Genomic DNA, 72089 nt, shown 5'->3' on the forward strand with positions numbered 1-72089 from the left:
CAAAAACCTGGGTTTGAATTCTAAATTTTCCACTTAATGGATGTTGTTTATCCTTTCTGAGAGACACGCTTGTGTGATCTCTAAAATTGGGACAGTCGTATCTATCTTAGAGAACTGGTGAGTACAATAAATTAGGTAAAGCTTATAAGGTCTAGCACCATGCCAGGCATATAATAAACACCCAACAAATGTAATCTTCTCCTTTTTATCTCCTATTCTCCCATGTCCAAGATCAATTAAGAATAGGCAATGAAATATGGCTTTTTATTAGTTATTTGAGACATTAATCTTAAAGTCAAGCTAAACTAGATCAGTCTGAGAGGAAAAGAATGGGTGACATGCATAAAGCCACCCAGTAATCTCCTAGGTCTCACATCCAGCATGTGTATTTAAAGCAGAGGCTGAACAAGTGAATCAAGAGTAGCCGTGCACGCAGGTGGTTTTCATTAGGCACGGGTGGCTGTATAATTTGGAGAAGGTTCAGGGCAGGCTATCCAGTCCCATGAGGGGGATGTGGATAAAGGGTAAGGGGTAGGCCAGAGACTAACCCCTGGGGAAACGGGGTGTAAAGTAAGACTCATTCATAGGAGAAAAAGGACAGGAACCTAATTATTGGGGAATTCGAAATCCCCTAAGACACAGCAATTCTGACCTTATTAATGATCTAGGAGTTCCAAATTAAAACACACACACAACTATGAAATGAGGGTGATATAGCTTTCCTATAATATGTAGAAAAAGAACTTAAGATTTTATTTGACTCAGTATGAGTCAATAGTGTGATGTGGCCATACATTCTGGGTAGCACTTACTAAAAGTATAATCTCTAGCTCTAGAAAGAGGACAGCCCTGCTTTGTTCGAGTGCCCAGAGACACTGAGCACATAGGTAGGTGAGCAATGAGATGAGGGGGTGGGAAGCTGACCCATGTGGTGAAGGAACTTGGGAGGTTTTGTCTAAAAAAAAAATCAAGAGTACATAATACTTATCTTTGACTATCTGAAAGAAAGTGTATCAGTCAGGGCTTGTGGCTGCTAACAACAGAAATGGATTCTGTCTAACATAGTCAAAAAAGAAAGTTGTGGGAAGGTTATTGGGTGACTTGTGGGATCATTGGAAAACTAGGGAACCTGGAGGGGAAATCACACAAGAGCCAAGGGAGGCTGGCAGCAGAAGATAGAACTGTGGTTACTTTCTAGCCCGGTTGCTGCCCCCGGGACCACCTCTACCACATGCTTGGGGCCACTGCTGCTAGAGCTTTCTCTGCTTCCACAGATAGTCTTGGACTGTCTCCCCCTGCCCCATATTACAAATCCTACTCAGAGCTTTCAAATGGCTAATGGCCATGCACTTGCTATCTAAGAGTGAGCAGAAGGAATACCCAGCCCCCTTTGGCTTCCACGGTGAGAAGTAGGGCTCTGCCTCCCTCTAAGATGTACATAATTGAGACTAATTCCAAGAGAAGGAGAGGGTTAGGGGCCTGGGCAGACATGAACAAACAAAAACGAGAAAGCAAAACCAGCAAATGTACACTACAAGGTAGCAATGTGCAATTATTTGTGTAAGACCCTAAGACGTAGGAAAAAGAACAAGGGACATATGCATTTGGGAAGCAGATATTAATTTGATTTCAAAATGTATTTCTTTCTTTCTTTCTTTCTTTCTTTCTTTCTTTCTTTCTTTTTTTTTTTTTTACGCAACATCTTGCTTTGTCACCCAGGCTGGAGTGCAGTGGGGTAATCTCGGCTCACTGCAACCTCCACCTCCAGGGTTCCAGGGATTCTCCTGCCTCAGCCTCCCATGTAGCTGGGACTACAGGCACGTGCCACCATGCCTGGCTAATTTTTTTGTATTTTTAGTAGAGACGGGGTTTCACCATGTTGGCCAGGCTGGTCTCTAACTCCTGACCTCAAGTGATCCACCTGCCTTGGCCTCCCAAAGTGTTGGGATTATGGGTGTGAGCCACCGCACCTGGCCCTCAAAATGTTTTTCTAATGAACACAATGAGGCTAACATAACTGAGCTGCTTTTGGTGGTAGTGAGTGTCTCATTCCTGGCAGAATGCAGGAGAGGGCTGGTGACTACTTGGTGAAAATTTTCCTCTGTAATAATACATTTATAGTCATAAACCATCTAATAAAAGACCAATGCATTTATCTCTAAGTTTTTGTTTCTAAATTACAACAGAGGAAGAGAATATTCTAGAAATTATCCTATGGATTTTAAACCCTGGACCTTAAAACAACTCACATATGCCTAGGTCCTAGGTGCAAGTGCGGAAAAAGCAATGACTGTCTTAAGGATGAGGGGTGGGTAAGCGAGCAGGTGGTGAGTGTGTGTTTTCTTCTTCCCCAGGAGTGTATGACACTACCTAAGCCAGGCATAGGCATATCCGAGGTGTGGAAAGTTTCAGACTATAAAATCGGTCCCTAAAACCTCCAACAGACTGGTAGATAGAAATGGGCTGGGGTAAGAGGAAAGGGAGAGAGAATACTTCTATTGCTCCTGATGCCAAGGACAGATTTTCCACCCTCCTCCTGCTTCCCCATCTTCCCACCCCGAAGGGAGACACTGGCAGCTAATTGCACCTGGCACCCATGGAGTGACACTTGGGGTCACTGATGTTTGGCCATGCCTCTGCCCAGTCTCTTTACTTTGTTTGCTTGGGTCAATTTCTTCTCTGTTGCCCATAAATATTTACAGCTCCTACATGCCCTTGCAAATTGGATTAATCTTAGCATATTTCTGGGACAGTGATGCCCCTGTCCAACCTTACTTCTAAGGAATAGGCAGAAGCTTTTTTTTTTCTTTTTACTGAGTGAAAAGAAAAAGGGGAGAAAGAGAGAGAGAGAGAATGACAGGGGAGAAATATGGGGGTGGGGTTGGAGGAAAGGGTGAAAAGAAGGGAAGAAGAAACAGAAGAAGGCAGGGAGAAAGGGAGAACAAATATGAAAATATTTTAAATGTTGGACAAATGTCAAAGGAAATATGTGTTCAATGTTTGGGGAGCAAATCAGGAAAATGGGACTTGCTCAGGGATAGTATCAGTGCTCAGGTCACGGTTGAGATTAGGATGGGTCTAGAAATAGATGGTACCATAATCTCAGTTCTAGAGAATGATGTCAATTACCTGAATCTTCCTCCATAGGTAAGAGAAGGAAAGAAATGTCTCACAGTCCTTAGGATATTCTGGAAGTAAAAGCACTGATAAAGAAGTTTCAGAGCAAGGTTATTAGTGTGAATAATTACCATAATCATTCAGGTTTTATTTAGATTCATATGGTATCTTCGGAAATGGAATTTTAAAGCAGTTGAACTGCCAGGCACTCCTTCCTTGCAAATTTCAAACTGCCTGAGGTTTCTATGTTTTCAGATATTTACCATTTTCTGTTAAAAAAAAATGCCTTCCCTGAAATGTTGACTGTTAGCGAAATTTATCTTTTCCTTCAGTCTTCACAGGAATGTAGGCGATTAGCCACGGAGCCCTTCTCTGTCTAGCATCAGGCATCAGACGCCCAGCTATACAGAGGCCATTTGAATGGAACTGCAGAATAATCTTCAGAAGAAAAAGCAAGCTCACATGAGTGGCAGCAGCCCATTGTGCTGAGTTAAAGACGCTGGAGAGAGTCTGGTTGGCGGTGGGGAGGTGTGGTGTTAATGACAATGATGGGGCCGTGGCTGGAGAAGTTAATGTCAGTCTAACAGACCCTGTGTGATTAGTATTCCTTATTACATCCTAATTAAAGACCCTTAACATCTTAAAATTTTAAGTATTTTTGTTTTGTTAGAAGCAGAAGACATTTAAATCCTTTAAACCCAAACACTATTGGGAACTCCAATATATAAAACCAATAATATCCAAAATTTATATAGCATTTTCTGTGTATGAGGTTTTATTTATACTAATGTATTTAATCTCCATAACCCTATAAAAAGTATTATTGTCATCTCTACTTACAGGTGTGGAAATTGAGTAACAGAAAAATTAACTTCCCAAGATAACACAGCTAGTAAATAGTAGAGCTGTGATTTGAAGCCAGGCAGTGAACTTCAGAAATCCTTTCTGTTGATGTGGGGAGTGGAGGACTCCAGACCCTGCCCATTTGGCCTTGCCTCCTCTCTTTTTACTCTAGAAAATACTGTGGCTCTATCAAATACAGCTCAAAAAGCTACTCATCCAGTTCAACTCTCTCCTTTGAAAGATGAAGATATTGAGACCCAGAGAGGTAAAGTGACTTCTCTAAAATCTCACAATTAGCAAAACAAGGTTATTTACATCTTGTTCGTTAGGTTAAAGACTCACCTGATTTTTCTCTCTCTACAAGCAGATTCTGCATATTTTCTGTTGAAAAAAAATTCCTTAAGGGTGTATAACGGCATCCTAAAGAGAGCTTAGATGGATGCAGGAATCTGATGAATGTCCAAAAGATCAAAGAGGAGCTTGGGGGAAAACCCAAAATTAACTCAATTATCTCTTGCACTTCCTCCTATTTGTTGTATGAAGCACAGAATAAGACTAGTGCAAAGGAGACCCAAGTCGTAAATTCTCATCATTCACTTATCCAGCAAATAATTATTCAGAGCCTACTATGTGTCATGAGTTGTACACACACAGGTACATACTGTGTGTCACATACTGGACACTGGGACACAGCAGAGAGTAAGTCAAGTCCCTGCCCTCATAGAGCTGTTGGATGACATAAATGAAAAAGTCCAGGGTGATTTCAGTCTTCAAGAGTGGTCTGATCAGGGCTCTGCTTTTTTCTCTCAGCCCTGGCTCTCCTCTGAGTACTAGCACCTGTGGAAGGACTACCTGACTCTACCTGGAGATGGTCTTTAGAGGGCTTTGAGCCAGTCTGTAGCCTGGCCAGCTACCTCACAGCTGTGTGTCATTGGCCACTGCAGACCAAGTGAGAGGATGGAGGACCTAGAACAAATCCATTGCTGTTTTGGAGATGTTCTTGTCTTCCTCACGATGAATTAGAGGATTAATTTTTTTTTAACTGTAACAATTTTAAGCTCTGTATCTCACTTCATGTTTATGTAGTGAGTACATGTTATATCTTTCATTTCTATGGAAGCATATAGGAAATTTTCAGGGACTGATAGCTTATGTTTCTGTTCATAAACTCACTGAGCGATGGTCTGTTACCATGGATGAAAACTCCAATACTTGATGATTTTTTTTCTTTTTTTTCTTTTTATTTTTGAGACAGGGTTTCACTTTGTCACCCAGGCTGGAGTTCAGTGGCACAGTCAGATCTCACTGCAATCTCAACCTCCTGTGCTCAAGCAATCCTCCTGCCTCAGCCTCCCAAGTAGCTGATTAGGCATGCACCACCACGCCTGGCTAATATTTTTGTATTTTTAGTAAAGACAGGGTTTCACCATGTTGCCTAGGTTGGTCTCAAACTCCTGAGCTCAGGTGGTCTGCCCACCTTGGCGTCCCAAAGTGTAAGCCACTGCACCTGGCCTGGGATTTTCAGATTCAGTTCTAGAGCATGCTGATGATACAAACTTTAGTAACAGAAATGTGGTGATTAATAATGTTATATTTTAATGTGGACTAAATTATATGTAATGATGTAATCATTTTAAAAATATTTCTTGAACCAGTTTTGTATTCGTTTGGAAGCTTTTGATTGCAAAGAACTGAAACTGAGTTCATGGTGGCTGAAGATAATGTTAAAGGTAATCTGTTGGGAGGCATAAATGGAAAAGTCCAGGGTGATTTCAATCTTCAGGAATGGTCTAATCAGAACTCTGATTCTTCACAGTTCTCTCATCTCTGGCTCTCCTCTGGGTGTTACCTTTATTTTCAGGCTGGCTTTTCTCCTGGTAGAAGAATGGCTGTCTTACTTTGCAGCTCATATTCACTCTCAGAAATTCTTCCTCCCTCTGGAAGAATTTATCCTCAAATCAGCAAACAAAGGTCTGTGCTTCACTCCTATTGAACCAGCTTAGGTCATGTGCCTTCTTTTTTAAACCAGTCACTGTGGATAGGAAATCAGGATCATACTCCTTGGAGTTGGAGGAGAGGTAGACAAACCCATACAAGCCGCAAAGCTGCTCTGCAATGGAGGGGAGGTGCGCAATGCTGGGAAGCAACACAATTCCACTTCAAAAAATACACTGTGCTAGGCTTTGAGGTTACCACAGTGGACAATCCAGTCTAGACAAACATGCATAAGCAGATCTTTAAAACATTCATGGCTGAGCACGGTGGCTCACACCTATAATCCCAGCACCTTGGGAGGCTGAGGCAGGCGGATCACGAGGTCGAGAGATGGAGACCATCCTGGCCAACATGGTGAAACCCCATCTCTACTAAAAATACAAAAATTAGCTGGGCGTGGTGGTACACACCTATAGTCCCAGCTACTCAGGAGGCTGAGACAGGAGAATCGTTGAACCCAGGAGGCGGAGGTTGCAGTGAGTAGAGATCGCGCAACTGCACTGCAGCCTGGTGACAAAGAGGGACTCTGTCTCAAAACAACAACAACAACAACAACAAATTCATAGCACAAGTTTGAGAGGGAGGGGGCACATGAGGTGGGGCAAAACTCCAAACTGTTGCTCTGATATTTCTAGAATGATTTCCTAGTTCACAGTGCACCATGAAGGAATTGCATTGGGAGTCAGAGGGCTTGTTTATTTACACCTCCAACAAATAGACTGTGTATGAGACAGAATTAGAGGAGGTTCACTATGAGAATTTATAAGCTTTCTATTTGATTCTGCTTTAGATTTTCAGTAGGAAGCAATTAAGCATCAATAATAGAATATATTTACATATTTGGGAAAATTGATCCAGGCGATTGCTTTGTGTCTTAAACCTAAGTCTTAAGCAGGCTGCTTTTGCCTGGGCATGGCAAAGGGAAGGAGAGTGTGAGAGTGTGCCGTGGAGCTATTTCTCTTGTTGTCTGGAAATGTTCTCTGCAGCACACTGTGTCTGTAGAGTTTACCAACTTGGCAGCAGGCAGGGGCGACAGGACAATCACTAGTGAGTCCACCGCAACAGTAGGGCTGGAAGTGGGATGAGAACTAAAGGGGGAATCCTGAAAATTCAGTTTCTCACGAGTATGCCTGGGGGTATGCAGGCGCTATCTATTCAGTAGGTACATGTTGTATACTTCATGGAAGCGTGCTCTCTTCCTGAAAATCTTTAAATTGCTGTCTGAGTAACACTTGTGAGCTGCATTTTGTAGATTTCTAAATTATATGCTGCTGTAGCATAAACAGTGATCTTTGTCTTATTCACAGTCTTAACAAAGACTCATAGAAAGACAGCACAAGAATTTTGATGCTCTAGGGTGATAATACCAAATCTTATTCAACGAGGCCTCATAGAAGTCAGTGCCCTGTCTCTAGTCCATCATTACTCCTGCTATGGCTGTTACTGCCAAGGCAGGCACACCAATTATTTATAAGCTCATTTTCAGATTCTTGGTCAACTCTGAGAGAACTATAAAGATGTGAAAAATTAGGTATTGAGGTTGAGCGGGAAAAAAAGAGTTATGCCAAATGTCCATTTTATAAAATTCCATTTAGAACAAATTGTGCATTTTTCCAATGAATCATCATTATAAAATTGGTAATTTGGTACAATGTTTCCATTTTACTAAGGGAAATAGTGGATCTCAGACGACTTGACAAAGGAGAAATCTTTTCAGAGAGGGGAACAGGGTTCCTTTCACTGCCTAGTGTCAGATCTTATAATCCCCCTAGTTAATAGAACTATGGATGTCCTCAAAGAAACAAAGGGATAGCATTCTGCCCTATTAAATGTGTTTCTGCATTAATCTAGGAATTGTTTGTTGATAACCAAATGCATAGCAACTATATTTAAATTTCAGAAAATTACAATGAGGTGTCTTTGAATAAAGACGAAGAAGAAAGAAAGGAACCGAAAGCTATTAAGTGGAGCTTCTAAAGTCATGGCTAGGTGCTATTTCAAAACAAACGTGTCAGCACCATCCCAGTTAAAGTAGATCAAACCTTCCAGTTTCTTCAGGAGTTGTACTTGGAATATGAAATGGGAATTTTGTTTAGGGTTTTTCAGGTGCGATGTTTTTTAAAAATTTTGCAAGTAATATTTTCAATGCAGTTGCTTTTGAACAGGGCAGTGGGGGAAGCCAAGTTAGGTTAACAGATCAACCATAGAAAATTCAATAGGGTCTTTTGCTAGGCGAGAGGGAGCCTGTGGCTTTGCCATGTGGTCGTGCGGCTCCACCGAGTTGCTTTGCCTGTTTTGCAGGGGTTTGTGGCGTGTGGATTCACTGACACTTTGGTGGCGGGAGGCTGACGATGGCTCTTCGGCGGGCTCAGCCGGCTTGGCACAGTCTCAGCTCTGGGAAGTCCACGCTGCTTTACAAAGAGCAGGTGGGCGAGAAAGCTCAACACTGCAGGGCAGATTGTGCAGCTGTGAGAGGTGGAATTCCCCTCAAAAGGATCGGCACTGCTTTGAAAATAAATTCATCATTAAATAGAAGGATTTCTGAAGCAGTAGACGAACACAGGGCTTGATTGGTTTCAAATTAACTCTTTGTACTCATCTTTCATTCATCCTTTAAGAGAATGTCTCTGCTTTTTCCAGAGAGGTAACACAAATAATCCTTGACATCTTTTCGAGGAGGAGAGTGGTTCGCTGGAGCACTTATGCCCCTGCATCTGCTTTCCATTCCCCCTGCATCTTGCTGCGCTCAAGCGTGGCAGGGAGGGACCCTCACTGCAATTCAGGCGCTCTGTTGTGCTTCATGTTCAGTATTTTTTTTAAAGTGGGATTTGCTTTTCCCTGAAAGGAGAGTCTAGGCTTACGCTGAAGGTTAGAGGGAAGGGTGGCATTTTCCTCTCCCCTTTCCGTGTCATCCCCTCTTTCTAGGTCAGGGTCTGCACTCCTCCCTTGGCCTCCCTCTCCCTCCTCCCTAGGAGCTAAGAATGGCCTTGCTTCTGTTCTTGCTGCTAATTTACAGCCTTTTCTCTCCCCGTGGAAAATATCTGCTAACACCGTTTTCTCTGAGGGAGACTATTTATATATCTGTTAAAAGTGTCTTTCGTCCATAAATCCCATAAACAATTAAATGCGTAGCATGATAGCCTGTGGAAACCTTTCTGGCTACTTAAGTGAAGTTTCCTAATCCTTTTCTACAGCAACCCAGACCCAAGCGCCGTGGCCCATTCATCTGCTGTTGCTCCTCAAGCACTTTGATCTCGGGGCTTCATTACAGCTCATTTCAGCATTAAGGATGATCTGAATTCATGAGCTCTTCTCTTCCTAATAAGTGCCATTCATATCCATCCTCAGGAGCGACCACAGCTCACGGGAAACTGGTTCAAACCACACGTGAAAGAATAATGGACTAGCTTCAAACACAAGTGAAAAATGGGGTTTTTATTAACCAAATGAACCTTTGAATAAAATGCTTCGTTAAATAGAGGATTCTCATTTTCAGGGCACTGTTAAATCTACCAGTTGCCATGCTGAGATTGGTAAGTGTGATTATTTCATTTTTTTTTTCCAGGTGGATACCCTGAGGTGGAGAAGAGACTGAATATGCCCACTGCATCCAAAGCAAGGCTGGAGCTGACTTGAGCTTATTTGGCTTCATAAAGCTTGAACACCATAGAGCTTTTATATGTCTTTCCTGTTCGATTACTCTGGATAGAGTGTGCTACTCCTAACACAAAGCAAAACCAAACCAAAAAACAAACCTCTCTTTTTCATTTCCTTAAAGAAAAAAGAAATTTAATTTGGATTCAGATAATACCCTTATAACTTCTAAGGCAGTCAAGCAAGGAGGGGAACAGATAATTAGGAGATGATGGGAGCCAGCACAAAGCCAAATGGAAGAAAACAGGCACACAGTAAGGCGGCAAAAGCCACCACCTAATCCATTAACAGCCTGCACTATAATTACGCTTGGCTCTGGCATTAAACTGGTGAAAGCACAAAGGAGACACTATTAAAGTCTTAATTCCCGCAAAAGGAAGCTCATCCTGTGTAACAGCAAGTACTGTGCACCAAAGCGGCACCTAAATGAGCATTATGGCAAATTCTAATTTAGCACTTAGTAGGAGCATTCCACAAAATTGCAAAAATAAAGAGGAAGAAAGCTGAACGTGGTAATTCATGCCTGTAGTCCCAGCTACTCAGGAGGCTGAGGCAGGAGGATTGCCTGAGCCCAAGAGTTTGAGGCTAGCCTGGACAACATAGCAAGACTTTCATCTCTACACAAAATTAAAAATTAGCTGGATGTGGTGGCATGTACCTGTAGCACCAGCTGGTCGAGAGGCTGAGACAAGAAGATTGCTTGAGCCCAGGAGTTCAAAGTCAGCCTGGGCAACATAGCGAGACCCTGTTTCTCAAAAATAATTAGAAAAATAAATAAAGGAGAAGAAAAGACTAGGTGGTGTTTCGTTAAAAGCAGTTCTTGCTGTTGCTCTATGGGTTCACTTTCTCCCCAACCCCCAACCTTCTCAACCTTTCTCCAACCTCTCCAGCCCTCCCCAGCCCTCCCCAGCCTGTGTCTCTGCCCTCCCCAACCCCTCATCGTCAGATGGTTTTAAGCATGTGGCTTCCTGAAAGCTGTGGGTCAGGAGGTAGCAGCAGGCCAAGTCTTCCTCTTTTGGCAGAAGGAGGAGCAGTGTGAGGTGCAAGTGGGCAGAGGCAGAGACTGAAAGTTCTTAAGGAGAGCAGGTGTGAGGCCACAGGAAGCTCCACCAGGCACCTGGCTGCACAGTGACTTTGCAGTGACAGTGCTTCAGCCTCCTTCCACGGGACCGCAGGATTCAAAATGGCATCACCTCCACTTCTGTCAATACACCCGCAAGAGGGCTAGCATTCAAATTAATGGCAGGGAGAAGATCTGCAGGACCCCCCTTACTGAGCCTTTCAATTAAGCATACTGATTAGATCTTAGATTTCCTTACCACATAAAAAGACGAAGAGTTTGCTAATGCGAGTGGTTTTTTTCCCCATTTTGACCCAGCCCGATGTTTTTAATTTTGCTGTACTGGGTAACCAAGTACCGATGCCCCACTGCTGCTGGAGCAGATGCAGGACACACGGGATGCTCCTTCTACCCGAGCCCTTCTCCAGGGTCAGGCCTGAGAAGTAGCACGACCTCTGCATGTTGTATTTGTCTCTGCCCATGAGGCAGTTTCAAAGGGATTACCATCAGTCCCCCTGAGAAGGGGCCATCACCTCCCTACAGTTGGCTCTTACTTCCCGCCCTGTGGACTGAAGCAGGCAGGTGGGTCAGGATTTGTACATAGTTGTTCTAGTCGTAAGTTAAGGCGTAAACAATTCCCCTTTTTACAACTGGTGAAAGAAAGAATATCAAGACATTTATGTGTCTTTCAAGACAATTACTGGAACAAACTTACTTCTCTTTCTCTCTGTGTAAGTCTTACAATGAGACTGCTTGCCAGGACATTTTCGGGCTAAATTCATGTCCCTAGGGGGCAGATGTCTTAGAAACAGAGTTGTTGCTGTGCCAAATATCAGCCCAATGCCTTAGAGTACAAACAAATGACCTCGGTCCTGAATAGAAAATCAATGTTAATAGTCAAGCTTTTTAACAGTCACTCCAAGGCCTAAATGGTTTGGTTTGATTCTACACAATTTACATGTAAAACTAATTACCAGAACTCTCTTATTTTTGCTATGTTGACTTGGCATAGGACACCTAAATAATTGGTCATTTAAATTGGCCACAACAGGCTAAGAAAGTCTTGGGAGTGATGGGACGAATATACCCATGTCTTTGGAACTCATGATGTTGTAGGTATGCTACAAAAAACTGGAAGGACCATTTTTGTCCAGTTGCTTCTGATTCCATCACAGAGAAACCATCGCAATTTGCCACGTATTTCTCCATCTTCTTTTGACTTTTGCATAATAAATGTACTGAGCGCAAGAGGTGAGGTGGGTCGGTATTATTATCAGAATTTTAGAGATGAGGAAACTGCAACACAGAGATCAACTTAGCCATGGCTATGGAAACGAACTCATATCCGACACCTCCTAACGGCCAGCCCTAAGAAAATAGTGGTTAGGAATGGAAGTTCTGCAGTCGGGCTGCTTTACGTAAAATGCTGGCCTTTGTGTACTTAAAAAGGACAAGCTAGTCATTGTACCTCTTTGATGCTCAGTTTCCTCCTCCACAAAATGAGAGTATACTAGAACTATCTCATCAGACTGTTGTAAGGGTTAAAGGAGATAAGGATGTGAACCTCTTAGCACAGTCAGTTTAATACATAGTGAAGAGAATATCCAATAACTTTATTATTGTTGTTGTTACTCTGAGTACTACTACTACTGCTACTACTGATGAGGAAACTGAAGGTCAGACATTTGAGGGACTTCCATAAGGAAAGCCACACAGAAACAGACCACAGCAAGGCCATTTTTCTCCTAGCTTTTGAACTCATTCCCTCGTAAGAACTCTTATTTCTTTTCCAAACACAAGTATGAATTTCCTCTGAACATCGTTGTTATTCAATTTAGTCTGTTTTCTAAGAATATATATATTTTAAAGCAGGATTAGCTTGCAGAAGCACTCAAATGGAGAGCTGGTTGGAGGATTCATTCTAATACTGATTCTAACATAAAATTTAATACAGCTGAATGCATCAAAGTACAAGGGCTCTGTTTAGTTGGGTACCAAATAGTTCCAGCAAGATATTTTTACAAAGGGACACTCAAGCCGAAGCAACTTCAATCGCCCTAAAATATTATACCATTTGAAAATGAGTAGTCAGATTTGCCAGCAAACATGTCTGTAATCCTAAATCCATCACTTTAGTGGTGCTCATAGAACAAGGTCCAGATTTACTTTCCACTTGGTGTTCGTTCTGTTCATTAATTATATTCATATCTGCTTCTTTGAAGTTATTGAGACTATTGGAAAATGTAAAAGAAAGCTGTATTGATTTCAGTCTTATTATCATTCCATCTTTATTTCCTTCATCTATGAACTCTCAGGCATGTTGAGTGACATGTGGTGGTGGGTATAGTATGTCAGGCATGGTGTAGGGCATTATCAACAGAGCCCAGGCGTCTCCAGATCTGGAGGGTTTAGATTTAGAGTGTCTGGATTGTATTCTACTAAAATCTCCACAGCCTTTCCTTTCAAAATCAATTTCAGTTGTCAAAAAAAAGGGGTGGGGGTGAGTCACTTTGAAATCATATAGCTTATGATTATCATCTTTTTTTAAAGCTTATTACTATAATTTTTCTCCCAAGGGAGCTGAGTTGATTTATAACCCCACCCTTCTTATCTCAACATGTGGCGGAGTTCAGAAGAGAATTAAAATTGGGGGATTTTTTCCCTCCAGGGAAAACTGATAGGCCATACCCCAACCTCATTTTCAAGTTCACTAGGAACTTTTTAGCCCCTCGAATTTAGTTTAAAAATGCACATACAGCAAATAAATTCATATCTCTCCCCAAATTCACATATTTGCCCTGGGTGCTTTAGAAATAAGGCCTATGAAGAGTCTTCACAACCGTGGACTGTAAACTCCACAACATTGCAAAATACACTTGGTAGAATACAACCTCATTGACAGCAAAGACTCTTTTTTCTTTTAACAATTTCAACTTTCATTTTAGATTGAGGAGGTACACGTGGAGGTTTGTGACTTGGGTATATTGCATGATGCTGAGAACTGGGGTGTGATTGAACCTATCACACAGGTGGTAAGCATAGTACCTAATAGGTAGTAAGCATAGCACCTAATAGGCAGTGAGCATAGTACCTAATAGGTAGCGAGCATTGTACCTAATAGGTAGTGAGCATAGTACCTAAGAGGTAGTGAGCACAGCACCTAATAGGTAGTGAGCATAGTACATAATAGGTAGTGAGCATTGTGCCTAATAGGTAGTGAGCATAGTACCTAATCGGTAGTGAGCATTGTACCTCATGGGTAGCCGCCAGTGTCTAATGTTCCCATTTTTATGTCCATGTGTACCCGATGTTTAGCTCCCACTTATTAGTGAGAACGTGCAGTATTTGATTTTTTGTTTGTTTGTTCCTGAAAGCAGGGATTCTTACCTGAGTTGTTCACTGTTGTATCCCAAGCACCTAGAACGGTGTCTGGCTCATAGCAGGTAATCAATACATATTTGGAAAATAAGTGAACGAATGGGGGAAATAAGAGAAAGTTGTAGTTAAGAGCCAGGGCTCTGGGATCAGAGACAGACAGACCCGAGTTCAAATGATAACCTGCCACTCATAAGCTTAGTGACCTTGCTCAGCCTGCGTAGCTGCAGCACCCTCATCTGGAAAATGGGCCTAAGAAGGGGGCCCACTGTTTCAGATTGCATGAGTCCACACAAGGAGAAGACTTATGGGCTTTTGAGAACATAAATTCTCAATACCTGGCTCATGTTCTTCTTCTTCTTGTGATTCTTCCAGATTGGTTTTGAAGGCCCCCTTAAATCCAAATATTAGCAGTTCATGAAGCATAACCTGTCTTCCAAAACTGTGCTTCACATCAACACCTAGGAAGTGACCCTCACCCTCAGTGAGGGATGAGTCCCCTGTCTCACTCAGCATGTTGGCAGTGGTGGGAGCAGCCTGTTCTGAGTCTCTGGGCCAGGTTTCATATCACTCCTGAACTAAGGTCTGTGTCACGTCATCCCAGGCACAGTAAAGAGAGAGGAAGAAACTATTTTCAGCTTGAATGACTGATGACCTGGGATTATTATTCTTTGGGTTCCAGGACACAGTGCTCTTATTATTTACAGAGAGCTTTCATTTATTTTTTCAATGTTGAAAGCTCATGCCAGTACGGTCGTCTGAAACCTCATGGCAGCATATATAGGAGATGATCATATTCCATTCTTGGTTCCTTTAAACAGGGTGCTACTGTTGCAGAAAGGAAGTTCCAGAGGTAACTATTCCCCTGTGACTCTAATGTGGTCAGCGGAACTGTCTTATGCAAAGTAGGCTTTGAAAAGGCTTTTGCTGGCTGAAATGTAGGAGCTGCCATTCCCAGCTGCTTGTTTGTCCATCCTGGCCAGCATCCTGCTTCTCACCAGTGCCAACAGCTGATATGCCAGAAGAAGACAGATCTTTCCTTGAGCTCCCTTCTCATGAACCAAAAGAAGCATCCTTCTCCTACCTCTTAGGCCTTTTACGAATAGACTCAGGAGTGACTTGTGTGTATGGTGAAAATTGAACGCAGAAAACCACTGTAGCACACATGTGCTGGGAATGGCAATCAAAGTTTCCAGGAGGGTCTGACGATCTGGTTTGATGGGTTCAGGGGATGAAAAATCAATTGCTTAACAGGGGTGAATTGGGTTTCATAAGGAGGGAAGAGGGCAGTTGTAAGGCAAAAATACCTGGGGAGGGGTAGAGACCGAAGCAAATCTCCAAGTGAATGTTTTGTCCAGAGGGGACAGCCACTATTCAATTCTAACTGATGTTAGGTGTGATTCAAGCCCAGTGTTGCCAGATTTTTTTTTTCTTTCTAGAGAAGGCAACAACCTTTTTTTTCTGTGAAATCTCTGAAACTGTAAATATTTGCAACATATTTATTATTTTTAAGCCATTTGTAGACCAAAGAAAACATATCTCTGGGCCTTCAGATTTCCCTGCAATAAACATTCACTCTACAATTATTTGCTGAGTACCTACGATGTGCCTGGCACTGTTTCAGGAGCCAGCAGATATAAAAATGCAAAAGACATGGATCGTGTTTTCAAATCCTTTGTTAAGCAAAGGAGAGAGACAGAAGCAGAAGCAGAAGCACATGTAATAATAAGTGCTGGAATGGAACTAAAGGCTATACATCCACAGTAAAGGAAAGGGCAATCTCAGTTTCTGAGACTGGAGGTCTGGAATCACAAGAAGGGTTTTATCTCCTAGAGAGGTGGTTGCGGGGAAGGCATCAGGGAGAGAGGAAACAGCATTGCCAAAGGCATGCAGGGGAACACTGCGCAGCACATGCGAAAACCAGGAGTGACCCTGTGGGGCTGCTGTGCAGGGCAAGTGGCAGGTGGGGAGGCTGGCTCTGAAAAGCCCCCACCTCCAGGCACCTTGCATTCTCCAGATCTTTGTTTTAACTGGTGGTGCCTGACTTTTCTGGGTCTCAGATTGATCCAAGAATGGCAGAATACACTTCCATTTACCTCCGACACTCTCTGTGGAGTGTGACAGCTGAGGATCCAGGCACCATGGCAGTCTAAAAGTCTGCTGGGGACCCCAGCATGGATATACTCTCCTTTATCCATGGCCGGCACACATCTGCAGCCACTCTGTCTTGATTCACTGTCTGCACCTCTCATCCCATTGTAACTGTATCCGTTCAGCATCTGGGTGCTTCAATACCTATCCATACTCAGCATCTGTTTACAGTTGAATACGTTGAATGGCAGCAGCACTGATTTCACCAACAGCTAAATTTTTAACATTAGGTAATTGGTTATCTTTCCTCAAACTTTTTTTTAAGCACACATCTGCCAAATCCATATGGGCGTCCTTAGTAATCTGTGAATATAATTCAGTTTTGCTGGTATTACCTAATATGGTGCCTGTCTTTTGTTTTTTAAAGACTTGCCTTTATCCTCCTACTCTGAGTTGTACAGGTCATCAGACAACTATCCTGATTGACCGAGAGAAATATTGCCTTTTTTCTACATGAGCTGTAACTATGGGGCAGCATAGCATGGTGGTTAAACTTCTGAGTCTGGTGATAGGATTCAAATCCCAGCTCCATATCTGAACCATTGTGGTCACTTTACCTCTCCATGTTTGTTTACCATGCAGTACCTCATAGACTAAATGAGTTAATATAAGCAAAACACTTAGCACCTGACTCACAGATGTATATGAGCATTAGGTATTATTATTAGTGATATTATTATTTCAAATGGTCCCAAATTGATAGAGGAGAACAGCTTTTTAAAAAAAAATTATATCTTCGACTGGGCCATATCCTTCCCCAGCTCTATATTTGAATTGTGCAGTTTTTGTAGGAGAACAGAGTGGATTAGATAAGGTTTTTCTTTTAAGCAGACAGACATTCATGGGTATAGAATATTTTTTTCTTCTTTGTATTAACTGCTATGTGTAATTCTAGAATTTATCATCAAATTGGCTAGAACACGTTTTCCCTAGATTGAAGTAATAATAATCTCATTTGCCCCAACTCCAAAGCCCTTTGAAGTTAAACATTGAGAGGAAGAATGGTGGGGCCACTCAGCAGAGATTAGATCTTGTTTTAAACACTAGCTGCTCTGGGAATAATTTCCTTAATTAATATTCACAAGATATCATACACTTGAGACTATATTTTCATGTAACCTACTTGCATGTAATTGTTCACTAAGGCTCTTCACTTCATTTGTATCTTCCTTTTGTGTCAGTATTCAACAAAATCATTTCCATCTAAAAGCAGTGCTGAAGGGGGTGGAGGTTCGTTGGGTCTCCCCTTCCATGTGAAAGCCAGCACACATGGGCTTTCATCTCATTTCTAAAGTTAATATTGTTTTGTGCTTATTCCTGTTCTTAACTAGATGCACATAGCTCCCAGACTTGCTCTCCTTTGTGGACTCAAGCCCTGAACATGTTGAGGTGTTGCCTTCTTGTCAGTCTCATGTTACAGGGTGAGGAGCTTATCAAAGCACCCTGGAGTGTCAACTGGCCAAAGAGTCTTAAAACCCTGAAGTAGCCACATTTGCCATCAGTAACAGCATCTGAGGGGATCAGTCTGGGTCAGGAAACCAAAGATTGTCAACTTAAAGGACTTTAGGTTATTCAGGAGTCAGCTTGCCCAAAGGTCAGTGAAAGGAGCTAAGATAACTTGGAAGGAAATCTTTCTATATGAAGCCTTGTCAGTTTTGCATATTTCTCAGAAGAAATTTAAAAATTAAAAAGTTATCTTTTACACACTTTTGTTTAAGTTTAAATAAATTTGCTAACTGTTTAAGGTCTATCTGTTAGTCTACTTTTTGCTGCTATAACAAAATGCCACCGGCTGAGTAAATTATAAAGAACAAAAGTTTATTTGGCTCACAGTTCTGGAGGCTGGGTAGTTCAAGAGCATGGCACCAGCAACTGGTGAGGATCATCCCATGGCAGAAAGCAGAAAAGCAAGTGAGTGTGTGAGACAGAGAGAACAGGGGCCAAAATCATCCTTTTAGGAGGAGCCCACTCCCATGACAATGGCATTAATTCATTCATGAGGGCAGAACCCTCCTGATCTAATCATCTCGTAAGAGTCTCAACTTATCATACTGCCATAATGACAATTAAATTTCAACATGAGTTTTGGAGGAGACATTCAACGCACAGCAGTCTCCAACCAGTGACTTTCCTACATTTGCAAATGCTTTTAAAGCAAAACAACATCCTCACCTCCCTCCATATACAACAAGCAGAAATACTTTTTGCTCACTTGTTTTGTTTTAGTAACAAGTTGGGTGCAATTTTTAAAATAGCTGACTACAGGCTGGGCATGGTGGCTCACACCTGTAATCCCAGCACTTTGGGAGGCCGAGGTGGGTGGGTCACCTGAGGCCAGGAGTTCGAGACCAGCCTAGCCAACACGGTGAAACCTCATCTCTACTAAAATTAGAAAAATTACCCGAGTGTGGTGACAGGTGCTTGTAATCGCAGCTACTTGGGTGACTGAGGCAGGAGAATCAGTTGAAGCCAGGAGGCAGAGGTTGCAGTGAGCTGAGATCTCACCGCTATACTCCAGCCTGGGCAATAGAGCCAGGCTCTGTCTCAAAAAAAAAAAAAAAAAAAAAAAAAAAAAAAAAAAAAAAAAAAGTTGACTACAGTTCTACCATCAAACAATCAATAATTGAGTTCTTAATAGCTCTTAGAACAAATTACATTAACAATTATAATGCTACAAAATACTTGAAAAGTATATATGGATACTATATATGTTATTGTATATGTTGAAAATGGTATATACTATATGTTTATAAAAATATACTATACATACATACACACACATCAATGTACTCACACATATCTTTTTTTCTCCATAGATTCAGTAATTGCAAAACCAAATTTCTTTACTGCTGATAGATTGTTTATAAAGTCTTACCATGGGAGGGTGCCAAATATTTTCAAGATTATTTTGCTTTTTTTTTTGTAACTTCCTGGTTGCTATGTATAACTGAAGAAGCAGAGTATCTGCTAATAATTCTTTTTTTTTTGAACCTTTATCAATCCAGCAATCCGGAATTTGCCTGCCTGGTGGACATGATCTACACCCAGCTGACATTCATCACTATCCAAATTGGTATCATGCTCTGGCAAAGAGTCTGTGCTTCTTGTTGCAGGTCTCCTGAAGCTTCCCGTGTTAGACCCTGGTCTCTTTTCTGTGACAGGATCTCCTACCATTCGCCTCCATGCCTGTTGAGATAGTCCTTCCATCATTGCAGACCTGTCCAGATAAACGTTCAAATATAAAGTGCAAGATAGTTCACAAAATAAGAAAATAAGTACTGAAACTTATGCAACATTATCTGTTCAGCCTCATTCAACTGAGATACATTTCACCAACCAGATTGTCAAAGATTAAAATGTTTGATAGCGCAAAACAGGGGAAAGTGTGGGGAAACAGGCAGTCTTCTATGTTGCTGGGGAGAGCATAATTGGTACAACCCCAGTGAAAAGCAATTTGGCAACATAATTAGAATAATAACTGCATACGTGTTTTGACTAGTGATTCCATTTCTAAGAATGTATCCTGTAAATACATTCTCACATGAACTAGATGATGTAGCTACTAGATTATTCATTAAAGCATTATTTGTGATAGAGATTGGAAGCCACTTGGATGTTCTAGAATAAAGGGCTGGTTAAATAAACAGTGAGGTATCTGACCAAAGGACTACCATGCAGCTACAGAAAGAGAATGGGACGTTCTTTTCTGATACGGAGGATCTCAAAGATTTCCTCATAAAGGGGGAACAAGGAAGGGTAAAAGTATCCACTATTTAAGTGAAAAGGGTGAAAGTGTGAGTGTGAGTTGGGATATAAATACACAGTTTCCTGTATGTATACACAGCATGGTTGGAAGGATTCTGAAGGAACTAGTATACTCATTCCTAGGGTGGGGGAATAGTATTAGGTGGCTTTGAGACAAGAAGGGAAAAGAAACTGTCACTGTATACCCTTTTTGTTATTTCAGAATTGTGAAATCTATAAAAGTATGAGCTACACAAAATAATAAATGAAATAAAATAAAAATAGAACCATAAACACCATATATACCTCTTGAAAGCTCATTTGTCTGATGTACACATTATTTGAAGCATAGCAAAACTAGAGAAATTAGAGTACAGAAATAAAAGTTATTAAAGAACTTGGGAAAAATGGCTGTAAGAATTGGAATCAGCTTCTGAAATAGTAGGTCAGGGAAAGGTTTAATAACAGTCTTGAAATATCAACAAGTCATTTGGGATGGACAATGAGTTACTGTTCTCCTTTGCTAGGTGTTAATATTAAAGTTTTGACTGAGAAAAATGTAGATGTGAAATTCCAAGTGAGGTACTAGATTATCACTTGCATATTTTCTAAAGGCAAAAAAAAAATTAAGAATTGCTCTGCAATCAGTCAGAGGTCCTGGAGATGGAAGACAGGGTTAGCTTGGCTCTGTTCTCTGGGGAAATGACGAAGACAGGAGAAGGCTGGTGAATGGCTTTGATGGTAGATTCAGGAATGTGATGCTGAATTGGAAATAAACTGCACATTAATTTCTCAGAGTAAAGGGTGCCTGAGTGTTTCTCAGGGACTAGATTAGGGCCACATAGGAGAGGAGGAGCACACTGAAGCCTTCCCAAATCCTGCAGAAGAAGACTCCCGCTGCGGGCTCCCGAGGGGAAGGCTGCCAGAGTGGTGTGGAGGGAGGGCCCCAGGGATGGAAATCTTGGAAAGGGTGAATGTCAATCTTCTGTAAGTGCCAGACAGCACAAAGCCATCTAACCAAAGAAGGACTGTTCCACCCACTTTCCTGTCCTATCTTGCCCCTCTGTCACCTGGCTGGGGTCTGTACCAGACTAGAAGTAGGGGAGGAGGTGAGCAGAAGCTGGCCACATCCTCCTTTGCCCCCAAGGCAGGAGCCACCAACTGCAGGCCCCAGCAAGAAGGAAAGAAAGGTGAGGTCTGGTCTTCAACTGAAAATTGAAGAGTTGATTATTATCTTCGAACACATTCTCTCTGCTGATTTGAGACTTTAAGACAGCTTGTTATCTAAGAGTGAGCAAAAAAATCATGGGGCCTGTTGAATTTTCCTCAAGTGGCAGGGGAATAAATTTTAAAAGAGACAAGATTAAAGGAAACAAAAATGTTAAAGGAGACAATTTTAATTAAGAAATAAGAATAAAGTCAAGTTTTGGTCCTCTACCGCAGATCATGTGTCCAATGCTATAGGAGATTTATTTTCACAAAACCAAAATAACTTAGTTTAAAGTGCATTCAGGGATAGGAAGGCAGATTGGACATCACAGAGAACTTCATTGCTCTAAATTTGCAAAATGTGAATTTGCTTACTATGTGAGATTGTGGTACCTTTTTTGTTTTTTAAAGACAAAACTTTACCAATACTATTTTCTTTTCCTTTCTTCATAAATTTTTAAAGGACATTAAAAGGTTAAAAAGAGTTGATTTAAGAAAAATTTAAAGTAAAGAATAAAACAAGTAAAGATTTGGCATAATTTGTGAAGATGGGATGTAAATTAACTTAGGAAAACACTTTTCTAAACAGGGTTGTGGAAAAGTCAGAAAACAAAATGCTATGCAATGATATTCCAAGTTACCGTTTGGAAGAATTCTGTAGAATTACCTTTAGCTAAAGTGGTTTTTTTATGATTGGTCCAGAATAATCCATAGATTTGTAACATTCTTCAAAATGATAATTCAAATCAGTTGGATCTAAAGACAGACTCAAAATAAAGGCAGGAGGCAGCAGTGTAGAACTCAAAGTGAAAAAGGCAAAGTCTTAAAAATAAAAAGAGAAAAGTTGAAAGAACAAAAGGAAGCAAGGAAGAGAAAGAAAGAAAGTCACAAAGAAAGAGAAAGAAAGGAAGAGAAAGGAAGAAAGCAAAAAGGAGAAAGAAAGGGTTACATACAATAAGATATAGTTTGTGAGCACTCTGGGTCCTTAATTTTACTTTGATGGTTCTGTTAGCTCAGAAAACACTTCGATTTGCAATCTTCATTTAAAATATTAATTAAGCTCTTCTGACTCCATAATTCTGGGCCTCTAATACACAGGCATTATTCAGTTTTCCCTGTTATGCATTAGAAGGTACAGACACTATGATTTTATTTAGCTAATTTCAAGATTAAAGATTTCCGTAATTGTAGTCTTCCGCTAGTTCTTTGTAGTTGTTGAAACTGCATGCTTGATTGCTCAAGGGAAAACTTGTACTATTTAAGGCCCTGTTGTGAAGTAAACCATGGGCTGCCACTTCTAGGAAGATAGAGTAGATGCACTTCTCTCTGTTCCTCCCACTAAGTACAGCTAAAGGCCCTGGGCTTAGATATATGTTTGTTATATATGTAACAAACATGAGGAGACTCTGAAAGGTGGAGACAAGAAGGTAAAACTGCTAAGGGGTTCAGTACCCTAGAAACAACACAGTGGCGATGTTCCTGCCTCATACATTCTAGACTTGGAGCTGAAGAAGTTGGCAACTGGAAACATCAACGAGTACAGAAAAAAAAGCCTCAACAAAAGTTAACTCTTTCTAACCAATGGACCAGGAGTAGGGCAGCGTAGCAAAACACTAAACTTTTAGACAATGGCTGCTGTGCTCCAGCCAAAAAAAAAAAAACACAGAAAAAATTATGGCCCCTGCCCAATCCCCAACAGCAAGGGCTGAATGGAGAGCCTAGATTTCCACCTTTGCCAGGCTGGAATGTAATGAGATGCCCTGACTTCCATGCAGTATATCAGAGAAGGTCAAGCAGTGAGTCACATCTTCACCACTGCCCAGACATAATGAGACCACTACCCCCAGCGGTGTCAGTGGAGGCCACAAGGGAAGCAGTAAGGACATATCCCTTTCCCTCCCAGCCTCTCGAGGCCTAGTGGGGTGGGGGTAGCAAAATTCCCACCTGTGTCCAACATAAATGAGATGCACTCCCATCTCAGGTGTCAACAGAAGCTATGAGGGGAACCTGGCTATGCTGTCCCACCTGGCAGTAATAAGACAATGCTCCCTCTTCCTCTGCCAAAGCAGTGTCACTGGAAGCTGAAACAGAAGTTTTAATAAGATTCAGAGCCTTAGCCGGGTGCAGTGGCTCATGCCTGTAATCCCAGCACTTTGGGAGGCCAAGGCAGGTGGATCACTTGAGGTCAGGAGTTCGAGATCAGCCTGGCCAACATGGTGAAACTCATCTCTACTAAAAATGCAAAAATTAGCTGGGTGTGGTGGTGGATGCCTGTAGTTCCAGCTACTGGGGAGGATGAGGTAGGAGAATCACTTGAACTCAGTGGGTGGACGTTGCAGTGAGCTGAGATTGCGCCACTACACTCCAGCCTGAGTGACAGAGTGACCCATCTCAATAAATAAATAAATAAATAAACATAAAACATAAAAAACTCAAAAAAAAAAAAAGATCCATAGCCTTATAAGACCGTAGATGTCTAGCTTTTAATTAAAAAGAAAAAAATCACTAATTGTACCAAGGACCAGGAAGATCTCAAACTGGACACCTGAAGACAATCAATAGATGCCAACATTGAGAGGATAGGAATGTTAGAATTATCATCTGGATAAGATTTTTAAAGCAGCTATCATAAGAATGCTTCCATGAGCAATTATGAGCATGCTCAAAACAAATAAAAAATAGAAAGTCTCGGTAAAGAAATAGAACATGCAAAGAACCAAATGGAAATTTAGAACTGAAAAACACAGTAGCCGACAACAACAACAACAACAACAAACAACCTGCCCAATGGGTAGGCTTAACAGCAGAGTAGACGGGACAGAGGAAAGAATCAGTGAACTTAAAGATCCAACAATAGAAACTATTCAATCTGAAAAATAGAGGGGAAATAAACCAAAAAAAAAAAAAAAAATGACGAGGGTCTCAAAGACCCATAGAACTATAAATGAAGGTCTAACATTCCTGTTGTTGGTGTTTCAGGAGAGGAGAAAGAGGACAGGGCTGAAAAGGACTCCGAAAAATCATGGCTGAAAGTTTCCCAAATTTGGCAAAAGATATAAATCTATAGATTTCAAGAAACTGAGTAAACCCCAAGTAGGACCCCCAAAGAAATGTATTCTAAGACATATAAAAGTCAAATTTCTGAAAGCAAAGCAAAGAAGCTGTGAAAAACCTTGAAAGCAACAAGAGAAAAACAGCACCTTGCCTATAAGGAAGAACACATTTCAATGAACAGCAGATTTCTCATCAGAAACCATGGAAAACAAAAGGAATAAAAGGAAAATCATTTCACAGATTAGGAGAAACTAAGAGAATTTGTCACCAGTAGACCTACCTTAAAAGAACTTCATATAGGAAGTTCTTTAAACAGAAAAATAAGTGATGAAAGAAGGAATCTTGGAACATCAGGAAAGAAGAAAAGCAAAGGTAAAACAAAATATAGGTAATATAATGAAGTTTTCTTCTTTTGAACTTTCTAAATTATGTTTGACAGTTAAAGCAAAAAGGATAACACTCTGACTTGCCTTGAATTGCATGTAAAGGAAATATTTCAGATAAATCTATTATACATGTTGGACAGCAAAGGAACATAAAAGGAGGTAATGGTTTCATACTTCACTCAAACTGGTGAACCCAGATATATAATATAAAGTATAACCTCTAGAATACATTTAAATTAATAGAATTAATATGACAATCAATAACACAAAGATACAAGGAAAATCACCAAACACTTGGAAACCAAAACATAATTTCAGGAATATAAAATGAGATGATCACAACAAACCCTGTAGGCTACTATGAATACCTCTACGCATAAAAATTTTTAAAACTTAAATAAAATGGACCAATTCCTTAAAAAAAAAAAACTACTAGAACTCACTCAATATGAAATAGACCCCTTGAATAGCCTCTGTTAAGGAAATTGAATTTGTAATTTTAAAACTTCCAAGAAATAAATCTCCAAATCCAGATGGTTTCACTGGAAAATTCTACCAAGTGTTTAAAGAAGAATGAAGACCAGTTCTAAGCAATTGCTTCCAGAAAATAGAAGAGGAGGGAACAGTTCCAAATTTATTTTATGAAGCTAGTATTACCCTAATATTACAACCAGACAGAGTCAAAGCAAAAAAAGAGAAAACTGTAGACCAATATCACTCATAACTGTAGACGCAAAAGCCCTTAACAAAATATTAGCAAATAGAAGTCAGCAATATATTAAAAGAATTACACACAATGACTAAGTGAGGTTTATTCCAAGATGCAAGGCATTTGAAATGCAATAATTAAAAAATAAATCATAATCTACCACACTAACAAACTGAAGAAAAGAAATCCCAATTATATCAATCAATGCAGAAAAAGCATTTAATAAAATTTAATACCGTTTCATGATAAAGGCTCTTGGACAAATAAGAATAAAGGGGAACTTCCTCAGCTTGATAGAGAATCTATAGAAAGCCTACAGCTAACATTATAGTTAATGGTGAAAGGCTCAATGCTCTTGCCCTAAGATTAGAAACAAGGTAAGGATATATACTCATCACTCTTATTCAATATAGTACTGGAATTTCTAACCAGTGAAATAAAGCAAGAAAAGGAAATGAGAGCATATGGATCAGCAAAACTGTCTCTATTTGTAGATGATATGATTGTCACTGTAGAAAATCCAAGCAATCTACGAACTATGTAGAACTAATAAATGAGTTAAGCAAGATTGCAGGATAAAGATAAACACAAAAAAAAATTCATTGTATTTCTCTATACTAGTCATCAACACATAGACACCAAAATTTAAAATACAATACCATTTACAGTTACACAAAAATATGAAATACTTGGAGGTTAAATCTAAAAAAAATGTACAGGTCTTCATGTTGAAAATTACAATATGCTGATGAAAACATTAATGGTTTAAATAAATTGCAAGACACACTGTATTAATGGTTCACTGGAAGACTCAACATAGTAAAGGCACCAATTTTTCTTAAATTAATATACAGGTTAATGCAATTTCTATTAAAATCCCAGCAAGATGTTTTGTAAGTATAAACAAAATTATTCTAAAATGTATACGATAAGGCAAAGGAAATAGAAGAACTAAAACAATTTTGAAGAAGAATATGAGAGGACTCAGTCCAACCTCTTTCAAGACATTGTATAGCTATGATAAGTGGAACTGGTGTAGAGATAATCACATAGATAAATATAACAGAACAGAAAATCCAGAGATAGTGCATATCCAATTGATTTTTGACAAAGGTGCAAAAGCAGTTCAATGGAGGAAGGGTAATCTTTTCAACAAATGAAGCTGGGGCAATTGGACATTCATAGGCAAAGAATAAAAAAGCCTCAGCCTATCTCACACCTTAGACAAAAATTAATAACTCAAATGGATCACAGACATAGGTAAAACAAAAAATTATAAAACTTTTAGAACAAAATAGGAGAAAATCTTTAGGATCTAGCTTCAGGCAGAGTTCTTAAACTTGACACTGAAAGCATGACACAGAAAATGAAAAATTGATAAATTGGACTTCATTAAAATTCAAAACTTTGTGCAGCCATAAAAAATAATGAGATCATGTCCTTTGCAGGGACATAGAAGAAGCTGGAAGCCATCATCCTCAGCAAACTAACACGGGAACAAAAAGCCAGACACTGCATGTTCTCACTCATAAGTGGGAGTTGAACAATGAGAACACATGGACACAGGGAGGGGGATATCACACACCAGGGCCTGCGGGGGGATAGGGGGGTAAGGGGAGGGAGAGCATTAGGACAAATACCCAATGCATGCTGGGCTTAAAACCTAGATGACGAGTTGATGGGTGCAGCAAACCACCACGGCACATGTGTACCTATGTAACAAAACCGCACTTTCTGTACGTGTATCCCGGAACTTAAAGTTAAAAAAAAAAAAAAAAATTCAAAACTTTGCTCTACAAAAAAATTCTGTTAAGAGAGTGAAAAGACAAACTAGAGACTGGGAGAAAATATTTGCAAACTAGAAAACCAACAAAAGATTACTATCTAAAATATAAAATGAACTCTCAAATCCAATCAAAAAATAGTCAAAAGGCATGAGGAGATATTTCACTGAGGAGGATATAAATAGATTTTTATGATAAATAAGCACATAAAAAGATGTTCAATATCATATGCCATTAGGAAAATGCAAATTATGACCACAATGAGATATCACTACATACCTATTAGAATGTAGAAAATAAAAAATAGTTACAACACGAAATGCCAACGAGGATGTGGAGTAACTGGATCACTCACACTGCTGGTGAGAATGAAAATAGTGCAGCCACTCTGAAAAATGGTCTAGTAGTTTCCTAAAAACCTAAACATGCAATTACCATATGACCCAGCAATTGTACTTCTGGGCACTTATCCCAGAGAAATGAAAATGTGTTCACCTAAAAACCTTTTTGAATGTGTATAGCAGCTTTGTTTGTAAAACCCCCAAACTGTAAGTTACTCAGATGTCCTTCAACAGGTAAATGGTTTAACAAATTGTGGTACATGCATACCATGGAACGCCACTTAGGAATAAAAAGGAGCAAACTACTAACAGATACAACCAGCTGGAAAAATCTCCAGGGAACTATGCTGAATAAAAACAGCCAACGGCGGCCGGGCGCAGTGGCTCACGCCTGTAATCCCAGCACTTTGGGAGGCCGAGATGGGCGGATCACCAGGTCAGGAGATCGAGACCGTCCTGGCTAACACGGTGAAACCCCGTCTCTACTAAAAATACAAAAAATTAGCCGGGCGTGGTGGCGGGCGCCTGTAGTCCCAGCTACTCGGGAGGCTGAGGCAGGAGAATGGCATGAACCCGGGAGGCGGAGCTTGCAGTGAGCCAAGATCCCCGCCACTGCACTCCAGCCTGGGTGACAGGAGGAGACTCCGTCTCAAAACAACAACAACAAAACAAACAAACAAACAAAACAGCCAACGCCAAAATGTTACGTATTGTACGGTTCTACACAGACGACATGCTTGAAATGACGAAATTATATAAATGGAGAACACAGTGGTTGCTAGGGGTTAATGAGAGGGTTGTTGTGGAAGAGAAGTAGATATATCTATAAAAAGGGGCACATGATGGATCCTTGCGCATGTGAAAATGTTCTGTCTCTTATCTGTATTAATGTCAATATCCTGGCTATGATATTATACTGTAGTTTGGCAATACATTACCATTGGGGGAAACTGGGTAAAAGGTACACAGGATCTCTCTGTATTATTTCGTACAATTGCACATGAATCTACAAATACCTCAAAGTTTAGTTTAAAGAAACGTAAATATCATATATGCATGCAATGCAAGCAGCAAAAATTCTGCAGGGCCACATAGCCAGCTTCAACACAGATTACCTCTGCAGAGGTAGACAAGTAGCTGTGAAGATTAGGTGGGGTTGATGAGAGGATTCTTTCTTTTCATTTTATTCCCTTACGAATCTTGTCTAAATAAATTTCTTAACATGAGTATGTATTACTATTATAATAAAAAGGAAACAAGTTAATAGAATTTAAAAATAAAACCATATTAATTTCTCATTATTTAAACAGGATCTTTTCTGCAATTTCCCGTGTACAAAAAAGTTTCTTGGCAAAACAGCCCTAGTATTTAGTAAATATATTAAGTCTTTTACAGGAGGAAAATCCTTAACTTAGTCTTTCTAAGGAGAAACTCACTCCAAAACCTTTAGCTCACAGGATCTACCCATTATAAAATACCCTTTTATTCTACAAAGTGCTTCTCAGATATTTCAACCAATCTCTGACACAAAGTACCAAAGGTGATTTAATATATGCCAGGGTCCCTTCTCTTGTTCACTAATGGGAGGGGAGGGTATAATATACACACCAAGATTCCCACACTCTTCAGCGGCAAAGAACAGGTGCCCAGCTGTCCCTGCAAAAACCCTGGCCATTAAGAACACCCCAGTTAAGGAACAGCAAAGGAAGCTGGTGCTATCATCCTGGTCCCAGGTAACCAAGAGACTGACTGTTCTTCTCATAAGAAACATTGTACCTGCTCCTGCCCTATGCGAGGCCAAGCCCTGTTGGGTATAGGTGATGTGGCCAAATGCATACAACTTCATTTATCAATGGAAGCTGCATCATATTCTGTCTTTACACATTAGATCACTAAGTACAACTTTCTGTCATGATTCTCCATTCAACTCACAGCTTTGGGACAAAATGTGAGGGCAGAATTTGATTCATTGTTCATGTTCACAGCAATAGGTTTGGAGTTTCCACATCTTCTGAATATTTGTAGGAAAACTCAAGTACAAATATTGTTGGGATGCCCAAGAAGACATCTTTAAGTGAACAGAAACAGACTGTCTCCTATTGAAATTCCTTAAAGCCACAAGTATTTTATTTTAATATGCTTCTTCCCCACAGATTTGGAATTTGGTAGCTGAATACCCAAGTGTAGGCAATGACTAAAAAGCTGACCCTGGAAAACTTGGGTATCATTAAATGATTGGGCACCATTAAATGATACTTTGAATCATGACAATGACATGTCTTAGGCTGTGATGTCATCCTCTTTACCCAGGAGAAATGAGGAACTAGATTAAATCAAGAATATTCTCTGATTGCTTTATTCCAACTAATCTCAAATAGTCAAAGTTACCAGTTACTGAGTATCGACTCTGTCCTGGCACTTTACTAGTTCCTAATTTCCCGAACCATGTAAGGCAAGTGTCATAGGAGGTCTAAAGAGGAAGAAACGGTGACTCAGAAAATTGAAATAACTTGTCCAAGATTACGCAAAGGGTAAGGCGAAGTCAGGTTTGAGCTCAGGTCAGCTGATGCCAGAGCCCACCCTCCTCATGTTCTCTGATGCCACCCCTCTTACCGACATAGTAAGCTTTAAGAGATTTGTGATGATGTCAATGATATAATATGTCACCTAGATCCTTCACTCTTTCGTCAGCTAGGATTGTAACCAACCCAAAAATTTCCTGAAAGTGGAAAACCCTGACTCCTATTTTTCACCATTTTGGTGGACAGCCTTTGGCTATGCTTTACCCACGAAAACATACATAGAGCATTTGACAAGTCTTAGAGCATTTGATCTGAAAAAAGCTCTGTAGAGAATCAGTTTCTTGGCAGAAACAGGCCTGGTAAAAAAACTTGTAAACCTAATACGATGCTTATCTTGCAAGGTTTTGGTAAGAAACTAAAGTCGGAAAGGTAAATGATACACTAAAGACCCTTCAGCCAGCTAATGGTAAACAAGATATACACTCAGACACAGCAACCCCAAACACCAAGTGGGATGGTAATTAAATATACTGCTGAGGAGGAATCCCTGCATAGAATAATGTTCAATGACAACTTCAACCACCAGGTCCTTCCTGATACCTCTGTGCGATATACCTTCTTTAATTTGAATACTCTGTTACTCATGCTTTACAATTTAGCAAGCCCTTTCTTACACACAGTCTTCCTTGTTACAGTAGACACTGCTATTAACTAGACAGAGTGAATGGTATTTCCTTTTACACAAAAGGAAACTGAGGTTCATGAAATTAAGTGATTTGCCTGAGGTAACAGAGCTAGCAAACAGAACTATGCCCCAAATTTATCTCTTTCTGTAATGCTAAGCTGCAAAGTAGTAATTATTGAGGTTGCCTGTTCTTCCTAATATTTGATTATGAAAACTTCCCAAAATTTATTTAAAATTAACATGTTCCTTATCATAGAAATAATACATGTTTATGGTAGAAAATCTAAAAGGTATAATAAGGCAAAATAAAAAGCACATCTGATCTCACTACCCGAAGATATCATCATTGTTAAAATTTTGTGTAAATTCTTCCAGTCTTTTATCCATGCCTATATATACTAAAATAACAGAGCAAAGACAAAATGCAGTCATGATGTATATGCTCTTTTAAGGTCATTTTCTCTCCTTAGCATTATACGGCAAACATTTTTCCGTGTACTTCAATATTCTTTTATGACATATTCAAGGAGGGCATCATATTCTATTGCATTAATGTATCATAGCTTTATGCAGCCAATATCTTATTGTAAGGCAATATGTTGTTTTCAGTTTTTGTTCAATTATAAGCATTGCTGTGGTTAACATCCTTGTAGCTAAATTTTTGCATACATCCATGATAATTTTCTTCAAATAAATTCCCAGAACTGGAATTTCTTGGTCAAAGATCTTGCAAAATATTAAAGCATTTAAGATATATTTGTGTAGTCCAAATTAAAATTTAAATTTGCATTTGGCATGGGATTTGCTTTAGCAAATTTTTATACCATCTCTGAACTTTCACTAATTGCAATGTCTGTGGACTTTAATGGTAATCTTCTGAGCCAGATGATAAAACATTCACAAGATTGTTCCTATCGTTTTACTCTGTAGTGAGTACTTTAAAGAATTCACATTTACAGAAGAAGAAAATCAGAATTGAGGTGCACAAAGCTACATTGTGAGATGTGTGAGATGTACTGTTGTGGACAGACCGTAGGTGGCCCCCCTTCCCCCATGATCCCTGCCCTCTACTGTTTATGCCTTTGTGTAATCTCCTCCCCTTGAGTGCAGGTGGATCCTGGGACTTGATCCTAACCAACAGAACAGGGCAAAGGTGATGGGATGTCAAGCGTGTGATTAAGTTATGTTATAGAAGACTCCCTTTTAGCTGACTGGAGCTAGAGACTGTCCTTGTGGGCTTAATGAAGTAAGTGACTATATTGGAGAAGCCTGCATGGCTAAGAAATGCAGGCAGTTCTAAGCCCTAAAGGTAGCCTCCAGCTGACAACCAGCAAGAGCTGGGCCCTGAGTCACACAGCTCACAGAACACAAGAAAATGTGTTCTACCAATAGCTTGAGTGAGTCTTGAGGTGGATTTTTCCCCAGTCAAGTCTCTAGATAAAAATGCAGCTTGGCCAACACCTTGATTGCATCCTTTTGATATCCTGAACAAGAACCCAGTTAGGTAGTATCCAGACTCCTGACCCATGGAAACTGCAGGTAAATGTATATTGTTTAAATTGGCTAAATTTGTGGTTATTTATTATGCACCAACAGATAACAAATCCACCTACCTGCCCTGAAACCAGTGAGCTTGCGTGACTTTGACTTTTACCTCTTCAGCCTATTATCACCCTGGTCTTGCATCCCCTTCAAAGTAGCCCTCCACCCACAAAGTGCAGTATTATCTACACGGGCTGATCCTTGGTGAGTTAACCCTTAGATTCATGCCCCATCCTTCCCAGCTGCTCTCCTATACTGGAGGGGGCTGACTCCTGCAGGAGGCATTTCCAGGCTCCTGCTTCCAGCTGAGGGTGGAAGATGAAACCTCTCTCTCCCTAAGCTCTCTGCCTTTGGTTGTGGCTGTGTATTCTTGACGGCCCCTGCCCGCACAGGACAGGCCTTCTGTGGTTCCACCCTTTGTCAGGTTGCCTCAGCTCTTGGGAGGAACTTCCACCTCCTCTCTTTGTCTCTCCAGTCTAGGCGTGGTCGTGGCTCCCATTTGTGGCTAATTTCTGGTTTACCTCTCTTTTCTTCTATTTGGCTTCTTCGGTCCTCTGACACCTATGGAACCAACTCTCTGCATTAAATTCCCTTTGCTGTAAGCACTTAAAGCGGTTTCTACTTTCTATCAAGACACCGGGTGACGCACACCCCACATTCTGGAGCCTGCACCTCATTCTGCTCTGTACCGGGAGCAGCAGCATAGTACCTGGGTAATGTCAGTGCCAATGGCACTGAGTGTGTTGTATAAACAAATGATGGCTCTAGCAGTGCTTTCTGTTTAGGGGTTCTGCCAGGTGTCAGGGAAACAACAGTGAGTGGAACTGGGCCCCCATCCTTGGGGGTGCACAATCCAGGGGCAGGGAACAGACATATAAACAAATAATTAGATCAATGTGATAACAATTACAAGAGAAGTATATTCAAAGTGGAATGGAAGAAGAGTTGGAAGAAGCCCCAGGGTGGTGGAGGTGGTAATTGGTAGGGCAGAGAAAGAGTGTTCCTAATTAGCTAGGCATGGTGGGGTGAGCCTGTGGTCCCAGCTACTCAGGAGGCTGAGGTGGGAGGATCACTTGAGCCTGGGAAGTCAAGACTGAAGTGAGCCATGACTGCACCACTTCACTCCAGCTTGGGTGACAGAGCAAGACCCCATGTGAAAAAAAAAAGTGTTCCTATCAGAGGAAACAGCCTGAGCAAAAGCATGATGTCCTGGAAGAGCATAGTAGGTTCTCTTATAAGTGGGAGTAGTCACAGTGAGGTTTGCTTTTACTCAGCAACAAATTCATCTCAAAAATATCATGTAGAATTCTACCAGTCTACATGTACAGGTCAGGGCACTTTTCAGCTGCTACAGAAGGAAGTAATCTCATTTTGCCAGCCCATGGCTTTTTCTGCGTTCTTCATACCCTTCTTGCTAAAATATCTTCAGGACTAAAGCTCAATTGAATGACAGCCCCTCTGGCACTCAGCAGCCTCTCCTGGAGAGGTCTCTAAAGGCTGCAAGGACAGGCAGTATGATAGGGTAGAAATAGAGCAGAGAGTGTGGCCAAGCTATGCGCTAACAAGATGAATTTGGGTAGACAGCCAGGTCCATCACTTATTAGCTGTGTGATTTTGGGCAAATTTCTTTACCTGTCTAGCCTCCTTTTGTGTGGATATAAAACCTACCCAGGGGAGCAGGGAAATTATCTTGTAAAGAATATTTTTACCACTGACTAAGTGCTAAGCACTGTGCTAGAGTTTATTATGCATTATCTCACTTAATCCTTAAATAAGTCTATGAATGGGTGACTACTATTATTTCCAATTTAGAGATTTTAAACGTTGAGGCTCAGAGGGGTTAAACAATGTGTCCAAAGTCACACAGCAATTGATGGGCAGAAACTTGAAAGTCCCTGCCCCTGTTGTTACTTGAATACTTCCCCATGGCAAAGCATCAGGCCCGGTGTGAGGCTTGAATTAGCAGCTCAATAAATTTATGTTCTCTCCCTTCCCACTTTCAGAGACAAGGAAGCTGAGTTACTTTCTCCAGGCCTGATAGCACTATCCACAAGCACTAGAAACAAAATAAGAATGACAAAGAGCAAGCTACCAACTATATTATTTGCCAACAAGTTCTGAGCTTTGGAGATGAGGGTTTTTAGGGTACGAGGTACCAAAACTTCTGAAGCCAAAAGAAAGCCAAAGAATCCCAATTCCTGAGCAAACTCACATCCCCATTAAAGACAAAGGTGAGAAACAGTAACTCACTGTGCAACACCATTCTATGAAATTCTCATCCCAGGAGAAAGAAATTATTGTGTATATTTTATAGATGTTGACCTGAGGGCTTAACTAACTTGTTCATGTCACTGGGAAGTGTCAGAACTGAGCATGGGGACCCAGAATGAGGAAAGGCAGGGCCCTGGGCTCCTCTGCAGTTGCCATTATCATCTTCTGCTCCCCTCACTCTCTGAGCTCCTGCAAGTAAGACCTGTGTTCAGCAGTGCAGCCTGAGGGACTGGCAGGCCTGAGTAGAATCCCAGTGAAGTGTCCTTAACTTCAAACCGTTCCCTGAGGGCTGAGGGTGTGGTGCTTTGGCAGCCTTTCTTTCTTCCTGCGCTAGGATTTAGCTCTCAGAGAAAGGGGTGGGGGGAGGGGACACAGCCAGCTGCATGAGGATCAAAGAGGTAAGGGCCTGGCCTGTCTGCACAAGTGCTTGTCAGTCAAGCATGCACACACACTACACACACACTCTACATGCATACATATCACGTTTAACATACACTCAAGCATGCCACATGTAACACACCACACACATTCACACACCACATATAACACGCACACTGTACACATATTCACATATGCCACATATGACACTTGCCTTCATACACACCATATGTAACACACACACCCCACACTCATACATATCCCATATAGCACACACTCAAACATGCCACATATAACATACACACCACACACTCATGCACACCACATATAACTCACACAACACGCCTCATACCCTCACATTATACATGTACATCCCACACATAAATATACCACACATACACCAAATATCACACAGAGCAAACACACTACAGCATACACACAATACCTCACACCACTTATTGAATATGCACATACAACACACATATATGCACCACATACACCACGTTTTACATGGCTACATGTAACACACACTACAGAGCATTCATATCACTTTACATCCTTGTATCTCACATGCCACACACATACATGCTCAGTGCACCTATATACAGCACATACACACCACACATCCACATACCACATATTACCTCACACTGTCACATAGTACGCACAGAGCCCATTCACATTTATGTACCACATACACACCACACGTAAACATACAGGCTCCACAAATGTGATAGTACACATATACCACACCTCATGCTCTTGTATGACACATATTTGCATACCACACCATTTCACACATCACAGATAGACACACATACCACAACACCCCACACAGACACACGCTACAGACACCACACCTCACACTCTTGCATTACACACACACATACACCATCCCACGGTCACACACCACAGATGGACACTCATACCATACACACTCCTTCATCACATCACATACAGCATACATAGACCATACACACACACAGCTTTCAATTCATTCACATCTAGGCTGCAGCTCCAACCCAAGAGTACCCAGTCATTGTGAGGAAAAGCCACAGACAGCCCCCCGAGGGGTTCTTTCTCTCTTCCTGGCATCATTATAGCCTCGTTGCTGGATAAATTAATTACAGAGTTGGAGAGACAGAAATCCAGCTCCCACCCACCATCCCCCTGAAGTATCAACATTGTGGATCTATTTATGAACTTCCAAATCTGGAAGGTGTGACGCGCTTTGTCACTGTGCGGCCGGCACCCTGGCAGCCAGCCGGAGTCTGGCTCTTTTATGTGGTGAGAAGTTATGCCTCTCTGCTCTACCCTTCTCCCCAGCATTCACCTGGAGTGTGTCACGATGGAGGGAACAAACGTGTGTAATGCCTGAGTCTGGAACGCGCCCAGCTAGGGGGCTGCTGGGGACCTCGGTGTGGGAAGGGAAGTGGAGTTCACTCAGGCGGACAGAGAAGAATTCTTCTTGTGGCCTTAGCTTGCTCTTTGGTTAGAGGAGGGGATTTTGCCTGCCCACGAACCAGGGGATCCAGAGATGATTGTAACCCTGTTGTCCAGTCTTCCTTGATGATTATCAGAATTGTTTATTCTTTGCAATTATGTGGAATGGAGAAGGCCATCCCGACAGTGGCTTTGTCTTATTTGATTAATATCGTCTATGTATTCAAGATATGTGCCTTATTCAATTTGGAGGGCTCCTTCATTCAGCAAGGCTGTGCCTGGAGGTATTTCATCTTCACTGGAAGGCCATGTATAAACTATATAAACTGGTGCTCTAGTAAACCTAACTGTCTCCGCAGCAGGTTAGATGTGAATGAGGTGGGTGGGGCAGAGAGGCTGTCATCCCAAGCCACAGCCAGGAAGGTGCCTCAGGAGGTGCGAGACAAGGGCCTCTCCCGGGCAGACGCCCCTGGGTTGTGGCTGATGCTGACAGTTTCCATCCAGTGTTTTCCTGGGTGCCGTTACTATGTTTTTTGAGCCAAAACTTTTCTGAGACCTTCCAAATTTCCCTGAGTCTGATCTCCTGGGAAAGTCAGGAGAGGCAGCAGAGGGAAAGTTCCCCTTTCTCTGTAGCTCTGCAGGCCACACGCTGCCAAAGGCGGCACAATGTCAGCCAAGGTGGGAGAATGGAGCTGAATGGTGTAGCTATTTGTTGTGTGTGGTTCAGAGCTTCAAAGCCTATTAGCTTTCATTAGGAGCCAAGTCATGACACCAACATGATCTACATAATGCTTAATGCAGCAGTTTCCAGATTTGCCCCAAATGTGAAGTGGGTGGTCAGGGCAACCTGTGGGCTGTTGAGGGAAATGTGAGGTGTGGAAAGAGAGATGCAGGATAGTGAACAGGTAGGAGCATTTTTTTGACAGGTGGGAAGAAATCAAAAGGAGTGTTTGATAAATTCTTGGGGCCTCTTACGATTGCTGTCTAGCAGGGTGGTCTGGGTAACATTCAGGTCTGTAGTGGGGTAGCAGTTTGGTCAGCGACTCCCCTAAGACTAGGTTCCTTGATAAGCCGTGTTCATTTCATTTCAATTCACGTTTTCTCCTAGGCCGCCTCCGCCAGCAGTAATATAGGGTTTCAATCTAATTGCCGGCTAATTGAAATGTGTCCGTCTTAGACACGGGGAGTTGGGAGGCCCACAGTGAGAAGGCACCTAGATAAGTGTTCCAGTGTGGAGCCAGCCAGATGGCTATTAAATGTCTTGTGAAGGAGCTGGGCCAGGAACCCGTAGGAGAAGGTTCCTGCCGCACAGCCGGGTCTGTGGTCACATTGCTGAATGTAGCCTCCCAAGAATTGTAGGGTGGGCTGAATGCTCCTGCTTCCTGAGGGCGTATATGTACTATGCATCCCCTGATTTCAAGGAAAAACTCAGGAAATACGTGGTCCAAGGAGAAGGGGGCCTCAATGGGCTTTTTTGTTGTTGTGATTTTGCAAGCAATCTTGAAGTGAATGCCCACAAACTGCCCACACAATATGAATAGCAGCATTCATTTCCCAGGGCAGTGAGGCCAGAGCCAGGCCTGTTGGGAGTTCCTGCCCTCCCTCAGCCTCTGGGTATCTTCAGCTCTGTGGCCACTTTCCCCTGACTCAGGTTTGGGATGGTGCAAGCTGGAGGGGATTAGCAGATACCAGGAGCTTCTTCCCTCTGATCCCTGCTCTTGGACTGTCTCCTTTCGGTCTTGGATCATTTGCTTGGCTTCTTCACCTCAGTTTCTCTATCTATAAAATGGGGATAGTGGTGTTTACTTACTTACCTCATGAGTATTATAGGAATTAATTACTGTTTGTAAAGTACTTTGAAGATGAAAAGTGTGATGTGGCATCATCGTTATGATGGTGAAATATCTTCCATTGTTACCGGCCAGATTCTGCCAGATTCAAGCAAACATTTCAATTTGGGTTCCAAATGAGACCTTCACAGCCACACATGCGTGAGTCAGTGCACACACACATGGTCTCATGGAATATCGAGAGGTGGAGAACAACATAAGCCATTTTCACCTAAGAAAGCCTTCTTCCTGTAATCCCAGCACTTTTGGAGGCCTAGGAGGGCGGATCACAAGGTCAGGAGATCGAGACCATCCTGGCTAACACGGTGAAACCCCATCTCTACTAAAAATACAACAAAAAATTAGCCGGGTGTGGTGGTGGGCACCTGTAGTCCCAGCTACTTGGGAGGCTGAGGCAGGAGAATGGCGTGAACCTGGGAGCTTGCAGTGAGCCGAGATCGCCCCACTGCACTCCAGCCTGGGAGACAGAGTGGGACTCCATTTCATAAAAAATAAATAAAAATAAATTTAAAAAAATTAAAATTAAAATTAAAAAAAAAAGAAAGGCTCCTTCCTATTTATGGGGCAATGGTAGTCAGGAGATTCGGGGGGTGACAAGTGGCAGTGATCAGTGGCTCCAAGATACAAAATAGACTATCATGTATATGGTTCAGCAGGAGCAGAGCCAACCATTTCCACTTCAACCATGTGCTCACGGTACACAGCATACATGCTAATGATGCCTTCTTATGGATAATTTTTGTCCTTACTTTTGTGGTAGGAGAGCCATAACAGGTTGGGCATATAAAACCCATCTGCCACCTTGACTTTCACAAAGATGAAGTGCCTCTGCAAAGTTTCCTTCCACAAAAGGCCACAGAAACAAAAACATTCTCAGGATTTCAGTCTCTTAAAATATTAGATCATCCCTCTTCTCCAATGAGTATAATCTAACTTTTTGGAATGTTTAGAGGCAAAAAGTGAAATTTTGTCAAACTATCTTTTATTTGCATTCTGCTGTTGTCCTATGGCTGACTGTGGGAATGTTTTCTCATTCTTTGTCCTCATCTGGTTAAAAAACGGTGTGTGTGGCAGATTGTGTTTGTTAGTGGGGCTGAATATGTGGGGATGCTAGGGCGAGATTATTAAAGAAAGAAGGGTCTGTACTGGGGGAAGAAATCAGTTAAGTTAGAGTTTATATCTGGCCCCTATGGTTGATTTATTTGAAAGTGTTAAGCTTCTAATGTAGCATAGGCAAAATTTACTTAAATCTAATTTTGCTATGAAAGAAAAATCGGCAACAACCCAAATTCCAGAAGATACCATTTATGATTATGCTGTTTGTTTATATAATAATCTAGATACTTCTTTTCCTAGTAGAGTAATTACATCTAGGAAGCCAGGAGGTAACTATGCGAATTACCCTGAAGGGCAGGAACACCAGGTAGGGAACAAGCCAACTCAAATTATGTATTCAAATGGAGTGCACAAAGCTTTTCCGTTTATGGCAGATTGTGTTCTTGACATGGAGTTTGAAAATCCAAATACTGTAAGTCAAATGTGATTTCTAAATAGAAACCATTGTGTAATAGGAAGTTAGGCTCTGGTTACAGGTATAATGGCCAATTGGTTTCTTTATTACAAAAGTAATTCATGTTCATGATTTTTAAAACTAAATAAGAAAAAAGTATTCATAATCCTTCTGCCTAGAGATAACCACTGTTTATGTTTCAGTGACACTGTTTTTTCAGAACTTAGATGTGTGTGTTTTTTAAAAAAATGAATAATACTGAACATAAGGTTTTATAACCTTTTAAATACATTCATTATAAAATTTTGCCACTTTAATAAAATAAATTTTAGTGTGGGTTGATACAATTATAAATAAGGGTGGTACAGATTGCCATATGCATACTAGCTATGTATTTCTTAAAACTGGAATTTCTTGTTCGTATTCCAAGCCTATGTTTTTTATTTTCATTTTTATTTTATTTTTTATAATTTCAACTTTTACTTTCAATGCAGGGGGTACATATACAGGTTTGTTACATGGGTATATTGCATGATGCTGAGGTTTGGGATGCAAATGATCCTGTCACCCACGTAGTGAGCATAGTACCCAATGGGTAGTTTTTCAGCCCTTGTCCCTCTCCCTCTCTCCCTCTTCTTGCAGTCACTAGTTTCTATTTTTCCCATCTTTATGTCCTTTTGTACCCAATGCTTAGCTCCCATTTATAATTGAGAACATGCAGCATTTGGTTTTCTGTTCCTGTGTTAATTCACCAAACCTGTGTTTTTTAAAATGGAAAGTTGATTTTATTGTCATCATAATCATCATCATTAGTTCATTAGAGATGTTAAAAATGAAGACATTAACCTCTCATGAGACATGTTTTCTGAATATTTGTACAATTTTTTCTTTTAATTTTTATGGCATTTTCTTTTGAAATTTTATAGCATTTTATTTTGATTTAAGAAAAAAATGTTTAAATTTTGTATAATTGTATCTATATTTTCTTTATAATTTTTGCATTGGTGTCATGCTTAGAAAACTTCTTATATCCTCAAATTATGTAAATATTCACCATTAACTTAGCCTATAATTGTATATGCACACACACAAACACACACACACACACAGACACACATTTAGTTCTGAAATTATTTGTGTATGTCTTGTGGGGAGATTAGACATACTTGGTAATTTTTGGTAGACAGAGTCCCAGGAATGAGGAACTAATTTTTCCTCATTTCTATTTTTTTCTTTATTTTTTTTTTTCTGAGTAGGCAAAAGTAGACTTCACATTATTTGGTTATCTGTGACCTTTCTAAGGCTTTCTTGGACTTCCATTTTATTAGCACGTACTACTTCCCCTTTTTAGCAGTGATGTTATAAAAATTACATGTCTTGAAACTGTATAGCCAGTTCCCTATTTGCAGAGAATTTTCACCTTCTGATCCCTCTACATGTTGCTGCTCCATGTCAACATGCCTTCAAAATCTGTTTCAGTCCTGAACCTGTTGAGACCTTGGTTTGAATCCTGAATCCATAAAATGAAAATTTTTTCTCTTTGGCCATACTTGGTGTTTCAACAGTCCCTCGCAGAGCACTACTCTGTCTCAAATGCCAGATTCTATTTTCAGCTCCTATTATCTAGCTGAGTGATCTTGAGCAACTTATTTAATCTCTCTGAGCCTCAGTTTCCTCAACTGTAAAATGGGATTAATAATAACCTTCCTTAGCTACTTCACAACCTTATTGTGAAGATCAAGTGAGATCGTGGTTGTAAAAGTGCTCAGTAAGCTGTAAAACAATATACAAACATAAGGTGTTATTATTTCCCTTTTATTTGACATTATAAAGGATTGAATATGGTATTATGTGTGAGTATAAAGTAATAAGGATCATTTTTAAAGTAACATGCCAGGCTATAAACATCCAAATAAGTGCAATCCTTTCAGTAGGCCTCAAAAGAAGCCTCAAATTAACTTTTACATTGTTATCCTTGCCCAAAACCTATTTTTAACTTCCTTTGGGATAGTTGTCTTTGGGATAGTTGCACACATTCTCCCTTGGTGGAATATTTTCTTTCTTATTTACATACTTCACCTTTTCCTCCCACCCTCCTTTTTGCCTTGAACCTCCTGCTCAAAGGGGCTGAAGGGGATAGAGGCAGTGGTAGGCAGAAAGATCTCAGGCAATGGGGCTACATGGAAGGCAGGACTAGTCTGCATGACCAGATTGAAATTGGCTGCTGGAGAGTGTCTTTTTGAGGTCCAAATCAAGAACAAGACTGGTTTTAACACAGTTTTAATCTGATGCTTGCTGTAGACCTACCTTTAGAGTATTGGTAAATCCATGACAAACAGGAATACTCAGAAAGCAGATCTTACCCTTTGCAGAGGTCTGTCTGTTCAGTCTCATCAAGAAATATCTGTAGAATTATAGACGGTGCAATGGACTAAAAGTAAATAAACCTGAATTTTGGTTCTGGCTCTGCAATAAAGAAGTGACTGCGTGATATCAGGTCCTGAGGTTTAGTTCCCTCATTCTCCAAACAAGGAAATTGAAGGAGATGGTCTTTACAATTATTTTATTTTACCTTGAAAATGCTAGGATTCCAAAAGCCTTCCTTGTCATGATTTTATAGAGGTACAAAGCATTTCCTAGTTCTGCAACTTTGGGCAAGTTAGTTAATGTATTAGTCCATTTGTGTTACTATAAAGGAATACCTGGGATTGAGTAATTTATCAAGAAAAGAGGTTTATTTTGGCTCATATTTCTGCAGGCTGTACAAGCAAGCATGGCACCAACATTTGCTTTACTTCTGGTGAGAGCCTCAAGAAGCTTACAATAATGGCAGAAGGTGAAGGGGGAGCCCGAGCATCACATGGTGAGAGAAAGAGAGAGAGCAAGAGAGAGAAGGGGGAGGTCCCAGACTCTTTTAAACAACCAGATTTCCTGTGACGTTACAGAGTAAGAACTCAGCCATTACCACAAGGATGGCACCGAAACATCCATGAGGGGTCCACCCTCATGACTCAAACACCTTCTACTAAGCCCCAACTCCAACACTGGGGAAATCATATTTTAACATGAGACTTAGAGGGGACAAACATCCAAACCATGTAATTCTGACCCTGGGCCCCAAATAGCATGTTCTTCTCACATTGCAAAATACAATTATCCCCTCCCAATAGTCCCCCCCAAATCTTAACTCGTTCCAGCATCAACTCAAAAGTCCAAAGTCTCATTTAAGATTCAAGGCATGTTCTTTCCAACTATGAGCCTGTAAAATCAAAACGAGTTGTTTACTTCCAAGATACAATGGTGGTACAGGCATTAGGTAAATATTCGCATTCCATAAGGGAGAAACTAGCCAAAAGAAAGAGGCAATGGGCCCCATACAAGTCTGATACCCAAGAGGGCAGTTATTACATACTAAAGTTTCAAAACAATCTTTGGGTCCATGTCCCACATCCTGGGCACATTAGTGTCCTGGACAGGTTCCCAAGGCCTTGGGCAGCTCTGCCCCCATGGCTTTTCCATGCTGAGGTTACAAGCTGCTTGTGGCTGTGCCATTCTAGGATCTGTAGCTAGTGGCCCCATTTCTACAGCTCTACTAGGGGCTGCCCCAGTGGGGACTCTGTTTGGGGGTTCCAACTCCACATTTCCCCTTAGCACTGCCCTGGTAGAGTGTCTCTGTGGGGGCTTCTTCCCCCCAGCAGGGTTTTGCCTAAGCACCTAGGATTTTCCATGCATCTTCTGAAATTTAGGCAGACACTGCCAAGCCTCCTTCACTCTTGCATTCTGTGCACCTGCAGGCTTAACACTACATAGCAACCACCAAGGCATATGGAGGCTTGCGCTTTCAGAAGTGGCAGCCTGAGCTATATCTGGGGCCCTTTAAGCCACAGCTGGAGTTGGAGCAACTGGATGCAGGGAGCAGTGTCCTGAGGCTGAGCATGGTAGCAGTGCCTTGAGCCTGGCCCTTGAAACCATTCTTCCATCCTAGGTCTCTGGGTCTGTGATAGGAGGAGCTGTCCTGAAGACTTCTGAAATGCCTTCAAGGCTTTTTCACATTGCCTTGGCTATTAGTACCTGGCTCCCTTTTAGTCATGCAAATCTCTCTAGCAAATGGATACTTTACAGCCTGCTTCAGTTCTGCTCCTGAAAATACTCTTTTCTCTCTTCCAAAGGGCCAGGCTGCAAATTTTCCAATTTTTTACACTGTGCTTCCCTTTTAATTAAAAGTTCCAATTTAAATCATTCCTTTGCTCCTGTATCTGATTGTAGGGTGTTAGAAGCAGCCACACTGCTTCTTGAATGCTTTGGTGCTTAGAATTTTCTTCCACTAAATTTCCTAAGTCATCACTCTTAAGTTCAACCTTCCACAAAGCCCTAAGACATGGACACAATGCAGCCAAATTATTTGCTAGGGCATAACAAACCTTTACTTCACTTCCCAATAAATTCTTCTTTTCCATCTGAGACCTCATAGGACTAGACTTTACTGTCCATATTGTTACCAGCATTCTGTGGTCACACCCACTCTAAGAAGTTCCAAACTTTCCTTTGTCTTTCTGTCTTCTTCTGAGATCTCCCAGCTCTTCCAGCCTCTGTTCGTTACCCAGTTCCAAAGCCACTGCCACATTTTTAGTTCACTTTATAGCAATGTCCCACTCCTTCATAGCAATTTTCTGTGTTGGTCCATTGCTGTTACTATAAAGGAATACTTGAGACTGGGTAACTTATAAAGAAAAGAGGTTTATTTTGGCTTATGGTTCTGCAGGCTGTATAAGCATGGCACCAACATCTGCTTGGCTTCTGGTGAGGGCCTCAGGAAGCTTACAATCATGGTGGAAGGAAAAGGGGAGTCAACACATCACATGTTGTATTAGTCAATTTTCACACTGCTGATAAAGACATACCCAAGACTGGGAAATTTACAAAAGAAAGAGGTTTATTTGACTCACTGTTCCATGTGGCTGGGGAGGCCTCATAATCATGGCAGAAGGTGAAAGGAACATCTCACATGGTTGCAGACAAGAGCAGAGAGTTTTTGCAGGGAAGCTCCCCTTTTCAAAACCATTAGATCTCATGAGACTTACTCAGTATCACAAGAACAGCATGGGAAAGAACTGCCACCATGGTAATTGAATAATTACCTCTCACCAGGTCCCTCCCACAACATGTGGGAATTCAAAATGAGATTTGGGTGGGGACACAGGAAAACCATATCACATGCTGAGACAGAGCCAGAGAGAAGGGGGAGGTTTCAGACCCTTTTAAACAACCAGATCTTCTGTGAATTCATAGAGCAAGAACTCACTCATTACTGTGAGGATGGCACCAAGATAGATATTCATGAAGGATCCACCTCCAAGACCAAAATACCTCCTACCAGGCCCCAGCTCCAACATTTGGATCACATTTCAACATGAGATTTGGAGGGGACACACTTCTAAACCATGTCAGCTAACCTGTCTGAATCTCAGTTTCATCATCTATAAACTGGGGAAAGTATCTATTATATATATATATATATAATATATATATATATAGAGAGAGAGAGTATGTATCTATTATATATATATTTATATATTATTAGACTTTTTGTAAAAACTAACTGATAAAATGTATGTGAAAGCATTTGGCTCAATGCTCAATGCTCAATTTCAACAGAGTAAATGCTCAATAAACATTAGACATACTTTGTTCTTTTCATTTTATTATTCTCATGGAGGAGAATTTACTCTAAATTTTAAGTTTATTTCATAAATATTATCATTATTACTATTGCTATTATTGTTATAATATCTCAAACTGAGACTTCTTTTCTATTCACCCTAGTTCTGTACTCCAGGGTCAGTTGGCAGCTATAGATCTGTCTTCAGCAAAAGTCTGAGCACTTCATTCTTCATCAATACTGAATAGATGCAGACTCTTTCAGATGAATCTGTGAGCTCAGATTGAGTTGCAGTAAATCTGCCAACATAAGTAATGCATTCTCTCCAAAACTTCTCTTTGTTCTGCCTTTTCAGCAGCAATATGTTCTTCCTTTTCAATCTCTCTAGTATCACCGTAGAAGCAGAGATCAGGTTTGACTTCCCACAGGTGCTCAGGGGAAATAGTGCCACACCCAAGCAGGACCTCATGGGCCAGCAACCATTATGTCAGATGTCAGACCCTTTTAGTGAGTACCCTCATTTTTGCACAAGATGTCAATATCCTATGCAAAACAGAGTTGAGGAATCTGTGTTACGTAGCGCAGTAGTGAGCAGGTTAGTAGCAGATGCCTTTGGAAGATATTACTATTCAGTTCACTAAAGGAGGAGGATCCTAGAAAGCTGCCTAAATGTTCTGGGAATAAAGTGTCCAACAAAACAGATGGATCCTAGGGCAGGAGCAAGCTCCAGTACAGCAGGCTGGTTAGTATACCTGGAGAATAATGGCTGCTGGGTTTTCAATTGTTACAATGGCCTGAGATTCATAAAGAACCTTCTCCAGATCCATTTTAGGTTTAATGTACAGATATCACCACTTTTCTTTTTGTGGATATACTTATCCATCTGAAAGCAAATATTGATGCCACCCAAGTAGGTTCCTGAAGAAAGGAATTTAAAGATATTCTTTTCCTTCATCTGTAGGAATCAGAAGTATTAGATACTGAAAAATTTCCCCTTAAGTTAAGCCAGTAACCAAAGACAAATCTATATGGACCTCTCTGTGAGTAATACAGAGTGTCTTAATTGTTATTCAAAAAAGTTATTTTTTGTTTCTGTTGAAGGATCTAAACAGCTGGAAAGAATTTTGCTCTTATTCTTACCAAACCAGACAAACTGCAAATTTATGCATTTCCTTGAACCCATCAAGGAGCTAAGGTTGCAGGGCAACCAGCTGGCCCCCAGTCTAAGGAGAAACAGGTGCCCCAGGAAGAGAAATGCATATGCTGGCATACACAGGTGGATTCGACTGAACACAAGTAAAAGGAGTTCAATGGGGTGGTTGGGGATGCGGTAGAGGCCAATGGGGAGCTGGGGTAAGAATGGGAAGCCCCTTGGGGCATTGAAATTGCCTTTTTCAGGTTTTTCTCCACAAATGTCACCAGCTACTCCCAGAAAAAGAATGAAGAAAGTTAAGTTTAACAAGTTTTCCTTTGGGTGCAGCATGAGGATGAGAAGCAACTGCTGTTGGAGGGGCACTTCACTCCACTCAGACGCTTTTCTCTCCCTTACTACTTATGGAACAGAAGCCTGATTCTGTGGAAGGATGGGCTATAAACACTGCTGTGCTTGGGGCACTGGTGAAAACACAATAAAACTATGGGAAGGGAATAGTTAAAAAAAAAGGTGGGGAGCAGCCTCTGGGCCCATAACAATAGCCTGAGATGACAAGAGCACAGAAGAGGACCTCTAAGATCAGAAATAAGGTAAGGCTGTTCTCTATCCCCAGTCCTATTCAATATTATGCTGTACGTTCTAGCCAGTGCAATCAATACAGAAAGAAAGAAAGAAAGAAAGAAAGAAAGAAAGAAAGAAAGAAAGAAAGAAAGAAAGAAAGAAAGAAAGAAAAGACATAGAAAAATAAGATTGCCTCTATTTACTCGTGTCTGTGTAGAAAATCTCAAAGAATTTACAAAACAGTTCCTGAAACTAGTAAGTTTAGTAAAGGTTGCAGAATACAAGATCACTATAAAAAAATTAAATTGTACTTCTATATACTGGCAAAGAAAAAGTGAACTCCCAAATTGAAAACATATATGCTGGAGTGACATCAGCAAGATGGTTGAGTACAACCCCCCGTGCTCTTCAAAGACAGCCAGAACAATGAATAAACAATTATGTTTTAACAAAAATAACTGAGAGGGACCTCTGGAGTGCATCATGGGAGTGACAGAGACCTGTTGAGCACAGAAACTAAGGAGGACCACATAGAGAATGTAAGAAAATGCCTGGCTTCTACCACTTCATCCCCCAACTGGGATCAGCTGGGAACCAGGAGGAACTTCTCCCTATGGTGAGGAGGTAAGCAAAAGGATCCTAGCAATCCCCATCAGCACCCTGGACACCTATAAACCTCGCCACTGCAGTCCTCTGCAGTTCTCACAGGCACCAAGCCCAGCTGAGGGAGCTGCCTGGAGTCCACATAGCTGTGCTTTCCACAGGGAAGGAGCTGACACTGTGCCCTCTCCCCTGTGACCCACACAGCTACTGTGCTACACTATCTTCGAACTGGAACTGTGGCTGAAATGTGTCTTGCTTCAGGGGCAAGTAGCCACAGCTCCCCTTCATCCCTGAGACTAAGCCACCACTGAACCACCCCAGCCCGGTGGCCTGACATCCACAAGTTGAGCTGCAAATAGCTATTACATCCTTCCCTGTGGAGCCAAGCAGAGGTGGAAGTGCTTTGCTTACCCATCCCTGTGCTGTCCTGGGCAGAAGCTGAAGGAAATAGTACCTTAGCTACTCAGAGAAGTCATATCTCTCTGGTACCTAAGCTAAAGCAGTGCCCTGCGTCCCTTGGAAACAGTTCCTTGACCACCCAGAATGGTCATGCACCCCAATACCTAAGTTGAAGTGGCACGCTGCATTCCAGGGAAATGATGTCTGGGCTTCCTGGAAAAGTCATGTCCCCCAGGCCTGAGCTGAAGCAGCACATCTTCCTCTGGGAAAGGAAAAAGAGAAAAAGAAGCTCATTTTATAATGACAAAGGGATCAATTCAGAAAGCGAATATAAGAATTGTAAATACATAGGTACCAAATATAGAAGTATCCAGATATGTAAAGCAAATGTTATTAGATTTAAAGGAAGAGATGGACTCCAATACAATTACAGTTGAGGACGTCAATACCCCACTCTCAGCATTGGACAGATTATCCAGACAGACAGAAAATCAGCAAAGAAACATTGGATTTAAAATGCATTTTAAACCAAATGGACCTAACAGACTTTTATAGAACATTTCATTCAATAGTTGCAGAATGTACATTCTTTTCACCAGCACATGGAACATTATCCAGGATAGAACACATATTAGGCCACAAAATAAGTCTCAACAAATGTAAAAGAATTGAAATCATATCAAGTATCTTTTCTGACCACAATGGAATAAAACTAGAAATCAACAACAAAAGGAACTTTGGAAACTGTACAAACATGTGGAAATTAAACAGCATGCTCCTGAAAGACCAATGGGGCAATGAGGAAATTAAGAAGAAACATTTAAAATTTATTGAAACAAATGAAAATACACACACAACACCAAAACAAATGGGGTACAGCAAAAGCAGCATTAAGAGGTAAGTTTATAGAAATCAACTCTCACATCAAAAGAGTAGAAAGATTTCAAATAAACAACTTAATGATGCATTTTGAGGAACTGGAAAAGCAAGAACAAACCAAACCCAAAATTAGTAGAAGAAATAATAAAGATCAGAGCAGAAATAAATAAAATTGAGACTAAAAAAATGCAAAAAGTCAACAAAAGTTTTTTTTAAAATGTAAACAAATCCACACACTATTAGCTAGGCTAACCAAGAAACAAGAGAAAAGACCCAATAAATAAAATAGAAATGAAAAAGGAGATATTACAACTGATACCACAGAAATACAAAGGATCACTAGAGATTATATGAGCAGCTGTATGATAGTAAATTAGAAAATCTAGCAGAAATGATTAAAATGGATAAATTTGTCTATACATATTATCTGAAAAGATTAAACCAAGAAGAAATAGAAAACATGAGCAGACAAATTATAAGCAACAAGATGAATCTATAATAAAGTCTCCCATCGAAGAGGAGCCCAGGACCTGATGGCTTTACTGTGAAATTCTATCCAACTTTTAAAGAAGAAATAATACCAATTCTTCTGAAACTATTCCAGAAAATTAAAGAGGAGGGAGTTCTTCCAAACTTATTCTACAAGACCAGCATTACCCTGATACCAAAACCAGACAAAGACAAAACAACAACAAAAAACTACAGGCCAATATCCCTGTTGAACATAAATGCAGAAATCCTCAACAAAATCCAAGCAAACCAAACCTAGCAGCATTATTAAAAGATTATTCACCATAATCAAGTGGTATTTATCCCATAGATTCAAGAATGATTCAGCATATGCAAATCAATAAACATGATACATCACATTAACAGAATGAAGAACAAAAACCGTGTGTGTCTCAATAAATGCAGAAAAGCATTTGATAAAACTCAATGACTTTTCATGATAAAAATTATCAACAAGTTAGGTATAGAAGGAATGTATTCCAATGCAATAAAGTCTATATATGACAAACTTATAGTCAGCATCATACTGAGTGGGGAAAATGTTGAAAGTTTTTCCTCTGCAACCTGGAACAAGACAAGGAAGCCCACTTTCATCATTTGTATTCAGCAGGGTACTGGAAGCCCTAGCCAGAGCAATTAGGCCAAAGAAAGAAACAAAAGGCATCCAAATTGGAAAAAAAGAAGTTAAATTATCCCTGTTTGCAGATGACATGATCTCATATATAGAAAACCCTAAGTTCCACCAAAAAAAATCTCTTAGGAGTGATAAACAAATTCAGCAAAGTTGCAAGATACAAAATGAAGGAAAAAAATCAATAGGGTTTCTATACACCAACAATCGACTATCTGAAAAAGAAACCAAGACAACAACCTCACTTACAATAGTGATAAAAATAAATAAATAAATAAATAAAATACCCAGGAATACGTTTAACCAAAGAGGTGAAAGATCTCTACAGAGAAAACTATAAAACAATGCTGAAAAAAGTTGAAGACACACACAAAAAAGGAAAGACATCCCATGTTCGTAGATTAGAAGAATTAATATTGTGAAAACGACCATACCACCAGAGCCATCTACAAATTCAATGCAATCCTCTATCAAAATACCAATGACATTTTTCACAGAAGTAGAAAAAATATTCCTAAAATTCATAGGGAACAAGAAAAGACTGAATAACCAAAGCAATCCTGAGCAAAAACAGCAATAACAAAAATAAAAACAAAGCTGAAGGAATCACACTATCAAACTACAAAGCTGTAGTAACCAAAGCAATATGTTACTGGCATCAAAATAGACATATAGGCCAATGGAACAAAATACAGACCCCAGAAATAAGTCCACTTATTTTCAGCCAAATGATGTTCTTTTTCTTTTTTAGTGGAAAGTTCACTGATTTTTACAATCAAAATTCATCTATGAATCTGATAAAGACTTTCAGACAATTTGAAGTTTTGCAAAATAAGGTTTGGGAAGCCCTCTTGTAGACCAGTTTTGTCCTCAAGTCTGTCCCCCAGAAGCCATCAGAAGTCTCCATCACCCCTGGGCTCCAGATTGCTTTTGACCCTACTCCCAGGAGATTTGGGGGCAGGGATCTCCCTTTCCTATTCATCGTTCTCACCCCCACCCTTTTCAGCGATGGAGCTGGAGTTCCAGGCCCACGTGGTGAATGAGATCGTGAGTGTCAAGAGGGAGTATGTAGTTCATGATTTCCACCCTAGCAGCTGGTGCCCTGCTTTCAGGTGACAGTGAGTCAAGTCAGGAAGAGGATGACAGGAGGGCTAATGGAGGTAGGAAGGTGGGGGATGCAGGGCCAGAGGCATGAACCCATACCCCTGCTGACCACTCCCCATCTCCCCCTGGAAAACCGCAGTTTTTCCCCTTCCAGTTGGGCCTGAATAACACAGCGCTAAAGTCCATCATAGCTCTATTGGCACCTGAGGGGCACTTATATTGGCCGTCATGTGTAGGGGGGCTGCTGCCCCTCCAGGCCATCAAGCGCATTGTTTCCAAGATGACACTGCTGCTGGGCTACCTCTCTTATGCTCCTCCCTGGTGCAGGCCCTGCCCAGCTCCTCCTGCAACCCGCTCCTCAGTAAGTTCTACTTCCCTACCTGGCCTTCCTGGTTTCTCCCACCTGCTGTCACCCATACCAGGGTGTTTCAGCTCAGCTCCCTGGACATCAGAGGCAGAGGACCTGGCCCCTAACCATCCCAATCCTGCCCTCCCACCTCCAGTTTACTACATCAGCCTCCTGCTGCTGCTGCTGCTCTTCCTCAGTGCCACAGAGATTGTGCTGCTGGCTGGGCTGCTGGCCTGGGGCAACTTTGGGGCTATGAGCAGCCCCAGCCTAGTCCTGAGAGAGGGAAAGCAAGATTATGAGAATCCAGGGTCTAATCCTGAAAGTGGATGGAGGTTGAGGCACCTTCCTGGGGGTGAGGGGTAAGGAATGAGGCCTAAGTGCAGGTTTGAACAGAGAAAAACTGGCAGGTTGCCTGCCTAGGGCTGGGTGAGGGTGCAGGGGTTGCTAGGTGGGTATGGCTCCTTGCACCAACCCTGCTGGCTCTCCTGTCCCTGGGCTCCACCATATCCTTTCTTGTTAGAGGCAAGTCTGGGTCAGGGGCAAACTTGGCCTCCCTAAAGGCCCAGGTGACCTCAGCTCTCCAAGATAACATGTTGCCTTACGGATCCTCTCTAAGATGATGTTTTTTTCCATCAAAGATGGCCCACAATGGACCAGACCCAAATGTTCATTAATTGAGACTTTCCAGAAGGGATACAGTCTGATGACCCCTGGGGTTCATCCTTCTGCTTATGTTGGTTGGTCGGTAGGGCCTGAAGAACAACTCCTTTCTCTGCATCTTTGCTTCATGGAAGCACCCAGAAGAATAAAGTGGTCAAAAAAAAGCTGGGCTGAGACTGTTGACCGTGACTTCTTTCTCATGTATGTGGCCTGGGTGCTGTGCAGCCAATTCATCTTCACGGGAATTTGGATGTGAGCAGCATGCAAGCCCAACTCAGCCCCTAGAGAGGCTGTACCCCATGGTAAGCAGCCCAGGCTGTAACTACGTTGGGCCTGGGTTGCAGACTTGAGGATGCAGTTTCAGTTTCCCACGGCTGGGGGTAGAGCCAAGACAGGGTCTCTGGAGAGCTGAGGAGGAAAGTCAGATCTCGTCTCTATCCCCGGAAGACCCTAAACCACCCTGAGCTCTCCCTCTGTTAGCATATAAGCAAAGAGCTTGAAATAAACCCATCCCCAAGTGCGAGTACACCTCAAGGGTCTGTCTTCATTGAACTCAGCTATTCATTCTGATCCTAAGTAGGTAGGACCTTACTTTTCATCCCCACTTTGCTCCTGAATTTCTCTCCACTGTCCACCAGTCTCCCAGTCCATAGGCATGCAGCCTCACTTCTCCTTCTGCAACCATTGCTGTTTGGCCCTGGGCCAGGAGGCTCTAATGCTGGGAAGTGGGAGACAGGGGCCTGGGAAACAGGCCACAGAGGGTGGGTCAGGGCTCCTTTTCTGAATGCCTCCTAGAGAGTACTGGACCCCGGAGGGAATGGCGAGCAGGCGGGCACTCCTGTCCCAAGTCACCTAGGGGACTCCTAGGAGATGGAACAGCCCCAGACCTCAGGTCTGTGGGCAATGGGGAATACGTTTTCTGCACAAAATCCAAGAGAACCTGATTGCTTTTCCCCAGGTCTTTTGACTACTCCTCTGAGAACTACCCACATTTTTGGGCTGAAAAGGAAGTGCTAGTACCCATTTTTGACTGAGGCCAGAGGTAGGGCTGTTCTGCCCTCCTGCTTTTGGTACACATGAGGCAGCTGTGGGCACAGGCCTCTGTCTTCTTTCTCTCCTATCCTATTTCACAAGCTATCAGCGTCACAAAACCCAAGATGAGAAGGAACCCAGCTTTCTTGGTGAATGCTGGTTTGGTTGGAAACATGGGCTATGGGGGAAAAAGCAGAAACCAGGACTAGAGGGCTCAGGGAGTGGGGCTCCTGGATGGGGCAGTGAAGACAAGTCTCTTTCCTAAAGGACTTCAAACTCACCCAGCCCAGAGGCAAGTTAACGTGGGTTTATCTGTCCAGTGACCTGGCTAGTCTGGCACAACCAGGCAGGGCTAGCAGAAGACTCAGGCAGAGGTGTTGAAAAGATGATTGGTCATGTCATCCACCTGCTCCATGTGTATATGTACTTCTCCAGGCTCTTGGTGAAGGGCATGCTGCTGAACTTGTGCTGAGAGGCCCCATAGGTTTCCTTGACAATGTTTTTTTGGGCCTGGCAAATACTGTCCTTCTTCTCTGTGTCTGAAATAGCCCAGGCCTTTTGGATCTTGCACAGTTCTTCAAGGCCATCATTGAAGCCCTTGAAACACTCCTTGATCATCTGCTGCTCCTTATTCTAGAGTTTGACTCCTGGTTGGAACACAAGTATATTGTTCTCTGTGAAATATTCAGTCACCTTTAGCCAACTGCACTGGTAAGCCGGGATCTACTGCTCAATATGCTCCCAGTGGGGGTGCTCAGCAGTCTGCTGAGTCACAGCCACCAGCTGGATTAGCTCAGACTTCAGGAACTTGAGGATGTAGTTGTAGTTGCTATGCAGGAAGATGGTGCTCAGAGTTGGGTCCTCATACACCTTGGACTTGCTCAGCAAGTTCAACTGCAGGCTGCCCAGAATTTTACAGATATAGATGCTTAGCAGTCACTTGTTGAACTTGGAACCATGGCTGTGGCTGAAGAACAGGCCTCTTGGGAAGCCAGCATGTTACCCACCATCTCCTGGAAGTCCAGAAGCTGCTGCAGGAAGAGGATGACGTTTCTTGTGAGCATGGTGCCATTCTTGGGCATGTTGCATTCATTGTCGAGGTCATTTTTGATGTTATCCACAAAGTCCTCCAGTGCTTTGGCTCCAGTGGCCTCTAGGGAGATGATGAGGCCAGGTGATTTGTTCTTGCTGATGGCGGCCATGCCCTAGAGCACCTGGTCAAACTCAGGCTTGCTGTGCTTAGGCCCTGCGGGATGGAGAAGACAGTAAGCACCATGGAAAAGTTGTGTCAAATGATGGCCTCTGAGCGGGAGACAATACTCTCCCCTTCAAGTATCAGCCCATCCAGCACATCCTGTATCAGAGTAAAAGGTCTTCTCCTGATGGTGCTCAGCAATGATGTCAGCCAGCAACTGATACTCGCTCTAGGTCAGCTTGACAAAGGTAATGACACAGTGAATGTAGCATCAGTCTCCATGTCCACCATCTCTCCTGGCCAGCAGCCTATGCTTGTCATTCAAGGCCTCGGACAGGTGCTTAACTTTGAAATTATGCTCTTGACCTTCCAAAGGAAGGAGGTGGGAGCATCCCTTTTCTGCAACTAAGCCATGCTTGGAATGAATACTGTTTTCAGAAGGTTTTGAGCCTTATGACATCCCTGGCCACTTGACTGGCTTTTTGGCTGGTGTCTTTTTCCTCTTGTTGGGGATAGAAGGACAGTAGGGAATTCCAGAAAAAGAACTGTTCTTCCAGAAATACTTCTCCAGGCCTTGATGAAGTGGTCCAGCTGGCTGGAGCAAATCTTGTAGTAGACATTCATAAAATCTTGGTTGCAGCTGTATTCCACCAGCCAGTAGGAGATGCAGATTACATCCTGGAGCACACTCTTGGGCAGGTGCTCCAGGGACATAATCTCCTGTACCTCCAGATCATCATCACCACCGATCAGATCCAGGATGAGCACAGGGGATACAAACTTATTGTGCCTGGTTATCAGGCTGCAGAGCTCAGATGTGTGTTCTGGGCTGTCTGGGCTATTGTCCTGGAAATACTCCACAGCCTTCTGAATCTTAGCCATGCTTCCCAGATACTCTTCCGGCCTACCTGTGGGGCCCTCTCTGATGATATGCTAAGTGTCACTGGCAACATGGTAGGAGTTGATGATGTGGTCCAGGATGGATAGCGTCTTCTCAAAATTGTCTTGCAGCTGCTGCAGATTATCTGTCTGCTTGTGCACCAGGATGATGGAATTCTCCAGCTTTATATGGTGGCTCTCATATGATGACAGGATAGACATCATGTTCTTGGTGAGCTGGTCACTTTTCTCCAGGCTGTCTTGAATATAGGACAGCACCTCCTCCTCCTGATTCAGCTTCTCTTCAATCTCTGGCAGCCAGGTGAATGCCTCCAGTGGAAGGATCATATCTGCAAACCCTATGGCTCCCACTTCCTAGTTTCATTCCTCAGCGCTCCCCACCCTGCAACTGACTATAAATAAAGGCACTAAGAGCATTCATTGGTGGGAGGGACAGTTTCTTCCATAAATGGTGCTGGGAAAACTGGATAGCCACATGCAGAAAAATGAAACTAGAACCCTGTCTCTTACCATATAAAACAATAAACTCAAAATGGATTAAAGATTTAAATATAAGACCCAAAACTATGAAACTAGTAGGAGAAAATATAAAGTAAACACTTAAGGACATTGGTCTGGGCAAAGAGTTTATGAAGAAGACCTTAAAAGCACATGTAACAAAAGCAAAAATAGATAAGTGGGATTATATGAAACTAAAAACTTCTGTGCAGCAAAGAAAGCAACCAACAGAGTGAAGCGACAACCTGCAGAATTTTGGCAAACTATCCATCTGACAAGGGATTAAATCCAGAATATATAAGGAACTCAAACAAGTCAACAGCAAAATAATAATCATAATTCATTAAAACATGGGCAAATGAGCTGAATAGACATCCCTTTAAGAAGAGATACAAATGGCCAACAGGTACATTAAAAATGCTCAACGTCATTAATCATCAGGAAAATGCAAATCAAAGCCACAAAGAGATACTATCTTACCACAGTTAGAAAGGCTTTTATCAAAAAGATAAAAAGTAACAAATGCTGGGGAGGATGTGGAGAAAAGGGAACTCTTACATGCTATTGGTGGGAATGTGAACTAGTACAGCCATTATGGAAAACAGTATGGAGGTTCCTTAAAAAACTAAAAGTAGAGCTAACACATGATCCAGCAATCCCACCACTGGGTATATATCCAAAGAAATATGGAGCATGTTGAAGAGATGTCTACTCTTTCATGTTTACTGCCCCAGTATTAACAATAGCTAGGATATGGACTCAGATTAATCTAAGTGTCCATCATCAGATGAATGAATAAAGAAAAGTTACATATAGACAATTGAATACTATTTAGCCATAAAAATAACAAAGTTCTGTCATTTGTGAGAACATGGATGAGCTTCGAGGATATTATATTAAGTGAAATACACCACAGAAAGATAAATATTGCACACTCTCACTCACGTGAGGAAGCTAACGAAGTTATCTTGTAGAAGTAGAGAGCAATTACTAGAGACCAGGAATGGTAGAGGAAGGAGCGGACTGCCAAAGGTTGGTTAATGAACACAAAAGTAATGCTAGTTAGAAGGAATAAGGTCTAGTGAGGTCTAGTGTTCTATAGCATGATAGGGTGGCTATAATTAACAACAACCTGTTGCATATGTTCAAGTAGTTAAAAGCACAGATTTTGAATGTCCCCAATACAAGTAATGATAAATGTTTGAGGTGATAGATATTCTAATTATTCTGATTTAATCATTAGACATTGTATACATGTGTTGGAATATCACACTGTTCCCCATGATATGTACAATTATTATGTGTCAATTAAGAATAATATAAAAGCAAAAAATATATATACCATTTAAAATAGCAGCAAAAGTTGTTAGATATGATTCTATTAAAATATGTATAAGATCCGTATGTTGAAACTACAAAACTATAATGAAAGAAATCAATGAAGACCTACATAAATGGAGTGCTATGTCATGCTCAAGGATTGTTAAGATGCCAATTTCCCCCAATTTGACCTACAGATTTAAAACAAAAATTTCCAGCAGTTTTCTGTGGGTATCAAAAATGTGATTTTTAATATAGCCCCCTCCCAACCACAGAAAAGCAAAGAACTAAGATGAGCCAAACAATTCTGAAAAAAATAACAGAGTTGGAGGACTCCTATTACTGAATTCCAAGACTTACTGTAACGCCTCAGTAATCAAGACAATGTGGAAATAGGAAAATGATAGACACATACATCAATGAAAAGTGTAGAGAGCCCAGAAATAGTTGATCCACATAAATATAGTCAACTTATTTTTAACAAAGGTGCAAAGACAATTCAATAGAGAAATGATAGTCTTTTCAACAAATAGTACTGGAACAATTAGGGATTCATGCACAGCAAAATGAATCTCAATGTATACCTCACACATTATACAAAAATTAACTCAAAATGTATCAGACCTAAAGGTGAAATGTAAAACTATAAAACTTCTGAAAAAAAAAAAATGGGAGAAAATCTGTGTAATCTTGGGCTAAGCAAGAGTTTTTAGCTACAACACCAAAAGCATAATTCCCAAGAAAAAAACAGGTAAATTGGACTTAATCAAAATTTAAAACTCTTACTCCATGAAAGACACTACTAAGGGAATGAAAAGACAAGCCACACACTGGGAGAAAATATTTGCAAGTAATATTTCTGACAAGAATTTTATCTAGAAAATATAAAGAACTCTGAAACTCAATGATAAGAAAACAAACAACCCAATTAAAAATGGGCAAAAGATCTGAAAAGACACTACACTTAAAAAGACATACAGATGGCAAATAAGCATATGAAAATATGCTGAATATCATTTGTCACTAGGGAAATGCAAATTAAAACAATCATGAGATACCACTACACATCTATTAGAATGGCTAAAATAAAAAAAAATGCAATATCAAATGCTGGTGAGAAATGTAGAGCTCTCATTCATTGCTAGTGGGAATGCAAAATGCTATACCACTTTGGAAGACAGTTTGGCAGTTTCTTATAGAGTTAGACACAGGCTTACCATATACCCAGCAATCATTCTCTTAGGCATTACCTAACTGGTTTAAAATCTTATGTTCACACAAAACCTGCATGCAAATGTTTATAGCAGTTTTATTCATAATTACTCAAAACTGGAATTAACCAAGATTTCCTTTAGTAGGTGAATGGATGAACAAACTGTGGTATATCCATACAATGAAATACTATTCAGCAATGAATAGTATTTATTAGCCATTCCTTCACTCACCTACATGGATGAGTCACGAATGCATTTTACAAGTGAAAGAAGCCAGAGCAAGAATACACAATATAATTTACGTACAATATTACATACACAATATAATTCAAACCATATGATATTCTGGAAAAGGTCAAAGTTATACGGATAGAAAACATATCAGTGGTGCCAAGAGTTTAGGGGGAAAGAGGTATTTGACTAGGGGAAGCATTGGGCATCTTTAAAGTGTGATGGAACTAATCTGTGGTACTGTGGTGGCAAATACATGATCCTATGTATTGGTCAAAACACAGAGAACTTTGCAGCACAAAGAATGAACCTTAATGTATGCAAATAAAAAATCGACGAAGAGGTCAACAGATCTCAGGATAGACTGTAGACTCTGACAAAAGAATATAATTGTATTACAAATATATGACATAACCTCACTGAAGGGTTTGGGGAGAATTAGATGCTCACCTAAGTAACTTTGGAAAATGGTGGGTGTATTAGTCTGTTTTCGCACTGCTAAAAAGAACTACCTGAGACTGGGTAATTTATGAAGTAAATAGGTTTAATTGACTCGCAGTTCTGCAGGCTTAACAGGAAGCGTGGCTAGGAGGCCTCAGGAAACTTACAATCGTGGCAGAAGGTGAAGGGTAAGCAAGCGTGTCTTACCATGTTGGAGCAGGAGAGACAGAGCAAGGAGGGAAATGCCACACACACTTTCAAACAACCAGATCTCTTGAGAACTCACTATCAGGAGAACAAGGGGAAGTTCACCCCCATGATTCAATCACCTCCCACCAGGACCCTCCCCCAACATGTGGGGATTACAATTAGAGATGAGATTTGTTGGGACACAGAGACAAACCATATCAGTGGGGGTTTTTTTGTTGTTGTTTTTGTTTGTTTTTGTTTTTTGAGACAGAGTCTCACTCTGTCACCCAGGCTGGAGTGCAGTGGTGTGATTTTGGCTTACTGCAGCCTTAACCTCCCTGGACTCAGGTGATCCTCCTGCCTCAGCCTCCTGACTAGCTGGGACTACAGGCACATGACACCATGCCTGGCTAATTTTTGTATGTTTGTAGAGACAGGGTTTTGCCATGTTGCCCAGGCTGGTCTTGAACTCCTGGCCTCAAGTGATCCACCCTCCTTGGGCTCCCAAAATGCTGGGATTATGGGTGTGAGCCACCATGTCCACTTTATACAAAAATGGTGTTTTAACTGGAAACTACAAAACAAAAGACAAAAAGAACTGAAGATTGAACATAAGCACTGTTTTCTAGTTGGTAAATTTGTTTCTCCTGAGGATATGGTTTAAGAATTCTGAAACTGCTGAATATGTTTACTGGAATTGAACAAGTAAATAAGTTGACAGCAGCTGGTTGGAGCCACATTTCTTATGATTAAAGAGGGATGTAACAGAGAAGCAAGGTTAGAATGAACCATGTGGTAATAGATTAGAGTTGGAGACACCAGTATGAACTCATGTTTATCTTAATACAGATTCAGAAGAATAGGCACAGAAGTAATCACAGATATATGCAATACATGGTTTGGTACACATACATAGGTTTTGTAGATCTTTCTACTGAAAGGGCCTATCACGATGACATCATGATAGGAATAAACACACCAATTGCTCATACCTTGGTTTTTAATACTCTTCTCCAGTAAAAGGAACCAGGACTCCCTGGAGAAAAGACACATTGTAGAGCTGGGACAGAGAATATACAAGTTGAGCCTGGAACAATTTTTGTTGTGCCAGGAAATTAGGAAGTGCTCAAAAAGTAAAAGGATGAAGGCATGTGAGAAGGGCCCAGGAGCCAGCCTGAAAGAGCTTTTAATACCCAAACAATTTGAACAACAAAATAAATGGTAGGTTGGGGTTGGTGCAAAAGTAATTGCGGTTTTTGCCATTACTTTTAATTGCAAAAACTGCAATTAATTTTGTGCCAGCCTAATAAGATAGTAACATAACACAGAATTATAATCTAAAGTTTAAAATAAATAGCATGAGTCCATACTGATATAAGTAAACGACTGAACACGTAAATAAAGAAGAGACAGATCTCCTAAACAGAAAAATTCCCAGTAGTTTATGTAGATTCTCCTCCCTCAAGGTGATGTAGCTTAACTCCACACCCGTTGAATGGGTTGTGCTTAGCGGCTTGCTTCCAAAGAGCAGAATACGAAAAGGTGGAAAAGTTACTTTACAATAAAGAAACCCGGTAAACGCTACTCAACCAGGTGATCAAAGTTACCTTCATCAGAGATAATTCAAGCTGATACACATACTCCTGATAGAATGTGATGAAAATGAACTTCAACTCTATGTATTCCCTTCCAAAAACTCATAATGTTTACAAAACAGTGAAAAAATATCAGACAAATCCAAACTGAGGAGCATGCTACAAAATATTTAACCAGTACCCCTTTGATATTAAGTCCATAAAAATCAAGAAAAATCTGAGAAACTGTCACAGCCAAGAGGAGAATTAGAGACATGATTACTAAATGTAATGTGGTATCCTGATTGGAATCCTGAGACAGAAAAAAGGACATTAGGGGAAAATTTGTGAAATCTGAATAAAGTGTGTAGTTTAGTTGATAACAATGTATCCATGCTGGTTCCTTGGTTGTGACAAAAATTCCACAGTAATGTAAGATGTAAACAATAGAGAAAATGGTATTGGGTATACGGTAACTCTGCACTATCCTTGCAACTTTTCTGTAAACTATTCTAAAAAGATATATTGATTTAAATCTTAAAAACAACATAGGTATATTTTAAAAGAGCATACATAGAATGATCCCAATTCCGTAACTAAGATGTGAATGTGTACCAGAGGAAAAACCAAATATGTATGTGACGTCATACATATCGTCAGAGATATGACCATAGGTAAATTTTATTTCTCTTTTCCGTTTTTCTGTATTTTTCTTTTCTTTTTTTGAGATGGAGTCTCGCTCTGTCGCCCAGGCTGGAGTGCAGGGGCGCGATCTCTGCTCACTGCAAGCTCCACCTCCTGGGTTTACACCTTTCTCCTGCCTCAGCCTCCTGAGTAGCTGGGACTACAGGCACCTGCCACCATGCCCGGCTAATTTTTTGTATTTTTAGTAGAGACGGGGTTTCACTGTGTTAGCCAGGATGGTCTTGATCTCCTGACCTCGTGATCCTCCCGCCTCGGCCTCCCAAAGTGCTGGGATTACAGGCGTGAGCCACCGTACCCGGCCGTATTTTTCAATGCTATAATTTAAAACAAACATTTATTCCCTTAGGTAATTTTAAAAAGCAATACTCAAATAAATAGAGACCATGCAATAGAGCAGTGGGAAGAGGGGAATCGAGCTGCTTCTGCGGAAACAGGCTGTTTTTCAGACCACCATCTTTAGCTGACTCAGGAGACAATAATTTCTGGGGTTAAAAGAAAGGTTTGAACAAGAGCTGAATCTCTGAGTTTCTGTGATCGTCATTCTTGAGTCACTGTAAGAAAATGATCCTTTCACTTTTCTAGATTAAAAAAACTGAAATTACATGACTCAAACAAGGCTACAAAGTTGATTAGTGTGCTAAGGCATACAAATGTGTTTTATTTGGTCTATGCAGTGTTTCAAAACCATTTGAATATGAATACCTTTAGGTAATGCCGCTTCTTTCTTTTGATTATAGCAAGGTTAGTTCACACAATACTTTTTCAACTCCTGGCCCACAGAGATATTTATTTGGAATCATTGATTTAGGTAAAGTAGCAGAGGTGAAGAACTGTGTACAGAGGTTAAGAATTCTAAGATTAAATGAAGAAAAACCACTCTTTGTGAATTCCAAGAGGGAAGAAAAGTTCTTTACCATGTGGGCTAATTTCTTGTTCTAGCCAGGACCATTGCATTGCATAAATACTGCAGGCTCTGTGCATGTCACCATATCTGTAAATGGAGCCCTGGAATTATTCAGTGCACAGACTCGCAGCCAAATGCAGCAGCTCTGACTCTCCATCAGTGTCATATTGTAAAAGTCTTGTAATTTATAATGCTGTTTAATGTTCTGTTTTCATAAAGTGTGGTTTTGAGTCACATCTCAATTCAAAACCACTTTCAGTCATCATCACTTCAATATTTATTGAACATATGTACCAGACTCTGTTCTCTCATTTATTCCTTACACTGGCCTTAACCAAAAGTTCTAATGGTATTTCTCATTTGTAAAATGAGAAAGTTGAGACTTAGAGAAGTCAAATAATTTGCCCAAGGTTATGCTATGGAGCAAGGATTTGAATCTACATAGTAAGGAACCTTTTGTGAGGGGAAGTATATTTATGAACACATTGGAGATAATTACTTTGTTTCATTTAGAAAAAAATAATCTATTTTAATCTATAATACTCATTGATTTTTTACACCAATTAATTACTACATATAATTTTGAATATTATCACTAATATTTGATATCTTTATTCACTTACCTAGGTGAAAGTAACTATATGTAATCTCTCATTTTTACTGTATGCTAAATTTTACTTTTCAAATTACATTACTTTCTTAGTATTTTGCAATGTAGACAATGTTTCAATATTTGTCATGCATACACAATGTTTCAATATTTGTCATGAGAACGTTTTTGTGTAGTGGTTTATAGACAGAAGTCAGTGTTTAAAATTTCATATTATCCTAGTTGTCTCTTTTGTCACAAGAGTAGATGTAGATTTTTTTTCTTTTTAAGATGGTGTCTCGCTCTGTTGTCCAGGCTGGAGTGCAGTGGCACAATCTCAGCTCACTGCAACCTCCGACTCCCAGGTTCAAGCAATTCTCCTGCCTCAGCCTCCCAAGTAGCTGGGACTACAGGCGCCTGCCACCACACCCGGCTAATTTTTTGTATTTTTAGTAGAGACGGGGTTTCACCATGTTAGCCAGGATGGTCTCAATCTCCTGACCTCGTGATCCACCCGCCTCAGCCTCCCAAAGTGCTGGGATTACAGGCGTGAGCCACCGCGCCCAGCCAGATGTAGATATTTTTAAGCTGTCAAGAGTCTGGCAAAATTTTGGCTACTTGGATACTAATTATATTAAAATCTATTAGCTAATCTTCCTATTTAATCTCCTCCTGCAATGGGCAGCATAATCAAACGGATTTCCAAAGAGGACATATTGAAGCACAGATGGTTTTAGGGTCTCTCTCAGGGAAGTCAAGTGCTTAGGGAAAACTGAAGAATTATAGCATTTGAAAGGCGAAAAAGGAGTTGCATCCAAGAAAACAGTGTCAAAGCTGTTGAATTTAGTCCCTAAAGCAGCGAGCATGCAAAGGTTTTCTCAGATCAAAGTTAGTACTATGGATTTTGCTGATGGCTGCTTTTAAATCATCTTTTGAATGTGCAACTGAAAATACAGCTTTCTTTCTCAAGTTTTCAAAAATAAAGACCTTTCCTCTTCTCAGTAAACACATCTTCCATGAGTAAGCTGGACATATTTCACAATCTTTAGTAATTCTCAGATCTGCATCTCCAGTGAGACCTCTCTCCTGAAACTCAGAGCTGTGTCCAACTATTTACAGTATACTTTCATTTGAGTGCCTTAATGGAACCTCAAATTCTTCTAGCACTAAGCTGGCTGTCACCATCTCTCCCACCACACATGGCAATAGCAACCACAATAATGACAACCACAACAAATCAATTTTACCTCATGTATTTTCCATTTAAGGCCTGGAAAAGCCAACCACTCAAATTAGCTCCTTCCTTCAATCTACACATAGAGTTGATTACTAACTCGTAAAGATTCTATTTCCTTAATTTCCTTAATCTTTCTCTCATCTATCTCTGTCTCTTGCTCCCCGGGCCATCTTGTATGCTTGTCCTCCTCCCTGCAATGATTATGAGAGCCTTGACAACAGACATTGTCTAACTTACAGCTAAAACCTTTTTTTTAATTTATTTTTTATTTTTTATTTATTTATTTTTTTTTGTGGAGACAGGGTGTTGCTCTGCCATTCTGGATGGAGTGCAGTGGCACAATCATGGATCACTGCAGCCTTGAACTCCTGGGCTCAAGTGATCCTTCTGCCTCTGCCTTCTGAGTAGCTGAGACTACAGGCATGCACAATCCTGCCCAGCTAATTTTAAAAAAAATTGTAGAGATGGGGTCTTGTGATGTTGGCCAGGCTGGTCTTGAACTCCTGGCCTCAGGTGATTCTCCCCCATCAGCCTCCCAAAGTGCTAGGATTACAGGTGTGAGCCACTGCACCCAGCTATAACTGAAACATTTAGTCGGCCCTTAATGCACATCATTTTTTTCTTAACCCCATCATCGAAAGGGTTAAAAGACTTTTGGAACTTTTAGATTTATCAGAAAGAATTTTCCCTAAACTTTGTGACTACATGAAAGTTATATTTCAAGTATGTACATACATTTTTTTTTGAACCACTTTAGTCATCTGTGCTTCTTGGAAAGGCAATTTGTATTTGGTCTGTCTCCAGGCTTGGGCCTTGGGTGTGGTGTTTTTCTAATGGTTTTCCTCAACCATTTCAGGGATAGAACTAAGCCCTAATTGTTGTAAGATATCCATTGTACACAATGAATTACCTTCTCTTCTATGCATATTCCAGGATAGTACTAGCTCTGTGCCATCTTGGGAGAACTGAGAAAATAGTCACTTAAATCATTGTCTGTTTTGTGGTTCACATGAGAAACTCCAATTGAGAAAAGCTGCAAGGTCTCAAAAAAGGCCCTTAGGAAATATTTCTCATAGATTACCAGAGATTGTGATTTTCTTACCAATGGGCTAATGGCTCAGTCTCACTTTTTCCTTGCTAGTTTATCCATTCATTGCCTCCTGTCCTAGAAATCAAAACACACACACATGCGCACACACACGCACGCACACACACCCCAAAACAATCCCACTAGCCATGGATATGATGTTAGCAAAATACCTTGCTTTTATCTTTCAAGTCCTCTTTAAGCATTCTCTTTACCAATATTTAGACTCAGAGTTGGAAATTTAAAAAAAACATCTGAAATCTCTACTTGATTTGGAAAATCTTTTTCCTTGGAACTAGGCTGGCATGAAAGGAACAGTCATCATGGAAAGCTGTGCTTTCTTTTGCTTCTCTTTGGGGAGCAATGGTTAAGAGCTGTGATGGCAGACATGAAAGTAAGCCCAGCTCTTTACAGTTGGCCTCCTTTGGAAGGCCTTTCCTTGACCCCTATTCCCCAGGAAAAAAAAAAAGTTGCTAACAGGAACATCACAAGGTTCCATTGATGAAATGTGTTGAACCAAACCATGTATGATGACAACTAGTGGGTGGAAAACATTTCCCCAAATCAGAACTGGGTATCTACCCTCCACGTTACTTCACTGGATGCCAAAAGGTTATCTGTGAGGAACTAGGAGAGGAAGTATATTTGAAAACATCACTGGAACTTGTATACAACATCTTAAGGTGTTTGATCCTTTTATGAACTGTTGACAGCTTTTCGCCATTGAAGTCTATATGAGAGTTGCCAGCCAAGTGAAAGGAGGAAGCAGGGCCAGAGTGCTTGACCAAGGAACCCCTAAGAGCTGGTTAGATCACAAGACATGAGATGACCAGGGAGAGGAAATGGCCCAGAATTCCATGAAATGCTCAGGCATCTGTATCAGCAGTTTCATCAGAACTATTTTGGCCACCCAAATGATTCTCTTTGAGTTTCACTTCCGGTATCATTTTCATTCAAGGATCCAGGCAAATGTGAAGTCCCAGAGCACTCACAGAAGCATGCAGTAGCTGAGGATTATTAATAATCATTACAGTGCACTAAATCAGTAACGACACTGAATCAGGCCGTCGTGCAACACACCCTTTTGTGTTTATTAATGGTCATGACAGTTGCTTAATTGGGATAGTAGTTCTGTTTAATTGGGACATATTTAGTGCTACTCAGGCCAGGTATCTTCCTCTTGCTCCTGCCGGGTCTGTTTGTTCTTCATAAGTTTCTCAGTATTTCTGTGGAATGTGCCTGATGCCAGCTGGTCTCCTAAGCCTTCCCACGCTGGGAAGTCTTCTGGGCTGTGGCTTCTGCCTGAGACATTATCGTCGGCGTTAGATTAACAAGCCATGACTTACAAGTCCTTTGCTTAAAAATGAGTATGTCAGGCTGAGTGTGGTGGCTCATGCCTATAATTCCAGTGTTATGGGATTCCAAGGCAAGGGAATTGCTTGAGGCCAGGAGTTCGAGACTAGCTTGGGCAACATAGTAAGACGCCATCTCTGTAAAAAAATAAAATAAAAAAATTAGCCAGGCATGGTGACATGTGCCTGTAGTCTTACCTGCTCGGGAGGCTGAGGTGGGAGGATCACTTGAACCTAGGAGGTCAAGACTACAGTGAGCTAGAATCATGTGACTGCACTCCAGCCTGGATGACAGAGTGAGACCCTGTCTCAAAAATAAATAAATAAATAAAATGAGTGTGTCATGTGCATGTTTAATGCTGACTCTAGCATATAATGGATACTTATAAATCAATAATTATGCAACGTTATCTTCATTAGTATGGAGAAAGGAATCTTTTCTCAAACCCTCTCCATCCATTGCCGCTACTGTTAATCTTGGGTTCTGTCTCATTTCTCACCTCATTGCTCCATTTTTATAGCCAGCTCACCTTTCTGACCCAGGCTTTGGATTTTCCCACAGCTCAGCATATAGCTCAGACTCTCTATAAATACGTACCTCCCTCCTTAGCTCCTTCCAAAAACTGACCTTCTGCCCTCCTTGTTGTCTGGGCTCCATGTCCGTTCGTGACCCATTATATGTTAAGTTCCCACAGACACTGATGTAAACACAGACCTCTTTTTCACTGATGTCTCCTGATCACTCTTTTCATCACACGGTGCCCTTCTGCCCGTCAGACTGTATCATGGCAGGATGATTCCACTTGCGTTGTAAGTTCCTACAATCTTATGAGAGTCATTAGTTAAAAAATGATATTGTAAAAGTAATGCTGATGTTATAGACAGCCAAACAACAGCATAGAGTTTGTAAACAAGTTTTCTGAAAGCTTATAGTACATCAGACATTCATGATTTGGAGAAGGAGGCCATGAATTCAACAACCTGACCACACTCAACAACCATAGGAATTCTTACAAAAGCCTGATTTCCTTTCAAAATAATCTGCTTCAAAAAAAAAAAAAACTTAATTATTTATTTTGCTTCATTCAATAGGACTCAAATTATGTTTGTTTTTTAAAATAAGTTTGACTTATTTTCATATTAAATTGCTTGATCATTTCTTTTAAGTTAGTGAGGACTTTCTGTGCTTTGAAGTAGTTTTTGGCTTTTTTGTTTTCCTTTAGGGTATGACAAACTATTACATTGTCTGGAGAATTGGGGACTGGATCAGAGAGGCAGAACAAGTGGAGCTCAGGGACATGATTTCTAAATAACGATTCTCATGTGAATGCTCCTACAATATTTCCCTTTTACTCATGTTTTTGTGTTGGTGTTTTTGTTGTGGTCTGGACTGGGGCAAAAAATGAAATAGTAGATCCAGATGTGAAATACGTCTTTTGAAACTGATGTAGGGGTGTGTGTGGTGTGTGTGTGTGTGTGTAAAATCAAAGGGTACTTCTTTAGTTAAAAGCTCTGAGATAAGAAAAGAAAAGGTGAGGTGGAGGGAAAATATTTCACTACTGAACCCCATCCTTATGGATCTAACCGTCAAACAGCTTCTTTCTGAAAGTACATCTTCTCTATTACACAAATGATGACTTTGGCAGGTTTTCAGTTTTAAGATATTACATTGCAGATCTTAATTTCTCTGGTTTAAGAGAGAGTGTGTCACCATCCCCTGAAAGCAAGAACTTTGGAGTCAACAGATCTGAGCTCAGACCTGACATTAGCTATTGATCTTGAACAAGTCACTTTCCTTCCTGACTTTCAGTTTCTCCATAAAGCAGAAACAACAAAACCTACTTCCAGGGTAATTATGAGTATTCAATGAGACTATGTACATAGCACAGAGTGTGGGCCCTCTTGGAATGTTCCATGCCGTGTAAGTAGGTGAAAAGTGTCCTCTAGCCCATGCTGTGCCTAGAGAGCACCCAAAAGGCTGACTTGGCTACTGTCTCTGCCCTAGTGTGCAGTGGTCCCTGCTGCTGGGGAGGCTGCTGACCCTAGGCCAGACTTTATTGCAGCTTCCAGATTTAGCAGGACTTATTACTAAATACCTCAACACCAAATCATCTATATCCTTATATAATACCCTGTATTCCATGGATATTTAACTTTTTAACATGTCAACTGACTGACTTGACCTAGTTGAGCAAGGTAGGCAGCCAATGCATAGTCTTCTACTAGACTGTAATCTCCATGGTGGCAGGCATTGCATGTGTTTTGCTCACTCCTGTATCTCCAGAACCTAGCACAGTTCCCCAAACCTGGTAGTGAGTCAATAAATATTTTGTTGAATGACTTAATTACCAAGTCCAGCCACAACCTAAGAAGATGGCTTGACTTGATGTTTTAAGGAGTTGCACTATGAAAGAATGGGGAGTTCTCTGGAAAATTCACTTCCCCATTCTTTAACAGGATTCAAGAATAAGTCTCTTTTTTAAATTTTTTTTATTTTTATATATATATATTTTTCATTATACTTTAAATTCTAGAGTACATGTGCACAACGTGCAGGTTTGTTACATATGTGTACATGTGCCATGTTGGTGTGCTGCAACCATTAACTCGTCATTTACATTAGGTATATCTCCTAATGCTATCCCTCCCCCCTCCCCCCACCCCACAACAGGCCCCAGTGTGTGATGATCCCCGTCCTGTGTCCAAGTGTTCTCATTGTTCAATTCCCACCTATGAGTGAGAACATGCAGTGTTGGCTTTACTGCTCCCAATATGACTGTTGCATTTTTTCCACCTAATGTAATTGGGTAGAACGGGGTTTCTATTTTCATTTTGAGGCAAGATACAGATTGCAACCTCATTAAATTTGTACCTTTCTTGCAAACCCAAACATCACTTCTTACTGCCTCCTGTTTACTAAGGATAAGAACAGTACAAGCAGACTTCAGATGAAACAAACTCTACAGTAGTCACCATCAGAGAACATTTAGTGAAATACTTAGCATGAAGGGATCAATAGTGAGGAACACTGGGGACTCTTGGAACTTTTCTATGCTGCACAAGAGAACCACATCAGAGGGCACTGGCAAGAACTGATATGTTAAAAAATAGTTCCCTATCAGCCAGGATGGGTGTAACTGAGTCAGAGGCCAGAAAAGCCGGAGGAAAAGGAAGGAAGCAGGGTGTGTTAGCCACATGACTAAAGTGATAGGGCATATGGTTCTTAAGCAGGAAAAGACGCGTAGGCTGGACAAAAATGTAAACATTGGTGGCGTGTGGAGTATTCAGGAGGGCTGGAAATAAAAAGCTTTGTGAGTCTGCTGAAAAGAAAGTGTGGCTTTGATGTGGAGCACATTTTCAACTGTAGCAGGGTTGCCATCTCTTGTGGTTGCCAAAATAATACTTAAACGAAAAATAAGAGGTTGTTCTTTGCTTAGGGGTGGCCTGTAGGAGGAAGAATCACAAGCATTTTCAAGTTGAAGAAGGCACCATTAAGGCACTTCAATGGAACCAATAAGTCCAGTCAGTAGCCACCAAATGCTGCCAGGCCATTTCAGCAACTACCAGATCTCCAGTCTGATGACTGGTAGCCTCTGCAGCAGCAGATGCAGTTGAAGAGTCTGGGAGATGCCACTGTCCAGTTGAAACAAGGACTGCTGGGTGGACTTCCTTAAGCCACCCTTCCTTATCCTCAACCTGGATCTCATACTGGGTCTTCAAGCCTCAGAGGAAGGATGGATAGTCAGCCCTCTTAGAGCCAATTATCCCTTGGGGGAATGTGGGAAGAAGCATGATTCTGCAGTTAGAAAGTACCTTGGCCAGTGGGAAGTTCTTTTAGGGCTCACTTCACATCTGCCTGAGCAGAAACACAGTCAGCCCTCCATCAGCCCTCCCAGTCCCTGGATCTGCATCTGGATTCAACCAACTGTGGATTTAAAATATTTGGGGGAATAAAAGCAATAAAAATTAACAATACACCAATAAAAAGTAATAGAAATAAAAAACAATACAGTATAACAACTATTTATGGAACATTTGTATTGTATTAGGTATATAAGTAATCTAGAGACGATTTAAAGTATACAGGAGGAGGTATGTGCAAATACTATGTCATTTTATATGAGGTACTTGAGCATCTGCAGTTTTGAGTATTGGCAGGAGGTCCTGGAACCAATCCCCTACCAATACCAAGGGATACTGTATGTTCAGGCCATATGAACAAGGGAAGAAAACCCAGCAGTGGGATTCACGGAGCATGATTGTTACTGCAGCTCACTTACTAACTAGCTTTGTGACCTTGGACCAGTCATTAGACCCTCCTGCACCGCAGCCTCTACACTCAGAGGGTAGAACCAGATAATCATCCAGACCCTTTCATTTCAGAACACCATGGTTCTGTGATTTACAGGAAGATCATAAGCTAGGTTCCATTCTTGCTTCTCTGTATAAACTTGGGCAAGTTTTTATTCCACCCTGTCCCTCAGCTTTCCCATATGTAAAACTGAGTTACTCATACTAATTTTACAATATTTTGAAAACTCCCAGATGAAAGATATTAGGCAAATGCTGGTTATCATCAAAGCCTTAAAGGCAATTTTAATAACTTAACTTTTCAATATTTCATTGGAGATTAGATATGAATCCCTGGTAATTTTCTTTTTTTAATTATACTTTAAGTTTTAGGGTACATGTGCACAATGTGCAGGTTTGTTACATATGTATACATGTACCATGTTGGTGTGCTGCACCCATTAACTCGTCATTTAACATTAGATATATCTCCTAATGCTATCCCTCCCCCCTCCTCCCACCCCACAACAGGCCCCGGTGTGTGATGTTCCCCTTCCTGTGTCCATGTGTTCTCATTGTTCAATTCCCACCTATGAGTGAGAACATGTGGTGTTTGGTTTTTTTGTCCTTGCAATAGTTTGCTGAGAATGATGGTTTCCAGCTTCATCCATGTCCCTACAAAGGACATGAACTCATCCTTTTTTATGGCTGCATAGTATTCCATGGTCTATATGTGCCACATTTTCTTAATCCAGTCTATCATTGTTGGACATTTGGCTTGGTTCCAAGTCTTTGCTATTGTGAATACTGCCGCAATAAACATACGTGTGCATGTGTCTTTATAGCAGCATGATTTATAATCCTTTGGGTATATACCCAGTAATTGGATGGCTGGGTCAAATGGTATTTCTAGTTCTAGATCCCTGAGGAATCGCCACACTGACTTCCACAATGGTTGAACTAGTTTACAGTCCCACCAACAGTGTCAAAGTGTTCCTATTTCTCCACATCCTCTCCAGCACCTGTTGTTTCCTGACTTTTTAATGATCGCCATTCTAACTGGTGTGAGATGGTATCTCATTGTGGTTTTGATTTGCATTTCTGTGATGGCCAGTGATGATGAGCATTTTTTCATGTGTCTTTTGGCTGCATAAATGTCTTCTTTTGAGAAGTGTCTGTTCATATCCTTCACCCATTTGT

General features: G+C 40.9%; 1 long non-coding RNA gene and 2 pseudogenes across 1 annotated transcript; 1 reads left to right on the forward strand and 2 right to left on the reverse strand.

Moving 5' to 3' along the window:
* The first annotated feature begins 8306 nt into the window (after positions 1-8306).
* LOC101141378 (zinc-activated ligand-gated ion channel-like) lies at positions 8307-52453 on the forward strand (annotated as a pseudogene).
* Positions 52454-53527: 1074 nt separating this feature from the next.
* Positions 53528-55477, reverse strand: LOC101142114 (exocyst complex component 7-like; annotated as a pseudogene).
* Positions 55478-66355: 10878 nt separating this feature from the next.
* Positions 66356-70639, reverse strand: LOC134758258 (uncharacterized). Its single transcript, XR_010133240.1, has 3 exons — positions 70413-70639; positions 67315-67424; positions 66356-66737 (listed from the first exon to the last, which is right to left on the reverse strand). It is a non-coding gene; the product is annotated as an uncharacterized lncRNA (long non-coding RNA).
* Between the last annotated feature and the right edge of the window lie 1450 nt (positions 70640-72089).

Source organism: Gorilla gorilla, chromosome 3, assembly GCF_029281585.2.
Source record: "Gorilla gorilla gorilla isolate KB3781 chromosome 3, NHGRI_mGorGor1-v2.1_pri, whole genome shotgun sequence".
Classification (NCBI taxonomy): domain Eukaryota; kingdom Metazoa; phylum Chordata; class Mammalia; order Primates; family Hominidae; genus Gorilla; species Gorilla gorilla.